This window comes from Carettochelys insculpta, chromosome 1 (assembly GCF_033958435.1).
Source record: "Carettochelys insculpta isolate YL-2023 chromosome 1, ASM3395843v1, whole genome shotgun sequence".
NCBI lineage: Eukaryota > Metazoa > Chordata > Testudines > Carettochelyidae > Carettochelys > Carettochelys insculpta.
The window spans coordinates 220,413,190-220,485,278 of NC_134137.1; the positions used below are offsets into that span (position 1 = coordinate 220,413,190).

At 46.8% G+C, this 72,089-nt stretch overlaps 1 protein-coding gene across 1 annotated transcript; it reads right to left on the reverse strand.

The window, feature by feature from the left end:
- Positions 1–10,561: 10,561 nt before the first annotated feature.
- Positions 10,562–43,712, reverse strand: DPT (dermatopontin). The gene is made up of 4 exons (XM_074983546.1): positions 43,407–43,712; positions 34,588–34,713; positions 18,901–19,008; positions 10,562–10,653 (listed from the first exon to the last, which is right to left on the reverse strand). The coding sequence occupies exons 1-4, from the start codon at positions 43,700–43,702 to the stop codon at positions 10,587–10,589; spliced, it is 597 nt and encodes a 198-aa protein (XP_074839647.1). The 5' UTR covers positions 43,703–43,712; the 3' UTR covers positions 10,562–10,586.
- Positions 43,713–72,089: the final 28,377 nt, after the last annotated feature.

A 72,089-nucleotide genomic window follows, 5' to 3' on the forward strand; every position in this document is an offset into this window, starting at 1 on the left:
GCGTTTTAGGATACATTGACTCCAGCTACACACTTCACGTAGCTGGAATTGCCTATTTTAAATCAATTTTTCCCTGTAGTGCAGACCTGATCTAAGTTAAACACATCTTAATTCTATGGACTGACATGAGCCTTGAGTCATGCAGAAGCCTTGTGCTGTTCCTCTGTGCAGGAGTGAACGCCATCCCTTGTGTTGTCAGTGCACACAGTAATGGATTTTAGTCTAAATTAGGGTTGCAGAATTTGGCCAACTCTGCAAGTCTGACTCAGATCTCATTGGCTCTGCGTTTACACCAGTGAAGCTTCACTGTCCTCAATGGAATAACTCTTCATTACTGTGAAGGTTGGCAAAAGGTGAATGAGGTTGTGGGGGGATGCCAGGAGAGCAGGATAAGCTGTTGGGACAATACAAGCTTTTCTCTTCCCAAAGCGCACCTAGAACTCCCCACAAACATGGTCAGTTCTGATGTCAGAGAACAACCTTGTTTGTGTGCCTTTTCCATTCACCCTGTGCTTCCTGATCCTAGCAGGGTGCACAGCTCTGACATGTCTCAGGGGAGAGGTGGTTCTTACTCTCTTTCCAGCTGCAACTAGAAGGAGCAGGCCCAAGTAGTTCGGACAACACTCTATTAAACCCCACAGGCTTATTTCTACTAAACTTCTGCACGTTTTGAAATGCCCCTTTAGAAAACCCATCATCTTGCTGAGCATGGATCTGACAAGCATGTGTACCACAATTGCTTTGCAGACACCATTTCTTCTGTATCAGGGAATGTCTTCACTGCACTCAGTAAAGGGACTGCAGCATGTGTGGAAATACCCAAAGAGAGCTGGTAGCCAGGTACCCGTCTCCACGACATCTTCCCATTTCTCCTTCCATGGAGGCCTCTCTGCACTCAGGTGTAACAGCTAAGTATAGAGTGCAGCGAGTAGCACTCTGCCCTGGAATGGGTTCCATTCCTACCTCTCTGTGCCATACTGGTAAAGTCATTACACCTCTGCCTCAATTTCCCAGCTCAGCAATTGCAATAATGGTTGCTGCTTCCGAGAAGCATGTTGAGATCTGCTGCTGCTGAGGCACACTAAGGAGTATCAGAAAGAGATGGGACCAAATGGAAAATGCACCTTAAAATGTAAATGGACACTAAGAAAATAAAGAGCAATGGGGAAAGATATGGTACAATACAATTTTCTGCTTGCTGCAGGAGCTTCCATTCCCAAACCCTTGCCACACAATACATAGAGTTAGAATCATAGAATCACAGGGCTGGAAGGGACCTCAGGAGGTCATCAAGTCCAACCCTCCTGCTTCAAGCAGGATCAACCCCCAACTAAATCATCCCAGCCAGGACTTTGTCAAGCCGGGACTTAAAAACCTCAAGGGATGGAGAATCCACCACCTCTCTAGGCAACACATTCCAGTGCTTCACCACCCTCCTGGAGAAGTAGTTTTCCTAATATCCAACCTACTCCTCTCCTTCTGTAACATCTGACCATTGCTATGCCTCTGGGGAACAAGGCAGTAGCCATCATGGTATAAAACGGGGCAGGGGCCACTGAACCGAACAAAAAAAGTCTCTTGGGCCTTTTATACCATGCCAGCAGCAAAAGGAGACCATCCTGCGAGCGGAAATTGTTCCTATGTGGGTGGCTTCCTCAGCCAGTGTACAAGCAGCAAGAGAGATGTCTGCTGGCCCTGCCCCTAGCTCCTGGCAGGTCAGGGATATGTCAGGAAGGTGGCTGGAATGCACTGCATTAAGATATTCTCTGCTTCCCAGGGCCCATACTGGAAAGTAGAGGTAAATTAGAGTACCTGTAGGATTACTTGGTGGTGCCCCTGCTCCCACTGGAGCCCTCCCATTCAAAGTATTCATAAATAATCTGGAAGAAGGAGGCAAACAATGAGGTGGCCAAGTTTGCAGATGATACAGAACTACTCAAGATAGCTATGTCCAAAGCAGACCGCAAAGCGTGATAGAAGGATCTCTCAAAACTGGGTGACTGGGCAACAAAATGGCAAATGAGTTCAGTGTGGAGAAATGCAAAGTAATGAACCCTGGAAAAACATACCATGCACCTACATCCTAGCTATGCGCATGACATTATGAAGTCTAAAATTTTATTGCTGAAGAAAGAGAACTTGGAGTTATTTTGTGGGAAAGTTCTCTGAAAAGATCCGTTCAATGTGCAGCAGCAGTCAGAATGCTAATGGAATGCTAGGGACTATTAGGAAAGGGATAGATAAAACAGAAAATATCAGACTGCTTCTATATATATCCATGGCACACCCACATCTTGAACACTGTGTACAGATCTGGGCATCCCATCACAAAAAAGATAAAAGTGGATTTAGAAAAGGTAGAGAAAGGAGCAAAAATTATTAGGGGTATGGAACAGCTTCTGTGTCAGGAGAAATTAATAAAATTGAGACTTTTCAGCTTGGAAAAGAGATAATTAAGAGGTTATGTGGTAGAAGTCTATAAAATGATGACTGGTGTGTAGCAAATAAATAAGGAAGTGTTCTTTACTCCTTCTTACAGCAGAAGAACTAGGTGTATGCAAATGAAATTAATAGACCCACAATAATCGCTTGGTGATTACCCTGTTCTGTTCTTTCCCTCTGTGGTACCTGGCAATGTCCACTGGCAGAAGACAGGATACAGTATGGAGCTAGAGAGAACATTGGTCTGACCCAAAATGGATGTTCTTTAATACACCCTTCCAAGAGTTTGCATGTGTGGATAGAACTTGAGTTACAGTCAGCATTTGAGATATCTAACTTGTCTCTGCAGGAAAAACCAGACAAGAAGAGAAGCTCTCTGCCACCTCCTATAGATGGATACTGAATGAGTCAAAGGGTGCGTCTACACTAGCTGGCTACGTCAAAGTAGCCAGCACAATGTCGAAATAGCATGCGCTGTGTGCTATTTCGATGTTAGGTGGCTAGACATCGAAATCGCTATTCCCATCTGAAGATGGGAATAGTGCCCTACTTCGACGTTGAACGTCGAAGTAGGGTGTGTGTAGATGATCTGCATCCCATTACTTTGAAATAGTGGGGTCCTCCATGGCGGCCATCAGCTGAGGGGTTGAGAGACGCTCTGTTCAGCCCCTTTGGCGCTCTATGGTCACCGTGCGCAGCAGCCCTTATTCCAGGGCTTCTGGCTGCTGCTGCTGCTGCTACTGCAGCTGGGGGTCCATGCTGCATTCACAGGGTCTGCAATCGGTTGTCAGCTCTGTGGATCTCGTGCTGTGCAGGCCGAGTGTGTCTGGGAGGGGCCCTTTAAGGGAGCAGCTTGGGGCTGTGCTGGCCCCTTATTTCGACAGGGAGCGCTTGTGTGTGTGGACGCTCTGCATTTCCTTCCAGGGTGGCTCCTTTCGACGTTCTCCGTCGCTACTTTGACGCTGAACGTCGACGGCACCAGCCCTGGAGGACGTGTAGACAGTACGCGTTGAAGTAACTATGTCGATGTTCTTACGTCGAAATAGGCTACTTCGACGTAGTGTGCTAGTGTAGACGTAGCCAAAGACTCGTTTGACTTCTTTAATCCTGGAGGAAGATGGGCAGAAAGAAAGACCTTGTTGGCACAAGATCTCAACCCTGAAGTATACATAGAAAAGAGGTCAAGGCAGGTAGAACCCCAGAGTAAGCTGATTGTGGGAGGATGAGGAGGGGGCCCTGAAGGCCCAGGTAGGAGGCACTGTACAGCAAGTGGGAGCAGAGGAGATTAAGGACTGTCAGCAGGTGGTTAAGGCAAATGCTCATTTTGGACTATGAGAATAGGGGCAAATGCCCTCACTGACCCTCAGAATCATCAGACACTTGTGTCTCTTAAGTCTCTGTCCTACAGTAGAAACTCTCCCACCTCCACTAGCAATTGACCCCTACTTAAAACAAAAGACCTCCAGTAACATGGGACCAGGTGGACTTTCAGAGAAGCTGAATCACTGTTTGGCTTGTGAACAAAACCTGCCTATGTAAGACTTCAGGGGAGGAAAATCTGCTCATTCCTAGCGTTTCTAAGTTATTCCTGCCTTCTCCTCCCCTCGGACTGTGTGATGGCATTCAGAATTTATCAGTATTTATCCTAGGAAGTGCCTTGACAGGGCCTCAGGCTTTGCTCCTGTTACCACCAGTCTGTACTGTTGGCCTCGCAAGTAAAGGAAAAAATAAAACTATGCAGAAGTGGCAATAAGAGATTATTACCACTGTGAATTTTCTCCCGTTAACGGCTTTGGCTCCCCCAGCTATTGCAAGGCATCAAACTAAGCAGCGACACAACAGTTTGCACATTGGTAACACCACCCATCCAAATGTTTTATACAAATGTAAATATTCCTGTGCCTGCTCCCCTGTGAAAGGGCACCTACAGTTGATTACCCCATTTTGTAAGGACTACATGAAAAATAGAAAGTAGAGCTGGTAAAACTCAGACCTTCTGGTTCACAGGGAATCCTGACATTTAGAAGTCTAATTGTACTTTCATTCAGAACAAAATCAAAGGTGTCAAACTTCTCCATGAACAGGAAATTTGCTAAAATGTTCAGGGTGTTTCCAAAACAGCATATGTTGCCCAGATCCCAGCAGCTTCTGACTACAACTGAAAAGCAGCCCTGAAGCTGAAAAGAACCATACCAGTTTCAGTCAGCAGCTGCCAGAACAGAACTTGCCATGGTAATGCCCCACTTCCAGGGCAGCCGGCAGCCTTGTGAAGCCCAGGCTTTCTAGCAGCCCGGTAGGCAAATGGGCAGGAAATGGGTAGATTTGCAACAGACACTTGCATATGATTTATCATGTCAGCCAAACCCATTTTAGGTTTGACAAATCAGCATTTTTCAGAGAAACCCCATTTCTCTGGAAAATTCTCAACCAGTTCCAACAGTAGGATTAAAATGGCTTCTCCAAGGTCATGCTGCAAAGTTAGTGATGAAACTCAGATTAGAGCCCAGATCTCTTGGCTAAGAGCACAGCAAGATGAACTAGGGGATGGTGGTTTCTAGAACTGGCTAACTGTTGCACTCTAACCAGTGTCTGAGGCCTGCAAGAGACCTTAAAAATACCTTGCCTCTGTAGACGTCTGCTTAAAAGCTTCCCAAGGTGACAGATTCCCTTATCCTGAGAGGTAGCTGCCACCACCCAAAACCCTCCTTTAAAGCCCGAGAAGACACAACTGGGATGTCTCCCTATGGGGTAAACCCAAGCTCACATCCTTCCCTTAGGAGAGAGCTTGATAACAAAGAAGGAGAAATTAAACTGCAATCTGACAACTAGTCTTTCAGTCTTAGGCATGAATAGTGATTTTTTTCTAGGAAAAAAGTGCTGGAACTCTGCCCTGCGCCCCCCAGGCTTAAACCCCCCCACGTGGCCCCAACCCACCACAGTCTTAACCCAACACCAGGCTTTAAACCCACACCCCCCGTGGCCCCAACTCACCACCAGGCTTTAACCCCTGACCTCGAAGGCCCCAACTTGCCACCAGTCTTAACCCCCCTCAACCTTCCCTTTGGCCAGATTTTAACCCACCCCACCCCCTGCCTCGAGGCCCCCACCCACCGCAGCCTTAGCCCCCCCACCCCCTGTGGCCCCAACCCTCCACCCGCCTGTAACTCCCCCCATGGCCCTAAACCACCCCCAGCCTTTAACCCCCCTAACTGCCCGCCCCCCACCCCCAAGCCCAGGATTCGCTAACATTTCAAAAGGAGCACCACATGATGCTGCTCCCTCGCTGGCCACCATGTTCCTTTCCGCACAGCTGCGCGGCTCCCCCAAGCCCTCCAGTTCCCCCACATTCAGCATGTCGGGGCAGCTCCCTGGCCTGCCACACGGAAAGAGCAGGGATCAATTTAAATGGTCTGATGGCTGGCGCTGGCCAATAAACTGATTAAACTGAGCCCTGCTCTTCCATCCTCAGGCAGGGAGCTGGAGGCCGAGTGGTGGCAGCGGTGGGAGATGCAACTGGCTGCTTGAAGAGCCATTTGCAGCTCAGAGCTGCCCAGACACCTTTGAAAAATGGTGGCCCCAGGGGAAAAAAGGTGGGCAGAAAGCAGTTCTGTTGCATTCTACCAGAAAAAAAGCCCTGGGCACAAATATACCTCTAGGACACAGGAATCAAACCTTAAAAAGCGATTTATTAACAGAACAAACGATAAAGTACACACAGAAAGTGATAAAGCATCCTTGGCTGCTAGGTGTTACAGAGCTACTTTAAAAAAAGGGTGGGTAAAAGCATAGAGAATTACTTCCCTGGGATTCAGTTTAGAAGTTACAGCGTACAGGGCTACAACAGCCAGCCTGAGAAGTCCTGCACCAGACCCAAAATAAAGAGTAACCTGATGGTGTCTGACTAAACATCTCTTTTCTACTTACATATCTGTATGCCCAGGTCATGTTGTGACCTGGATATTTACTGGATTCATTAAGGCCTACTTAGTCTTAAAGCAGCTCTGTCTCTCTCCTTGGGCCAGACGACAGAAAGACCCCCCCAGAAGGCAACTGCTTCAATTAAAAAAATCCCCCTTTCTCTTCCCATTAGCTCACCTGGCAGCTTGCCAGCAGAGAACCCACTTTCAGCGGGTTTAACCCTTTATAGGCATCCATGCATCACAGAGGCTATGCTGGCATTCTCTATTAAGGCATGACTGTGTGCTACGCAAGTCCTATTGGAAATGTGACCACATCAGCGTGATCTGGTCACCTGTCAGAGTGCATTAGTGGGGTCTCATTGGGGCAGTTAGAGAAGACAGTGGAGTGCTCTAGAAATCACACCTCACTGGAGTGCCAGGTAGTCAAGCCCTAACTCATTCACTAATCTACACAGAACCTTCAATCCCAAGAACCCACAGGTGTTTCACAGGCTATGGGCTCCATGCCTGGGACCAAGCTGGTTTCAGCACAAGACCCAGGTGGGAAGCAAAGGCGTGTTCAAAACCAAGTTCAGCCTCCAGCCTTAAGCTGCTCTGTCTTCCAGCCACATGGTCACTGGAAAAGCCAGATTGCAGGGCCAGTGTTTTAAACCCATTTTGCCCTGCTGGAGCTGACTGCACAAGCTACAAGGCAGTATCAAATCAGGAACAATATATGTTTTAATGTCTTCAGGCTGTCATAGACCTGCAGGCACACCAACAGAGATGGCTTTGGGGCTGTTGCACAAAGGGACAGAGAGGAGCTCAGTGCTAGACAAACAGGGATCCATCCAGAGAGCAGAACGAGGTCATTTCAATGAGGTTGGCAAGAGGAAACCCTGAGCAGCTCTGGAAAAAAAGGAGGCTATGGCCTGGTGGGTGGGACACTGCCTTGCGAATCAGGAGTCCTGGGCAATGTTTCTGACTATGCCACTTGCCTGCTGTCTGACCCTCAGCAAAGCATTTCCTGTTGCCGTGCCTTAGCTTCCCCATTTGTAAAAACAGGGATAATGCTATTGTCCTCCTTTCTGAAGTGCTTTGAGATTGGAGTAGGATCCCCTCATGGAACAGTCAGCCTTCTCCGGAGGATTAGCTCCTCCCACGCATTTCCCTCTCTGGTAGCATCTCAGCCCGCCATCTCTTCCATCCTGAAGCCCCTCTCATGCCCACAGCTGCAGATTGCCATTTGTGGCTTGGCTCCTAGCAGGGTTCCCTCTAGTTTTTTTCCACACCTGGGTGGAATAAATTTTGTTAGTTGCACCAAGGCATGTGTGGATGTGCACCACCAATAGAAACACATGCTGCCAGCTGCGGGTGGCTGTGGGTGCTCTGCTAATCAGCTGGGCAGCATCTGAATCTCTCCTGGGTGGCCACCCAACTCCTCAACTTACACAGAACATGGCTGTACGGCCACATCACTAAGGCCCTCCAGAGTCAAGCAAAGTTAATGCCCTTCCAAGCCAGCTACCTCTCCAATGCCCTGCACCTCTTCCCACTGACTGGTTGGAAAATCCAGGCCCACCTTTACACTGGATTCTAGCCCAGGGACCCTCTAACACACAGCTAATATCTGTACTGTAAGCTCCTCCCTTGTAGCCCCTGCTCACAACTCCTGGCCTTTACACAGGCCCCATCTGTTCCTGCTCAGCTGAGCCCACTTCCACTTGGTGACCAGCTCCCTATCTCCTCCTCCAGCTGTAGCTCGTGTGGTTCATTGGCCTGCCTGGCCACTTGAGCTGTTGCAGGCCATGTGCGGGGTTGGCACCCCAGCACACAGAGCTACTGATGAAAAGCACTCTATAAGGGTGCCTCTTCGCTACCCAGAAGATCGACCCACTCAAGGCCAATATTCCAGGGTTCGATTTCGCACACCTAGTAGGGATGCGAGAAATTGAACTATCGGGTTTGGCAATTGACCCCTGTACTCCTCAACATTGTGAGAAGTAAGGGAGGTTGACAGGAGCATTTCTCTGAGGATGGTCAGTTAAGTGGATTGTAGATAAGTCGACTCTAGCTATACAATTGCAGTAGCTGAAATTGCATATCTACAATCAACTTCAAGGTCTACTGTAGACCCGGCCTAAGAGGTAGGCGTTCTGTGCAACTCATGAGTTCATTTGACTTTGTGCAGTGGCTTCTGCAAAACGCTTATCTGGAAATTTATGAGGCTGGTATTCCTTTAAAGTCTATAACTATAGACAGCTGTAGGAGACTGAGATGATGATGATGATGATGATTTGTGTTACAGAAATACCATGAGAGGCCATGAGATCAGGACCTAATTATGCTAGATGCTGTACATACACAGCATAAGAGGCAGTCACTGCCTCCAAAGAATTTATAATCCAAGTAGACAAAGCAGATGAAGGTGGGTGGAAGGAGACTGGATATAAATGAGAATAACAGGTGTCTCTCCAGGAAAGATATTCCTGTATAGGACCAAGAATTCTGAGTTTGACTTAATTCCATATCTTTTCCCATCCCTGCTCTGGTGTGAGGGCCTTTTCTTCTGCAGCGCCTTGCTTGTTATGCTCCATTTCAGCAAATCCCTATCTCTTCAGATGTCAATTAAAAAGTTTATCTCCCTTTCTTGTGCCTCAAATTTCTCTTCCCCTCTGCTATCTTTGTGTGGCCTAGTAACTGGCTATAACAGAACCTTACTCATTACTGTGCTATGTTCCATGGATGATTTTTTTTCCAGATTAGTGAGTTAATTGAATCAGCTGCTTAAAAAAGAATGACTTGGGCTCTCACATCACAAAATGTACTTCATTCATTCAGTTTTAATCATAACGTTTTATAGCATACTATTGGATGCCTACTATAAGAGAGGTGCTTGTGATGGGGTAACTGAATGATTGACTCCATTCATGTTCATATTTCTCTAGGTCTTAGAATCTTGAGTTAGGTGCACATCTTCGTGATGGGCCTGATCACACGCTGCCAAAGACAATGGGTACTTTGTTGTTGATTTCATTTGGCAAAGGCTCGAGCCCTAACTGTCTCTGTATGAAAAAAAAAAACCATATTTGACCTTTCTGGTGGAAGTTATCAGAAGGTAATCTGTCTGCTCTGCAACTGCCCAAGTGTCCTTTTGAGCTACCATTTTGAAATGTGGTAGGCTCACGGACTGCTGCCTAGGTGGGGAGGGGAAAGCATGCACTTGAAAGTGAACACTCCCAAATTGCTCTGAGGCTATGCCCGCACCACACGTAGAGGTTGTGACTGAAGTTCATTTGAGTACACTAGCACAATCTTTAATCTAGCAAGGGTGGCCAATCTAGAAGACATGGCAGCATGGACACTGACGAGGACTAGGAACACCAGAGTTCTAACCTTCCCCGCCCCAGCCCCGCCCTGCTGCTCCTTCACTATTTTTAGCTCACTAGTTCCATCAGAGCTAGCACAGGTATGTCTTCTTGATCTGGGAATCACAGCCCCAGCTCAAAGTGTAGCCATATCCTAAGGCTAAAGGAGATGCAGGCTCCTAATGTAAACAGAAACATTTGCTATTTGCACTGGTGGCACTTACTCTAATTTCAAACAGATAAATTCTTCTAATGCAAGTAGTGGCACTGCCTGGCTACACAAGGGTTTTGCACTAGTGAAATTACACCAATGGCTGGAACTGGTACAAATCCCCAATATGGCCAATGCTGAAGCCCTGGCAGTGTGAAAGCTCTCCAGAGCACAGTCCTCTGTTAAACAGCGAGAAATGGGAAAGAGATCATTGGGGATTTGTTTGCCAACTGGAAGGTGTGGAAGAATAAAGAAAAGTGCACTGGAGAACTTCTCCTGTCTGCTAACCTTGTGTGCAGTTGTTTGGGGATGCGGGGCATTTGGCACAAAGGCGTGAGACAGAATAATGATGCACATGTGTGAAATGGATATATACAAAAAGAAATAACTGCTAATAAAATGTTTGTATAAGAAAAGCATTTTGGCTGTGAGATGCAGTGGCACATAACATTCAAGGGCATCCTCTGAGGTTGCAGCTGCGTTCATGTTACCAGAGTAAGAGGTGCTGTGGGCCAGTTCTGTTGCTACCAGCTCCACAGGCAAAGGAGAAGAACTGTAAATTCAGCGGCCAGCTGGTAAGGCTTGATGCTCTCTTTGTGAATTTAATTGCCCCATCCCTCCTCCCTCCCTCCCACCACTGCCCCAAATTTAGCATAGTAATTATGTCTACAGGTTTTGAAATTGGCAGTCAAAGTCTGTCATCCTGCAGATGATGAACTTCCACTGACGATCCCTGTGGGGGAAGAGAGACGAGAGACAGCCATTAATGAGGGAAGGGCAACCACAGAGGACAAAAAGATGATACAAATGAGAACAACTTTTCACCAAAGGTGCCTCTGGATAGCAATTCTGACTGTCTGCCTCACCCCAATCTTTCTCCAAGTGTTACCTGTTAATTACAGCAGGCAACTGAATATTGCAGAAGATTGATAATAACCTGACCTGACCCCTGACAGACGAAGAGTGCAAGGCTGCTGAATTACCCACCAGAAGATAATGACTTTGGATCTGATCATGATCTATCTCCATTAAGCTTCAAGCAATGATCCAGGGGAAAAAGGCAAGCTGATTATGATCAGAAGTCATTATCAGGGATGAATTGCTCTGCAATACAGAAGGGTCTCAACTTTCGCAAGGGTTCTGTGTTGAGAACCCTCGCAAATGTTGAACTTTGTGAATATGGCAGCCTGCCCGATTGCCCCAGGAAGTGGCGGCTGCCGGCACGTCGTGCCCCAGAGCCTCTGTGGAAGTGGCCTCTTGGCCTCTCACAAATGATTGAATTCACAGACATTAAGTTCACAAATCTTGAGACCCTATTGTACATTAAATGAGTTGGTAATGTTCAGCCGTCATATCAAACAGGTTTAACCTCTTTAATCCGGAACTCTCTCATCTGGCAACATCTGTAATCCAGAATGTTTTTAGTTAGCTGGATGACCAATTTACCATGGATGTGGCCAAATTTCCCATGGTCCCATAAAGTTTGTTTCCAGTTGCCAGTCCTGGCTGTCAGTGTTCTGTGCTGTTATTTAGCTGTAATTTACCCGTAAACGTCCTCTAAGAGCCCAGTAAGCCATGGAAGTGTTGATAATGTGCTAGACAATATAGACCACCCATGGGCCAGCAGATTCTCTCATTCAGCACCAGTCAGGTCCCAAGGGTGCTAGGTGAGAGAGGTTCAACCTGTAGGGGGTACCTAAGGAGTTCAGATATAGAGTAAAAGAATGGCAGATGGGAATGTGATTTAAATGAGTGACGAGCAGCTCGCCAAAGTTTGGAGTCTCCAGAAATTCCATTGCAGCTAATTGTGTGTGCTTGTGTCTGAAAGCTGGATTGGTCACTTTGCGAGAGCAAGTCAAAGGGGAGATTTCCTTGACAGATCCATGCACACCCTCTGTGTTCCACTGGCAGCCTCCCACAGAGCATGCTCGCCTGCAGTACTACCTCTGTGCATTCATGAAAGACAGAAGGTGCTGTAGAGAACCAAAGACAGATATTGATCTCATGTTTGCTGGAGTGTGACTCAATTGACTTCAGCTGAGTCACTCTTGACTTACACTGAAGTACATGAGAAAAAAATTTGCCCTCTCCCCAGTCTCTCGATAAGTAAAAGTCCTTTCAGTTCCATTTTCATTTACTGCACATATTATTTATGATCATTTACCTCATTTTAATGGAATGTTATTTGGAGCAGCATGTCTCTCACGTTACCCAGCAGGGGTCAATCTTTTTTTTTTTTTTTGAGATGTTGAGCTTTTGAGATTTTGCCTGGCTATTTCGTTTTCATTGTTGTTTGCTAACATAAATGCTGCCAAAGGCTAATACAATGGTCAATGTATTCTTAGATTCAGGTTAAGAAATCATCATTTGTGGTACATGCGTGCTGATCACAGACGTTTGTTACTTCTTCAGTTGCTTGGATATCCAGAGACACAGATAATTCATGCTTCGACAAGTTTTTACAACTCAAAATTATGGCCATTTAAATTAGCACCTGTTGTAACAGAGGCTCTGTGCTCAAAAGCTCAGATCCAGTAATTTTGCCCTTCAAGGACATTGCCAAGATAAAAGTCAAGCAAGTTTAAAAGACATGTGCTTTACTTAATGTATTAAAAACATATTATTAAAATAGAAATGATCATTAAGATCTCAAACCTTCAAACCATTAAGCAAATTTAATTTTAAGATCCATCAGCTTAATTTTGGACTGCTCAGGACTGTACTTGTTACCCTTTGGGTGCGTCTACACTTGCATTCCTCTTTCGAAAAAGGCATGCAAATGAGGGAAATCAAAAATGCAAATGAGCTCCAGATTTACATATCTGGCATCTCATTTGCATATTCTTCTTTCAAAAGAGCTGCTTTTGAAAGAAGAAAAGCAGTGTAGACACTGCTGTTTCGAAAGTAAACCCCATCTTCAAAAAAAACCTTCTCCCATTGACTTCCCTTACTCCTTGCAGGAGCAGAAGTACAGGGGGTCGACTGCCAATCCTAGAGAGAGCAATTTTGCGTGTCTTTACCATATATGCAAAAGTGAACTCTAGGAGATCAACCCTAAATGGGTCGCTCTCCTGTTAAGTGTAGACATACCCACAGAGTATGTCTACCTTGCAGAAAAAGGTGTGTTCTTAGCTTAGGTTAGCTAATGCAGGTTAAAGCATCAGCAAGGACATAGCAACTAGCCCTCTAACTCAAGTCAGGCACTGAAATCTAATCCCAGGCTCCTCTGAGCTGAGTTTCTGTGTCCAAACCTGAGTTAAGAATACTTCCATTTGCAGTGGTGACATCCCCTTCGCTGCAGAAGCAAAGCTTTACTGGTTCCTTCCACTCTCTGGATTTCATGGACTTAGTGCTGTTGTATTCAGGGTTCTAGCCCTGAAGGGAAATATTTAATTCCTCAGATGGCCTATTTCCAATTAAATTAGAAATTGATACCATTTCTAATCCTATTCCATTTGATTTGTTGTTATATAAAACCTAATTGGAGGCCTAAAACACCTGATAGCTTAGCTAATCAATGTGGGTATTCAGTATCTCCCTAGGCATTTCTACTGCACTCCACACAGGTAGCTGAATGTCAGTGTGTCTTTAATGATGTTTCTCATAGCAGCAAAGAGACAGCTCATTATTCAGATCACTCAGGCAAAGACAGAGAAGAACAGCTGACAAAATCTCTGTCTGCCAAATTTTTTAGCTTTGTATGAGGTGTGCTCCAGAAAAGCTGCAGGATCCCAGCACTTCCCCTGCCAAAACCTGCTGGGTTCCTACACAGGCTGTAGCTGCAAAGGATTGCAGAGGAGGGTATTCTCCATGCATTTTTGCATGTGCACCTTGCTCTATAGCTATAGCCCATGCCATGACTGCTGATTCCAAACCAGGATTTACGGAGACCTGGGCTGGTGGCACTTGGCAGAACAGCCTGGGTTATTCATTCTGGCAACTGGAGTGCTGGAGAACACAGCAAGGTCTAAACCCTAAAGAGTCCTAGACACAGCCTGTGTTTCTTTTTCCCCTCTAAAACCCCCCATTGCTGCTATCGTAGGTGCAGCTCCACCAGCGATAGCGGGATAGGGCTTCTTAGTGTGACAGGCATTTTAAGCACTGTGTCATCTCACCCTACTCAAAAGCGTTCAGACCAGCAGCCAGTGCCTGGTCTACGCTACTGCTCCCACTGCAGTTATCAGTGGGGAGAGCAGCAATGGGAATGATAGAGAAGAACCCAGTGTAGCAAGACCCTGAAGTCTTGTCTCTTCTCTATCACGAGGGAGGCAGGCAGCTCCAGCCCAGCTCCCTATCTCTTGCACAGGTCACTTCTGCCTCTGGTAGGAATAATTTGTGCACATTTGCCTAGCATGCTGCCAGGGACCTGGGAGGATCCATCTCTTCTTTCCCTCCCACTGTAAATTTGTGGGGGCAGAAGAAGGGTTTGCATCCTGAAGGCTCCATCCCAACAAAACTATCCGCCTCAGTACACCCCAACTCAGTATCTACAATGGTAGCCCATAATGACGGGTTAGCAAATTGGTTCGATGTCACTGACGACGTAGCCAGGAGGGACATAGTTAAGAGTGTTGCCATGTAAAAGGACCTCATTATAATTCAGGGTCAACCCCACCCTTTGGATTAATTGGAGCTATTCACACTTCTCACGCCTGTTTTTTCAGAGGGCGCGTCTACACAGAAAAGTTATTTCAGAATAAGGGCCGAAATAACTGTGCGAGGGTGTATGCAATGTGCATATGCAATTTAACAGGTTGACCGGATGCAATACAGTTGCTGTTTTGAAATGATTCTGAAATAGCAGATGGCTTATTTCGAATTTGGCCAACCTCATTCTATGAGGAATAGTGCCTAGTTCAAAATAGGTATTTTGGAATAATGTCTGTGTAGGCAGGGAATAGGGGCTATTTCAAAATAAACTCCGCTCTGAAGTAGGGTCTACTGTGTCTGGATGCTCCATTTCAAAATAGCTGAATGCTACTTTGATACACATGTTGGCTGTGTCTACACATGCCCCTCCTTTCAGAAGGGGCATTTAAATGACCCGGCTCGAAACTTGTTAATGAGGCACTGATATGAATATTCAGCACCTCATTAGCATAATGGCAGCCAGTTGCACTTTAAAAGTGCTGCTTTCAAAATGCAAACTGGCCATGTAGACGCAGGTGCTTCGAAATAAACCCCCGACTTCAAAATTCCCTTATTCCCAAAACAAATTGGGAAGAAGGGTGCCTTTGAAATTGGGGTTTCCTTTTGAAGGAACCCCATCTGCACAGATAGTTTTCAATTTGAAAGCAGCACTTTCGATGCTTCAGGTGGTGGCTATTATGCAAATGAGGTGCTGAATATTCATATCGGTGCCTCATTACCATTTCTGGTGTGGAGCATTTACATATCCCTTCCAAAAGGGATGGGTAATATAGACCTGGCCTTCCAGAATAGCTGATTTTGAAATAACGCTGCTGTGTAGACCTAGCCAGACTGTCTACAAAATCAAGCGAATGGCACTGCAGTATTCTACACTGGGTTCGAATTTGGAAGGTTATCTCCTCAATGAAGTGGATGTGTAAGGTAATGCACATTGAAAAAAATAACCCCAACTATACTTACAATATGATGGGGGCTAATTTAGGTATAACTAATCAGAAAAGAGATCTTGGAATAATCGTGGATAGTTCCCTGAAAATATCCATGCAGTGTGCAGAGGCAGTCAAAAAGGCAAATAGGATGTTAGGTATTATGAAAAAAGGGATAGAAAATAAAACAAGGAGTATCTTACTGCCCCTATATAAATCTATGGTATGGCCACATCATGAATACCGTGCACAGATGTGCTCTCCTCACCTAAAAAAAAAAGACATCCTAGCACTGGAAAAGGTCCAGAAAAGGGCAACTAAAATGATTATGGGCTTGGAACAGGTCCAGTATGAGGAGAGGCTAAAAAGATTGGGACTTTTCAGTTTAGAAAAGAGGAGACTGAGGGGGAACATGATAGAGGTATATAAAATTATGACAGGTGTGGAGAGGGTGAAAAAGAAGTTATTTACTTGTGCCCATAATACAAGAACTAGAGGACACCAAATGAAATTAATGGGTAGCAGGTTTAAAACTAATAAAAGAAAGTTCTTCTTCACTCAGCGCATAGTTAACCTGTGGAACTCCTTGCCAGAGGAGACTGTGAAGGCTAGGACGATAACAGAATTTAAGGAAGAGCTAGATAAGTTCATGGAGGTTAGGTCCATAAAAGGCCACTAGCCAAGAGTAGGAACAGTGTCCCTGGCCTCTGATTGTCAGAGGCTGGAGATGGATGGCAGGAGACAAATTGCTTGATCATTGTCTTCAGTCAATCCCCATCTGGGGCGCCTGGCACTAGCCACTGCCAGCAGACAGGCTACTGGGCTGGTTGGACCTTTGGTCTGACCCAGTATGGCCGTTCTTATGTTCCTAACCATGGTGGCTAGAGAGTTCATTTGTCTTAAACTGAAGATTGTGGAGCGTGGTAATGCAACAACTTCAAAAAGCAGAAACAACAACAAGTCCTGTGGCACCTTATAAACTAACAGAATTTTTGGCGCATAAGTTTTTATGGGTAAAGACCTACTTCATCATATGCATTCAAAATGCAGGTCAATGATATCTATTTGCATGCTGTATAATCTCATCGTATGGAGAGGCTTGCTCAGAAGATGGTAGCCAACCTTTGGATAAATAACAATCCAACCTAATTGATAATGAAGAATTAACTCATTCTCTGGAAAGGAAGGAGAGCTCTATTTCATTAACCATCCTATGTGCTTGGCTTTGCAGCATGCATCAAGCTACAGGGCCTGAAGCTGCTCGCTTGTCCCTTGTTTTTATTCATAACCGCTGATTTCAGGGAAGTTATTTTATTCTGCATTAACAGTTAATCAAAGGGGCAGAAGAATCAGGCCCATTATAGGTAAAGTTTTCTGTTTTAACCCTCTCCATACAGGGCCTTATGAAACAGCAACAGTTCTACGGTCCTTTTTGGCAGAACCCCTTCCAATTCCCCAGTAGATTAAGACAGTTTCCCTTTTCTGTCCGTCCTTCTGCCTCGAACCCAGCCTCTGATGCAGCAAGCTGCTTGCGAATAGCTGCTTACACTGTTGAACCAGTTTGGTCTATGGCCCAGAATATTCATTACTCTTTGGTCCAAGTCACTTTCAAGTTTACATTAGTAAGTATTCTACCTGTGTCTCAATACTCATGTATTGATGCATCACTCTGAAAAGAGGAGATGCACGTACTGTCTGTCTTCTCTCATGAAGATGTCACTTTTTTTTCCTTTCAGTTGTTTTCCTTCATCTACAATAAAAGTCATTTTAGTCGGAATGTGCAGTCTTGCTCTGTGCATATGGGAAAAACATAACATTGAAAACCCCTCAAAGTGTTAATATCTATTCCCTGAATGTCCACAGACACAGACATTTTGGCTGGGTCTACACTACAGCAATCTTTTGAAAGAAGACCTTCCAGAAAAACTTCTTTCGAAAGCGCGTGTCCACACACAAAAAAGCAGACTGAAAGATCAATCTACTCTTTTGATAGAAAGCATCCACTCAGCCCTGGCTCTTTTGAAAGAATGGGCGAGGGATTGAAAAATCCAGTGCCATGAGGACTGCTCTTTAGAACAAAAGGGCCCCAGGGCATATACACACACTTTTTTTCAAAAGAAGCTTTCGAAAGAAGGCACTCTTCCTGCTCTGGGAGCGGAAGAGGGCTTCCGGAAGAAGAGCCACGTTCTCTTGATGTCAGATCAAAAGAGCGCATTTTGAGTGTAGGTGCTCTGCGTGTTCTTTTGAAAAAGGTCCCAATTTTCTGAAAGAACTTGCAGCCTTTGGTTCCCTTTATGTGACTGTAGAGGATAAGACTTGGTATGGGGAATAATCTGAAGTCATCATGTCTAATATGGAAATGACTGTGCAGAGTCAGCCCAATGATCTGTCCCTGCCAGTACACTGCTCAAAGGCATTCCCACCTACAGCCCACCACCAGCAGTAGGCTCCAGTCAATGTGTCAGAGAAAGCAATCATATAATCACCATATTAAAAAAACCTAGGGGTAGGCTGATATTAGGAGGACTACTGTGAGATTTCAGAGAGGAGCTATCTACTGAAGTAAAAGGGAATGGGGTGGAGAGAAGAAGGGGAGTACCAGACCTCTTCTCACAGCACCCCAGTCATAGCTCCGAACAACTGTTTCTCTTACTCAAGCTAAAGATGACCAAATATGGTCTTTGGTGACAGTTGACACCCGATGAAGAGCTGCCCGTGTCCTGTGTGAGTCTACAACATACTGTGCAACAGTGGATTGAGGGCAATGTATCCTTCAGTTCAGGACTCCTTCCTGACAGGGGCTTCTAATTTGTCAGAAAGCAACATATATTAAATGTCTGGTTACCTGTGACTGATACAGCACAAACAGACCATGCATGTGAGCAGAGAGGGCACTGCATGTGTCTCCACCCCTGTGCTCACAACCTGAAGCAGCTGGTAGTTTTGTGGGCCTGAGGAAATGCACTACACACCTGTCAGGTTCCCTACTGCTTTTCTGAAGGATAAGCTAAAATAAGTTCCTCTGTCTTTCTCGGGTAGAGAACAGTCCAGCTAGAATTTTAAAGATCTGGATGATTTGGCCAGAGCCAAAGCTCTAGAGCCAAACACCAGTAAATCTAAGGATGAGCTATGTCTGCTAATCAAATCTCATCTAAGATGATTACCACTGAATACAGGGCAGTATTCCTCTTCTCCCTCATGTACAGCCCAGAGGCATGATGGATTTAGGTCTTATCGCTGAAGAATCAGGTATTGACTAATAAAATTACCCATCTGCGGGATACTGCAATTGATGGATCATCATTTGATCCAGTAAGGCAATCCTATATTCCAGTTGGGGAAGAAACGGGGGACTGCCACCTCTTCTCCCACTTCCAATAACAACCCAAAGCAAAAAATCAAACCTGTCCACAGCAGAGAAAGTGGTAGTTGCTCCACGGATGTAATGATCGTAGGTGTACATCATCATGTCCATATCTTCTCCATAATGTCCTGGATGTTCCGATGTCATACTTTATATCAAGGGAAAAGAAAACACAATTTACCTTTTGGGAGAAACAAGGAATGAAATAGAATTGACTGAGTATAGCTCACGTGCCAGAATCTTCACCTCTGTTTCTCTGAAAGCTTTTACTTTTTGAAAGCTCTTATTCTTTGACAACATAATAATGCAGAGTCCTACACATGATTGTTTCTCTTGTGTGCAATTTGTTCTTGGGATCCTTTGGGTAATTACAAAAAATTTAGCTTGTGTGGAGTAGGTCTGGCTATTAAATACAGCAGCAAGTCTGAGAGAAAGGCCATCCGAACAAGAATGTGATGCCAGTCTATTACTTCTGCTTCTGTTGCAAGGATTTTCAATTTCCTCATATCAATTTGTTTTGCTTACAACTGCAGTGTCCTAAAGTTTGTTGCCAAAGCAAATAAATACAACCGGGCCTCCCTTTCTGACTTATATTTATGAGCAGCTAGGGTGCGTCTACACTTGCATTCCTCTTTCGAAATAGGTATGCAAATGAGGGAAATTGAAAACGCAAATGAGGCACATATTTGCATATTTGGTACCTCATTTGTATATTCTTATTTCAAAAGAGCTTCTTTCGAAAGAAGATAACCAGTGTAGATGCTGCTCTTTCAAAATTAACCTCATCTTCGAAAGAATCCTTTTTCCCTTTATTTAATGGGAAGAAGGTTCTTTCGAAGATGGGGTTTACTTTCAAAAGAGCGGCATCTACACTGGTTTTCTTCTTTCAAAAGAAGCTCTTTCAAAATAAGAATATGAAAATTAGGTGCCAAATATGCAACTATGCACCATGTTTGCATTTTCAATTTCCCTCATTTGCATACCTCTTTCAAAAGAGGAATGCAAGTGTAGATGCACCCCTACTGTCTTCCCAGGCCTGCCAACGGGCAGGGGAAAGAAGGGAGCAAAAGGGTCAAGAGCATAAGGGCCGAGTGGATTTAAGGGGGGTCCAAGGCTGTTGCTGTCACCTTCACTGCTGTAGCCCTGCCTAGGCCCTTTTCAACAGTACTGCTGTAGCTGTGTGTTAGGACTCCAGGGGGGCCCAGAGCTCGGCTTCATGGAGCTGCAGGGCAGGAGGGGGCCCAGAGGTTGTATCTGTGTGAGTGAGCAGGGAGGAGAGAGCTGAGCTGAGAATGGGGAGGAGGCAGTCTGGGAAGAGAAGGAGGGACCGAGCTCTGGGGTTCAGCTGGGAATGGGACTGCCTGGAATGAGGGCTGAGGAGGGCAGAGTACCTGGGCTGGGAAGGGAAAAGGGGCAAGGATGGCAGTGGTAGGCTGGGATGAGTGGGAGAAAGGAACTGAGTGGGAGGCACAGGACCATTGCGGGGCTAAGGGAGCTGGGGGGGGCACAGAGAAGGGAAGGGGTCGAGCTGGGCATAGGAACACTGAAGGGCAGAGCTATGCAGGTGGTGGCTGCGGGGAAGGAATCGAGCATGGCACAGGATTACTGGAGAGCAGAGCTGTGATGGCGGGGAGGCAGAAAGTGGAAGGAGGGTGGGAGGGGCACCTCCAGGTGGGTGGGAAATGGGCTTGTGATTGAACAGGGAATCCTCTCTTTGAGGGGTGGCGCTTGCAGTTTCCTGGGAGAGGAGGGGATGGCTTGTGGCTCTGTCAAAGGGAGGGGAATGGGGGCCCATAGATTGTGCAGCTCTTTGGCCTGAAATTCCTGTCAGCAGGCCTGTGTGTTCTGCTTTCTGCTCTTTCCTAGTTTGCATTCAGGCGTTAGGAATGAATGACCTGGATTACATAGGCACAATGTAATTTATCCAAGGATCTCAAAGTGCTTCAGCAAACATTAATTGCGTAATACTTACAAGCAACTGTCCCTGGGAAATAGGCTAATATTTTTTTCCCCATTTTACAGATGAATAAACGGAGGCACTGAGAAGTTAGGTAGCTGCCCAAGGCGAGCCAGCAAGACTCTGGTGGAGGTTGGGAATGGAGACAAGCGGCTGAATTCCTCACAGGGTTTATGTGGGTGTAAATGGAGTTATACCAACATGAGTTTGGAGAAACACAGTGATGAATTAGGTTTCAAGATGAAATTTTGGCCCCATCAAAGTCAATGGCAAAATTACTGCTGACTTTCCCAGGAGCTGAGCCTCACCCCACAAGTTCTAACTCTCAGTTCCCTTATCGAGGGCCCAGTTCAGCACATTCTTGCACACACAGATCACCCCTTCCCTGTTCAGCAACGCACTACGTGCTTGAAACCTATTAAAGTCAGTGGGGTTGAGTATAGCCTTAGCTGTTCAGCTGAACGGGGATATTATTGTTGGGATTGACTGAGTGTTTAAAATTAAGCACACGCGTTAAGTAGTGAATTAAGGCCCTAACCTGTAACTATGGGAATGATCAGAAGTTTTAAAATTGTTTTAAGGCAAATGTATCTGATTTTTGTCCCCAAAAGATTGTGTTCAGATATAACCTTCAGCTGCCTTATTCCAGAGCTGTTTCTGTGATTAAAAATTCACTGAAATTACCACCAATGGCTTTATAATTAAATGCATTTTATATTACTTTGTTTGCCATATTATCATGATGTTTTGTTTCTCTGTACTTAGCAGATGTGCCTTAATTACAGGTCATTTTCTGTTCTTGAAAATGAAAGGAAAAGACAATCCAGAGAAACATCGTAGCTGGCAAAATATCATTCCAGGCTAAAGAAAATGAGAATCAGGTTAGAATTCTGATGCTGGTGTTTAAAACCCCACAGACCGCAGAAGCTGATTCCTCTGTACCCCACAGACATTCTTCTGCCACCTAGTCTCATGAGACCAATACTGCATGGCCTTATCCAGCGTTGATGAGGTCTGTGTGACAGCATGCGTGTGCCATGGGGCTGGCAATCACCCTGTCTCTGTGGTGCGCGGTTGTTATCTGGTGAGCCATGTGCAACACTGTTTCCTCACTGCTATAGGCAAAAGCTGCAGAGAGCTGAGCAGAGCACCTGCCTGAAGGGAGAAACAATAGAGCCAAGGGATTGGAGATTGCTGGGTATTCTGATGGAAGAGACAGAGATATCCTCTGGGGGTGAGAGGATTTGGGTGATAGGACTCAATCCAACTCCCACTGAAGTCTTTGAAGAGACTCCCCAGTTTCAGTGGGAGGTAGATGAGGCCCAGAGTCACCATCTTAGCAGATGGGCAATGTGCCCCAGGTGGCCCATGACCAGGATTCACCACTGAATTTGGTCCACTGGTTGGCTCATTAGTTTCTCCAGCCTGAGCTGGGTGCTGACCGGGAGTGTGATGTAAATGCTGATCCAAGCCCCCAGCCCAGACTGAATAAATACAAGTGCTGCATATGTGGCACAAATTATTTTCAGTCATTCCCAACTGAGATGGCAGCTCGTAAGAGACTATACCAAAAAACAAGCAGTCCTGTAGCACTTTAGAGACTAACACATTTATTAGCTAGGTGATGAGTTTTTGTAGGTCTGAGCCATGAAAGCTCTTTACCTAATAAATAGATTTGCTAGTCTTTAAGATGCTACAGGACTGCTCGTTTATTGTGAAGCTACAGACAAACACTGCTATCCCTGGATGTGATTATGTCTGTGGCATAATTTGCATCCCTGTAAACTGAGGCAAATTCATTTGGAGTATTATTGTGGTTGAGAGCTGACATTATTATTTCTGCTGTGCTAACATCTGCCTTGACTCTCTTCAAATATGTCTCTCATGATTTCAGGGTTTATTAATATCATCGTCAGGGGTATTTTTTAGCAGTTTTGAGTTTTCTGCAGATGTCCAAAAACTGGGGATTTTCCGGGTGTTCTTGCCGCATGTGCTGTACTAAGCAATATATAACACATAAGAATGGCCATACTGTGTCAGACTCATGGTGCATCTAGCCCAGTATCCTGTCTTCTGACAGTGGTCAATGCTAGGTGCCCCCGAAGGAATGAACTGAAAAATTGTTGAGTGATCCAACCTTGGTCATCTGCTTCATACCCCAAATCATTTATGTTGACCTTCTCTGTACCTTTTCCCATTCTAATGTATCTTGCACTTAGGCTCTGTCTTGCATTTACCCTCTCCTGGCCTGTTTTGGACCCTGGAAGTAGAGCATCACCCTATGTAGTGCTCTCTGGTCTTGCCCTTGATATGCCCATTCCACCTCCTGCTGCAGCACAGACTGTAGTAAGTAATCTCTCTGAAAGGTTCTGACAGAACCCCTTTAAAGTACACAAGGGACCCATTAATACACACCAGTGAGGTTTATTTGGAGCAATTCATGGGCAACGTATTAGTGTGCTTTCAAAATCACACCCTCAGAACCCACGTTATTGCTCTGTGTAGATAAGCTCTTAGCTACCGTAATTTCAGAGGTTTGGGGTATTTACTTTTGTCTTTTTGTATCAGGGAGGGGGAAGTGATCAGTATTTAGTGGTTAAAACAAAAAAACAGAAGCCCTGAATCTGTGTTATCTTAAGCAATGTCAGACGTTTTGCAGCATGGAGAAATTAGCTTGATTTTTGAATATCTATGTTACTATCCTATCTATAGCCTGATTTTCGCTTAGATTACGGCCTCTTACAGTAAGCCACTCTAGCTGTGTAAAGGAGCCCTTGAACAGAAGTAGGTCCCTGAGGATACTGCTTGTGTACCAGCCTTTGCAGAACTGGAATAAAAGCTCTGCACTGTTCCTCTTCCCATGCTGCAGGATAGGAGATAGACTAGGCATGGCAGGGTCCCCAGAGGGCTAGGGGAAGCAGTGCAAAACAGCATTCCCAGAGATGCTGTAATTTACCTCATGGGAAAGGCAGACCCTTGTGCCACAGCAGAGTATGGGAAGTGCAAAGGTTGCCTCAAGCAACCTTCACCTTCCCCCAACCCACTTCCTGCCCCAAAGGCAGTGATGAAGTAAATAAGAATTAGGCCCCTAGGATCAGTCCTGTGTGTGTTTTGGATGAAGAGTAAAAATCGGCCTCCTAACCACGTGTTCCCATGAAAGACCTCCTGTCACTCTCAACAAGGCTTCAGTGCTAATCTCAGGCAAACTGACACTTGAGGCCAAGACTGCAGTTTGTTTCCCCCCTCACCAGCTCCCATCATCTTTTCTTCTACCTTGTTTCCCCCTCTATATCCATTAAGCTCTGTTCATCACTGCTCAGCTATAAGCGTGAAGCCAGCACTGAAACGACGGACGGCACATTCACAAAAATGACCTGCACTAATGCAATTTAGAATGGAGCCTATGAATTTCGGTTTACTGTTAATACAGATGCTTCCAAATCCTTCTTGGTTTGGAGAGGAATGTCATACAAAGGGCTAGGATGCCAGGGTTCAAGTTCACTTAGGCCTTTGTGGTCTGTCTATCTAATTTTGTCTTCTTTGATGTTAGATGTGCTCATTTATGTAACTGTTCCCTAAGCCCATAGGCGTCAAAGTCAGCCTGACAGCATGCTACCCTTTAGAGAGATGCAAATAATTAATTTCTATTGCTGGATGGTAAGATATTCTCCTCCCTTTATTTTTCACCCCCTTTGGGAGTTTGGGAGCCAGAACACTGCATCTATATCTACACTAAAGAGTTTTGTCAGCAAAATGTGCGGTGTGTTTACACTAAAAATGCATTCTGTCCGGAGTAACTCGACAGAATGTGGCACTTTTGCTGACAGACTTCTGCCTTTCCCCCATGAGGCAGGATGCCTCTCTTGACAGAATCTTTTGACAAAAAAGCCGTGCGGAGGGCTTTCAGGTCACCAGGCAGCCCTATCTGCTGTGCTTCTTGTTGGCCGTTCTGTCAAGAGAGCAGCTGAGCAGTCTGGCCACTCTCCATCAACAGAGCAGATTGACAGAGTGATCTGCTTTCATGTGAGATCGGGATCTGTTGACAGGAGTTTTGTCAGAAAATATTTTCTGACAGAAACTTCTGTTGACAGATCATGGTAGTGTTCACGTAGCCTGAGGGATCATGCTCTTTACTACTGGGGAGGTTTCATGTAAGTAAATGGCTAAAAATCTCTCCAACTGAGCTGGCTGTTCTAGGTGACTGGCAATGAATATGGAGCCTTTCACCCCCCCCCACCCCGCTGGAGGCTGCTACTTCAAATCCAGGCCACGCTGGTGGAGAACGGATGTTCTTATTATTATCTAAATGGGGTACGGTGACCTATGTGGAATGACTCAGTGGTCTCAGTCCAGGTCCCACTGAATAGGTGTCTCCATCACAGCTAGAATATGGCAGTAGCAGTCTCAGAGGCCAGGCCAAGGAGTATAAATTTGAGCTACTATCTCCTTTGCGGCCCATGTTGAGGCACATTGGCAGAGCTGTGGGGCCATGGGGGTGAAACCTGAAAGTTCCACAGCCTGGCCAGGCTGGTTCACCAGAGCGAGAGCTGGGGAGGGCCAGAGGGCAGGGTGGACTCCAGCCCCAGGCAAGGCTGGATGTGAAAAGGCACAAAAGAAGAAAAGCAGGTGACAGCCAGTGTGTGTGAGCAGCACAGCGGGAGTAGGCAAATAGCTATTTAGCAACCGGATTTCTCTTTGTCCTTCATGCTGCCACCCAGATTTTTCCTAGAGTTTTGTTTGATTTTGGTAGGTGCAACAATAGGTGGGGTGGGGCCAAAGGGGGCAGTTGCATGGGCCCAGCATTTCAAACGAGCCCAAAGCTCCAGCCACTACCACTGCTCCTTCAGTAGTGATGGTGGCTAGAGCTCCGGGCCCCTTTGAAATGTCATGGCTCCACCATTCCACACACATCTAAGGGGGTGGGGGCAGCTCCGCAGTCTGAGCAGCACTAAGGGCTCAGCGTCCTAGGCCCAGCCCTTTCCGCCCTTAGCCCCACCCCTTCTGGGGGCACAGAGCTGGGGTCCCCTCCCATCATGCCCCAGGGCCTGCCGCAGCTGTCAGCCCTGCTGGATTTTGCTGTATCGTGACATAAGTTCTCCTGGTCTTAGGTTGGGCCAGGAAATATGTTGCAAAAAAGATAACGTTGACAGACTGTGCAACTTTAACAGGGTTTTATAGTCATTTAGAAATAGGGTTTTGTTCACCCGGGGGGGAGGTGGGGGGAGAATAAATGCAGAAGAGGCTAATAATACCAGAACTGTTATTTCATTCAACTCAGGGAGAGGTCTGTAATAATAAACAATAATTATGGCATGTCTCATCCACAGATTTCAGAGCATATTCGCCAAGATGGGTCAGTAGCATTAACTCCATTCTGCAGAGGTGGTAGTGACGGCCTGATTTTCAGAAGTACCAAGCACCCATAAGCCCAGGAAAGTCAATGGGGGATGCAGGTACTCAGCATCTTTGAAAAGTAGGACAAGAATTTAAATGACTCACCTAAATTCACACAGAGAGTTAATGGCAGAGTCAGTTAACATAAGCTGAGAATATAAGCAAGCGTCCTTGACTCACGCTGCAGCTCTATTTACCGTGCCTCTCCCACTGCCCAATACTGGCTGTAGCGCTAACAAAGCCTTGGCTTGCTTGTAGACAGCAGGTTCATTATAGAACTGTACAGCCAGCATGTGAGGTGAGAAATTGCTTTTTAACCTTATCTTATATTATGTTAGTCTATAAGTCTAACATCAGTACCAGGCAAATTAGTAGAAACAATAGTAAAGAATAAAATTGCAAGGCACGTAGAAGAGCACGAATTCTTGGGCAAAAGTCAGCATGGTTTCTGCAGAGGGAAGTCGTGTCTAACTAATCTATTAGAATTCTTTGAAGGGGTTAATAAACATGCGGACAAGGGGCACCCAGTGGACATAATATACCTAGATTTCCAGAAAGCCTTTGACACGGTCCCACACCAAAGGCTTTTATGTAAATTAGGCGGTCATGGGATAGGAGGAAAGATCCTTTCATGGATCAGGAATTGGTTAAAAGACAGAAAACAAAGGTTGGAATAAATGCTAAATTTTCACAATGGAGGGGGGTAACTAGTGGTGTTCCCCAGGGGTCAGTCCTGGGACCGATCCTGTTCAACTTGTTCATCAATGATCTAGAAAATGAGGTAAGCAGTGAGGTGGCAAAGTTTGCAGATGACACCAAGTTGTTCAGGACAGTCAAAACCAAAAGGGATTGTGAAGAACTACAAAAAGATCTCAGCAAACTGAGTGATTGGGCAGCAAAATGGAAAATGAAATTTAATGTGGGTAAGTGTAAGGTAATGCACGTTGGAAAAAATAACCCAAATTACACGTACTACATGATGGGGTCAAATTTAGCTACGACAGATCAGGAAAGGGATCTTGGAGTTATAGTGGATAGTTCTCTGAAGACATCCACGCAGTGTGCAGCGGCAGTTAGTAAAGCAAATAGGATGTTAGGAATCATTAAAAAAGGGATAGATAATAAGACAAAAGATATCATACTTCCCCTATATAAAACTATGGTACGCCCACATCTTGAGTACTGCGTGCAGATGTGGTCTCCTCACCTCAAAAAAGATATATTGGCATTAGAAAAGGTTCAGAAAAGGGCGACTAAGATGATTAGGGGCTTGGAACGGGTCCCATATGGGGAGAGGCTAGAGAGACTGGGACTTTTCAGTTTGGAAAAGAGGCGATTGAGGGGCGATATGATAGAGGTATATAAAATCATGAATGGTGTGGAGAAAGTGAATATAGAAAAATTATTTACCTTTTCCCATAATACAAGAACTAGGGGACACCAAATGAAATTGATGGGTAGTAGGTTCAAAACTAATAAAAGGAAATTTTTCTTCACACAGCGCACAGTCAACCTGTGGAACTCCTTGCCCGAGGAGGCTGTGAAGGCCAGGACTCTATTAGGGTTTAAAATAGAGCTTGATAAATTTTTGCAGGTTAGGTCCATAAATGGCTATTAGCCAGGGATAAAGTATGGTGCCCTAGCCTTCAGTACAAGGGCAGGAGATGGATGGCAGGAGATAAATCACTTGATCATTGTCTTCTGTTCTCCTTCTCTGGGGCACCTGGCATTGGCCACTGTCGGCAGACGGGATACCGGGCTGGATGGACCTTTGGTCTGACCCAGTATGGCCATTCTTATGTTCTTATGTTCTTATCTTTCCTCGTCACTGTTCAGTGCTTCCTCCAATAGAGCCATGACTAAAAGCTGAGGCCTTGTATTCTGTGAGGGTGCATGAACATTGACCTTTTCCCTGTGATCTCTCAGGCTCAGTAGTGTCTAATGGGTGGCCCTGTTGCTTCGGGTGCTGACTGTAGTTGCTAACAGAGTGTGGTTCTCCTTCAAGTGTTCCCTGTGGGTGCTCCACATAGGTGTCAGCGTGTCCTTGCGCTGGGGACGTGCTGACACTTATGTGGAGCACCCTCAGGGACACATTCTGGAGAACACTTGTGACTGCACAAAAGTGAGTAACTTCTCCTTTCACTACACGGAAAAATAGACTTGTAGTACCAGCTGCGAGGGCCTGCGTGGGGCGTTTGCAGCACACAGGACAGGAGTTTGCTTAACAGAGGGGAAGATTTTCATACTTTTGGCGTTGGGAACTGTGGGTATGCCCTTCCCGCCTCCCTCGCCCCCCAGGAAGCAGGCTGCGTTGAAAAGCCAAGGGCGGTCTCCTTTTAGTAATGCTTTGGGAAAGGCTCTAGCCTAGCTCCTGGTTTTCACAGAGCTCCAAGGGAGGAATGCTGCCAAGCTCTCAAGAGCGATAAGGTCCCAGGAGCTGCAAAGGCAGAGAGCTTTCTCTGAGGGCCAGGCCCACTGACAGGGGGAACGAGGCCATCAGTGGCATCCAGAACCAGAGAGTCAAAGGGGCCTGGAGCTCCCAGATGCCCCCACTGGCTCTGAGGGCTGGGGCGGGGGCTTGGGGGGGTGGGGGGGCTCTGCGATCTGAAGGCACTAAGGGCTGACAGCCTGAAGTCCCATTCCTTACACCCGAAGCCACGCCCCTTCTGAGGGTGCAGAGCCAGTGCCCCCACACCTTGCCCACGGGGCCCACGATGGCTTGTCAGCCCCATTTTTGGGTGCAGTATGGCTGGGATGCTGGACTGGGCATCAGGAGTCTGATGCTCTATCCTCAGTTCTGCTACGTGACTGTAAGCAAGTCACTTCACCTCTCTTTTGTAGTTAAGCAATAAATTCTTGGGGGCGTGTCTTACAACATGTGTTCACAGTGCCTAACACAGTGAGCCACAGCCTCCTTGCGCGAGCCACACCTGTGGGAACCGAGCATTGCTGTCCATGCTACAAAGGGGAAGGCAATAGGGTTAGGTAGTTTTTCAAGGTTGAATGAATGAATTAGGCTCTCTCACAAGGGACTCATAGCATTGGGGACAGGAGTCATCGGGCTGTTACTCACTGACCTGTATTTAGCGACCAGACTTCAATTTCGGCTTAAAATGAACAAATTCAACTGGAAGGTCTGGAGAGCATCAATGGGGTTTCCAACTCTGCAGAGTTATTTTTCTGGCTCGGTGACTGCACCACTCATCATCTTAGGTGTCAGTGAAAGCGCCCATGAATTATCATATGGTTTTGAAGGCAGCTTGGGTAAAGGAAACAGACAGTTCCTTTTGGGCCCATAAACACTTGGAAAATGGTATCATGGCCTGGACAATGTAAGGGAGTGAAAGCAGCCACAGCACAAGTCAGGCCTTCTGGCACTCAGCAGTGTTGATTGTTTGGCAAAGGAAAACAAGCAAAAACAGTCTGTGCAGACTTTCGACTGCTCTGGTGACATGTGTTTGCTTTTGAGAGCATTGAGTCAAGCTTTTCAGTCACCCTGCAAAAAGAAAAATATGAGGGCTAATGGGATTATTTAGTAACGATGTTTCCACATCTGCAAGGAATTTGTTGCCTTTCCAATTAGATTACATTTCCAGAGAAATGGCAGGCGGACACCTGGTCTCCCACTGCAAAACATACTTTACTTTTATAGTATTTCCCCAGGCAGGTAAAATACCCTCTGTGTGTGTGTGTGTGTGTGTGTGTTTTTCCAATCTACTATAATTAATTTAATAATCTTCAGTATGGCAGAAATGCATGGAATTCGAGAACAAGGCTTTTCATGGTAGGAGAAAACAGGAACTCCCAAAAATACTGGTTCAAAAATCTGAGAGTAGAAGAAGCTACTATTGTAGTTCGCAAAGGGGCACACAGAGAGGAGCTTCAATGGGCATTAGTGGAAAGAATATACGTTCAGCTTTGAGCCCGTGCTTTAGTCCATTCCTATTCAGCAAAGAGCTTATGCGTGAGCTTAGTTACATTTGCAATGGTGCCCTAAACAAGTATTCTAGTAAGTAGTGCATATGATCCAAAGAAATGAAAGGTAAATGAACTAAATGTTTGTTCTGAAAAGTTGGAAAGAGTCTAACAAGTTGTGAGCTAGCCGGCTGTATATCAGGAAGACTTTGTCTCCTTTCCTTCTAGGAAGTCAATTTGGAGCACTGAGGTAAGATAATTGGTCATTTTCTCCACCAGGTGAAACATAGATGCAGTCTAAAGCGAAACCCAACATAACAGTGCAAGATACATTGCTTATAGATTTGCAAGAGAAGATGCATGAACAGGCATGAAAACATTTCGAATGGAGGGGAGGTCAAACAAATGAAATAAGAAAGCCTTAATTCTCAAACTATTCTGTGAATCTCTGCCTCCTATTAGTTCTCCTTAGAAATTTCCCTACATTCAGGTACCATTGTAAAGGGTTCGTTTTGATTTACATGAGAGCAGATCATGGATTCTCAGACATTTTGACAGCATGGGCCACATTTTCTTTTGGCTCACACTTTGTCTATGTGGCAACTATAGCAAATACATGCATGGAGAAGTAATATTAGGAAAATATGCTGGTATTGGTCCATGCCCTTCAATGCAATGGAACAGCTGGAAACAAGAAGGGGGAGCCATGTGAACAGTTAATTCTCCACAAACAACCAGAAACTGTTTCACAGACCAGGCCACGGTTTGGGAGCCTCTGACAGAGAAAGAAATAATCAGAATTGGGCAGGTATTGAAATAAATAATTACTTTTGCATTATCATTATAATTACTGAAGTAGTTCCAGCAGTGGGTGAGAGGCTTCGTGGATAATTCAGAAGACATAGTCCCTGCATCAAATGCATAGCAAAAGACCCAATGGCTGGGGGATGAGAAGGAATAAAAAAACAAGTGGCTGAGCCGTGAGGTTTAGCAGGGTCTCGGTGGTTGTTAGTTACACTTTTTCTATTGGAATCGTGAGTTCAAGGCCAGAATGGGCCATGTGATGGGGTATACCTGCACTGCACTGGGCAAGAAGAGGTTAATCGGACACTGTGGGCTAAGGAAGCCACACCTCTCTCTGCTGCTGGGCATGCTCCAAATGGAACCACAGTATAAAAGGGAGCAGCCCAGCTCAGCCTGCTCCGACCACTGAGAAGAAGGAGGTGAAAGGAAGAGGCTGGACAGGTGGCTTAAACAGAGCAAACTGGGTCCTGAAGTGAGCGACTGACCAAAGACGGCAGCTCAGAGTCAGGGAGGAGCAAGACATTCAGGGCTGACTTTTTGTTGTCCCTGTCCTCCTGGAGCTCCCAAAGTCTTTTAACCAACTGTGGGCAAAATCTTGTCAGACCTGCCCAGTGGATCTCCAGCTACTATTGTGTCCTGCTTGGTCTAGATGAATGAATCTCCCATCACAGTCCCTGGGGAATCTGAGCATAGAAAGTAGAACAGAGGACTCAAGATTTGTCACATAGGTTTGTGAACAGGATTTTACCCTCTGTAGGGAGGAACAACTTCATCCTCTTTAAATGCTTCCATTTCTGCATTGGACCATGGCTGCACTTTAACAGTGCAACAAACAGTACACAACAGCTGATGACAAGAAACTGAGAATGCTGTGCCTTTTTCAAACAGATGGGCAGCCTTCAGGCTCGTTTTTAGTGTAAGAAAGAACCTCAGCTCATAAAGAACCTAAAACTATTATTTCATTTATTTTGAGGGCATAGTTATGTGGCAAGCATCACCAACACTGTTTGACCGAGAGTGATGTTATAGTCTCGTAAGTGTAGCTGTGTGAGCCTGGAGCTTCACAAGTAACATGCATTCCTACAGCACCTTCAAGACTACAAAATTTATTAGGTCCTGAACTTCCACGAGTAAGACCCACTTCTCCAGATGATTGGTTGATTTTATAGTCAATTTTGACATTGCCATCCAGCCATGCCCTGCAAATTTGCAGGCAAATTAGCACTGAAATTTGCACACACACACAAATTCCTGCCAATTGGACACTTTAAAATCGGCCTCAAATGAGATCCAAACAAGGCAAGTCTGCCTTGGATGCTGGAGACATGGTTGGCCTGTCCATACCATTTGCATGGGCAGAGCATCTGTGGACCACAATGTGGGAAGGGCACAAAGAGGAGTTCACAGATTTTGCTCTAGTCCCAGTTACTTAAGTTTTACAAAATGCAGTTTCTTGCCCTCCTAGATGCAAAGAGATTGGGTTCTGAAAATGAATGTACTGCTGTTGCACTTGGGCGACAGCCAGCCAGCCACACAACAAGGCCTGGAGGTTTGTGAACGTCTCGCATACCTCTCAGTGAAGAATGCACTTTAAAAACTAGTTCTGGTTACAAAACTATGCTCACATTGTGTAAGAGACTTATTCAGTGTGCCAGTCAGAAAAAAATACTGGATTAACCACCATGGAGACTGAAGTCCCCTGTTTTGCCTTATAACTGGCCAAACCAATGCATTCTAGTCTAGAGGATCTTGCCTTCTAGTTCTAATTGCCTGCTAATAGGCTTCTTTCCTTATCTAGAAACAATAAGAAGTCCTGTGGCACCTTACAGACTAACAGCTATTTTGGAGCATAAGCTTTTGTGGGCAAAGACCCGCTTCATCAGATGCCTGAGTGGTGGGGGTTCCAGAAGAGGGTTTAAAGAGGGAGTCTCAGTCCAGGGGAGGGCCAAAGTTGACAAGGTGTAGTGAGTCAGTGTGGCCTCCTGCAGACCCGGAGGCAGGGGAGACTATGCAGAGGCCCTGGTGGGCGGGGCCAGAGTCAGGAGACCAGAGGCCCGCCCGTCAGAGGGCGGGGCCAGGGGCTAGAAGAGCCAAAGGCGGGACCCAGGAACCACTTGGGGCTGGGCCTCCGGGCAGGGAGGACGTGCCTGCACGAGCTCCTCGGGGCTGAAGGGAGAGGGCCTGCAGCCGCCCGGCCAGGCCGGAGGAGCAGGCCCCCAGAGGCTCCACGCAATCCCGGGTCCGTATGCCCCAAGGAGACTACCCGGACTTCCCGGACCTACCAGGGCCTTCCCGCCGGCGGAGACCCCCCGCCTTGGAAAAGGCCCCGGGAGCGGGCTGCCCCAGAGTCCCGGCGGATCCTTACAGCACTCAGACCCAGGACCGCCTTGCGTCTCCTGTATTGCCGTCGCCTGACTACCCTAACGATGTTGTTATGGACGATTGGCCAGAGCCCCCAAAGGTGGATGTCCCAGAGGAGACCGACCTAGGAGGACCCCTCGACCAGATGGACTGGGACCTGCCGCCAACAGAGGGTGAGGTAGGAAGTGGCCCGGGGAACATCGCTCACGAACCTATGGCAGTGTGTTGCGGTCTGGATCCCCACTGCCGGGGATGCATGTGAGCGACCCCCAGGGCCCCGGGCCGGGTCGCAGTGGAGTGGGAGGGCCTGCGACCCCCTACCCCCTCCCTGACAGGGCCAGCCCCCGCTGAGCCTGTCTGTAACCCTTGTGTTGCTGCCCCGCCCCAAACTGAGGGCTGGGCCGGCGTTTAACCCTTGTGTTGCTGCCCTGCCCCAAACTGAGGGCTGGGCCGGTGCTTAACTCTTGTGAACTGCTGCCCCGCCCTGGACTGAGGGCCGGGCCCAGAACTGTATCATTACGTGGGACTGCTGCCCTGCCCTGGACTGAGGGCTGGGCCCAGAACTATACAATTCTTCTGAACTGCTGCCCCGCCCTAGACGGAGGGCTGGGGGCCCGTATGGTGGTAGTGGTGAGCCGCTAACTGCCCGAACTGAGTACGGGCTGGTGCCCTAACCCCCTTTTTTGTTTGTTGCCGCCCGCCCTAGACCAAGGGGCTGGGCGTCACGGGACGTGTTACACAAGGTCTGTTCAGTCACAGAAGATGAACATTATCAGTAGCTAACATGGAGGTGTGACCATCAAGAGTGGAGAAACTGCTTTTGTAATTGGCCAGCCACTCCCAGTCTCTGTTCAATCCTTGGTTGATGGTATCAAATTTGCAAAAGAACTGTAGCTCTGCAGTTTCTCTTTAGAATCTGTTTTTGAAGTTTCTGACTGAAGTGTTCTTCTACAGGTTTTTGTACGTTACCATTCCTGATGTCTGCTTTGTGTCCATTTATTCTTTTATGTAGAGACTGTCCAGTTTAGCCAATGTATATTGCAGTTGGGCATTGCTGGCACATGATGGCATATATTATATTAGTAGATGTGCAGGTGAAAGAGCCCCTGATGGGATGGTTGATGTGGTTAGGTCCTGTGATGACATTACTGGTGTAGATGTGTGAGCACAGTTGGCACCGAGGTTTGTTGCAGGGATTGGTTCCTGATTTAAAGTTACTCTACGCCACAGTGGTCAGTTATGCTACACTGGGAGGATATTTTTGACTTGAGCTGTAGTAAATCACATGGAACTCACCTACAGGAGTAGGGACATCTCCGGCTGTAGCGGCAGCAGTAAAATTGCCACTCCCGATCAAGCACAGATGGAAAATACTGGCTCTGGAATCCTGCCACCAGCCCATTATTTGAACAGGTCTGATACCTGAGCAAAACCAAAAACAAACACAGCATTAGGTTCCTGGTGTCCTTAAGCAGTTCCTGAAGTTCTTGCACTTTCTCACTGGCGCACCTTTCAGCCAATGGAGAGAAAGGGGTAGGGGAATTGCAAAGGCAAAGAAAGCAGGGATGGAAAAGTGGCATTCAGTCCAGCCCCCTCAACCAACATTGTAAGACCGTCCCCTGCACTGCAATGCCCTAAGCTTTGCCCAATCTAGTTTTAATTAATGGAAGGGCCTGGTGTCATGGATGTTCCTTTGGTGTCATTCAGAGTTCAGAGCTGGTGTTATAGGCTATTGTGTGCCTCTGTGCTTCCTCCCGGATACATGTGCTAATGCCATTCCCCCTGGTGACAGAAGCTCCTGATTCCACACCCTGAAACTCAGTGGCCTGGTTCTCATTTTCACGCAAGTTCTCATTTTACATTGGCAGAGTGGAGTAATAGCATCTTTGATAAAGAGGCCCCCAATGAGAGCTTTGGGCAGGATCACACACTAACAGGCATCAGTGTTCAGGAGGTTTCCTATGAAAGCCCTCTGGCTGAAATCATGACTTCACTGAAGCCAAGAGCGGAACTCTCGTTGACTTCACTAGAGCCTAGATTTCACCCCCCATCTCTGCTTCTGCAAGAGACCAAGCACTTTCTTTCCTAGCAAGAAAAGAGTTATGATTTGAGAGGTGAGATGGCAATGCATAAATAATTGAACCACAGACATACATATCTGTATAGGAGATGACATTAACCTGTGGAACTCATTGCTCCAGGGCATCGCTGAGAAGTCACTTTCACATGCCTCCATCACAAGTGTCCCCAAGGTCTCCTCCTTCCATTCCTGATTCAGTGATTCATCCACATTGCCCGCTTCACTTTTAACAGCCTCACCACTTAGCACACTTATCCCAGGAAATGCCATCAGTGGCGCAGCTATCTTAATGCTAAGCCTAGCTGGGTTGAAGGTTGTTTTTTAAAACTAGGGTACATATGAGGAAAAGAAAGCCCATTAGTGCTTACAAAATTGTTCCCAGTCGTGGAGCTGCACTGTTACTGTAATTGCTGCAGTATGAGTTCCAATTGTTTCCATGCAAACAAGACTCAAATGCCCCCTCTCTACCCCACTGTTAACTCAGAAGCATTGTGGAAATGATGAGCGTGGCAGTGAATATATTCCATATTGTGTTCAGCATAATTCCTGTTCACCCCAGCAGATTGACTCCCTGGGGCAGGGAGTATATGAATTTTTTAGCTCTGTATCTAAAAGCACTATATATGCTTATGGCACATTATTTAGTAATATTTTAAACAAGAAAGCAACACTAATATGATGATTTACATCTTTAAAGTGCTAGGCAAATATTTAACCTGTTACCCCCTTTGAGGCAAAGAAATGATACCATGTTGCCAACCCTAAATAGTTATAAATCAAAAGTCAGGTGAAGATTGCCTTTACAATGTTAACTCAGCACTTCTTTTTCTTTACTCTCTGGTTTTTGAGCATTTAGGTTTCTCTGGGTGTCATATTTCCAAGCTTTTCTCTGCAACCTTGTCAACTAGAAACTGACTTTGATTAAAACGGAAGTTGAGTTTCTCATGTAATTACCTGACTCCATGAGCTGGGGATTTAAAAAAAAAATCAAATATTGCGTGATAAATAGCAGGAGCAGAAACTTTTCCTACTGATTTCCCAAGGAACTTCTCCACAGCCCCTTGTTGTAGGAGCTTGTAAAGTCCCCCAAGTAGGTAACAGTATTACAATAGGATTGTGTATGTGGAGAAACGGAGACATTTTCTGGAGGAAGATTAAAAGACTTGCCCAGAGGGTTAAGTTTGGATTTGCTAAATGAAACTCTTGCTAAATTTACTGAACTAACACCCTGCTGCACGCTCTCTGTGCTCCGTGGACTGACTGCCAGCTCTCAGTTCATTAGCAAATAAATCAGTGTCCTTCTCGTGGAATATACAGGCTCACTAAATCACAGGCACGTCACCTCTGCGGCAATGCATCCCAGAAGCAGTCGTACACTTTGTCCAGAAGCGGATGATGTATTGATTATAATGTACATGCTTTGCTTCTCAGAACTGATAAGGGATAAACTGTGATACTCTTTCAATGGCACCTGATCCTGCATCAATAAAGCCAAAGGAAGCTTTGCCATTAACTTCAGTGAACACAGGCTCAAGCTTATGGAATGTGATCTTTTATATCCAAGAGACTATAGACATAGTAGGATATTAAGGCTGAGCTTTGTCTTACGTGCTTACCCTTCCAGTCTTGCCCTTAATGGGCTTCTGAAGAATCATGCTGTTGAGCCGTATTTGGAGCCCGGTGGCTCAGCAGCAGTATGATGGAAAGGGACCTAGGGGTTATGGTGGATGAAAGGCTGGATATGAGTAAACAGTGTGCCCTTGTAGCCAAGAAAGCTAACGGCATACTGGGGTGCATTAGGAGGAGCATTTCGAGCAGGTCTAGAGAAGTAGTTATTCCTGTTTATTCGGCACTGGTGAGGCCACATCTGGAATATCGTGTCCAGTTTTGGGCCCCCCAGTATAAAAAGGATGTGGATTTGCTGGAGCAGATTCAGCGAAGGGCAACAAAAATTATTAAAGGTCTGGAGCACAAGACCTATGAGGACAGGCTGAGGGATTTGCGCTTGTTTAGTTTACAGAGGAGAAGACTTAGAGGTGATTTAATAGCAGCCTTCAACTTCCTGAAGGGGAGCTCTAAAAAGGAGGGTGAGAAACTGTTCTCAGTGGTGTCAGATGGCAGAACAAGGAGTAATGGTCAGAAGTTGAAGAGGGAAAGGTGTAGGTTAGATATCAGGAAAAACTACTTCACCAGGCGGGTGGTGAAGTGTTGGAATGCGTTGCCTAGAGAGGTGGTGGATTCTCCATCCTTTGAGGTTTTTAAGCCAGCTGGACAAGGTCCTGGCTGGGATGACTTAGAAGGGGTTGATCCTGCTTGAAGCAGGGGGCTGGACTAGATGACCTCCTGAGGTCCCTTCCAGCCCTGTGATTCTGTGTGATTCTGTGAAAGCTGAGAGTATGTAAGGCACTGCAGCTCAAGATGTGGAGGCAGGGGAGTGGGGAGAGTAGGGGCCTCTCCAGCTCTGCTGAGGTTATGCAACTCCTTCCTATCATCTGCTTCTGCCTTGACTTCAGAAAACCCCACCACTCATTTCCTCCAGGGCTTTTGGAATTCAGTCACACTCTTCCCTATGGCTACTAACAGGGGGTAAGCCGTGCTAGTCTATACACTATCAAAACAAAAAGCAGTCAAGTAGCACTTTAAACACTAGCAAAATAGTTTATTAGGTGAGCTTTCGTGGGACAGACCCACTTCTTCAGACCATAGCCAGACCAGAACAGACTCAATATCTAAGACACAGAGAACGAAAAACAGTAATCAAGGAGGACAAATCAGAAAAAAATGATCAAGGTGAGCAAATCAGAGAGTGGGGGGCGGGGGAAGGTCAAGAATTATACTGAAGAATCTAATTGAAGAATCAGAACTTGGCTCAATCTAATTCTTGACCTTCCCCCACACCCGTCCACTCTCTGATTTGCTCACCTTGATTGTCTTTTTCTGATTTGTCCTCTTTGCTTGCTGTTTTTGGCTGTGTCTACACGTGCCCCAAACTTCGAAATGGCCATGCAAATGGCCATTTCGAAGTTTACTAATGAAGCGCTGAAATGCATATTCAGCGCTTCATTAGCATGCGGGCGGCAGCCGCGCTTCGAAATTGACGCTCCTTGCCGCCGCGCGGCGTGTCCAGACGGGGCTCCTTTTCGAAAGGACGCCGCCTACTTCGAAGTCCCCTTATTCCCATGAGCTCATGTAAAAACGAACCCTGCTGCCCCTTAAAACATAAATTAGGACTGCAAGGGAAATGAGCTTCTCTAGGGTGACTAACACAAATGGGAACATTTTGAAAGGGCAGTATATGAAGCAGGCAGCCCGATTCCTGCGGTTGTGTGGTGCTTCCCCAGTGCTGGTCTGCACCAAAACAGTCTTCCACAAATGGATTGCGTCTCGCTGCCAAGATACTAAGAGGCAATTCTTACATAATTGTCTTCCTCAGCCCATGATGTGATCAGTGTTTCAGGATTGTGTGTGTGCGTGTGCTCACGCACATGTGAAAGAGAGATTGACTCAGGAACTGGAGAATCTGTTCATTTGCTATTCCCCACTTCTACTAAAACCCTTTCTCAGAGCCCTAACCAAGGAAAAGCAGCAACAAGCTTACATTAAACTGCACTTTTTTTAGAAAACTTTGTATGTCATACCTGCAAAATAAACTGAGTTTGCTGAAGGCAGGCACAGCAGTGAGTCCATGTAATATGAAGAGGGGCAAGAGGCTAATGACCTCGTGGAAAGGCTTTCTTCTCTTGGGCAAGAGTTGTTTGGCTGGTTATTTTAAACCCGGCCATTCGGTGCAATTTGGTTCATTGCCTCCACAGTCGCTTTTCCTAAATTTTTTTTTTAAATAATCTCTGCCACAAATAACTGAGCAGCAACTGCAGAAGACATGAACTTCACCAGATGCAGAGAAATCACCCAAACCCTTCCTTTTTTGAGGTGGAAAAGTTTTCAGCCAGAACTTTCAAGATCCCCTTCATTGTAAAGGGAACAGGATAGACTTACAATACCCTTGGCTTTCACGTCCCCAGTCAAAATACTTCACTGTGTAGCTGCCACAGTGATGACATAATGAAGTGGGTTTAGCCTATAAATTATTAGAAACTGACACTGTGCCCTGGCCCTCTTGTTACTCCAACAACCCGCCAATGCCCACCTACCAGTCCTTAAGGGCCAGAGTCTGTTACCCTAACATTGGCCGTGTCTATACTAGCCCCAAACTTCGAAATGGCCATGCAAATGGCCGTTTCAAAGTTTACTAATGAAGCGCTGAAATACATATTCAGCGCCTCATTAGCATGTGGGTGGCCGCAGCACTTCGAAGTAGGTGGGGTCCTTTTGAAAAGGAGACCCGTCGGGACGAGCTGCGCAGCGGCAAGGCGCGTCAATTTCGAAGTGCCGCGGCCGCCCACATGCTAATGAAGCGCTGAATATGTATTTCAGCGCTTCATTAGTAAACTTCGAAATGGCCATTTGCATGGCCATTTCGAAGTTTGGGGCTAGTGTAGACACGGCCATTGATTAATATCTTGTCCCCCAGTCTCAGAGAAGCCAGTGGAGCCACTTGTGAAGTAAGGGTTCTGCTCGGCATAAATAAAGGTGCCAGAATCTCTCCTTTCAAAAAATAGGTCCCAGTTCAGCAAAGTCCCCATGTTTAACTTTAAACACATGCATAGATTTTGAAGCTTGGAAGGGACAATTAGATCATCCAGTCCGACCCATTGCATATCACCATACTCTGTGCTGCTCGAGCCGGAGGGGAGTGCCTCTCTCCGAGGTGCTGCCTCTCCACAAGCCGTGTCAGCTCCCTGTACAACTGCCCTGAGTCCCTGTGTGGGGCTTATTAGGCAGCTGTGCAGCTGCTCAGCCAGACAGTTTAGAGGGAACCCTACTAATGGGTAATCTCTGGTAAGCTTTTAGCATTTCCATGGGAACTTTTACATGTTTTCTCTCTAATTGTTTTTAACCTCAAGAATAAATGTGCTTACTTAGAAAGAACTGTGTGGTATTTTGTCACAGTCTGAAAAACATTATTCATAGCCCTCAGAGAAAAAGCAGTGCTCAGTTGTTATCCTTTAGGCAGATTGGCTTGCTTGGAATATCTTAATGTAAGATGGGGAGCTGCATAGCCTTAAAACCGCTGCTCCAAAGGGAGAGGGGCGTGGATCTCTGCCTTAGAGAGGTGACAACTGGGTGCCAGAAATCTGTAGTGGTGGCCTCAAGGGGCCTTAGAGGGGGAATATCAGTACAGTTACCTTGAAACTGTGATAACAACTACCTGCTAATATGTTAAAGGGATATCATGCAGGAGAGTGATACATTTATTCCAGGGGCAATGGGGCACAGGAAGGGCCACACAGAGGGACAGGGTTAATCCAGAAGCACCCCATTTAGCAATTAAAACTTTAGCAGGGGCATAAGGGCGAGATGCACTTCCCGAGTCCTACCACGATTCTTTTATCATTTATTCTCAGTAGTTACTGAGAGCGGGATCAGAAATAATAGATGTCAACTGCAGCTTGGCAAAATGTAGATTAAATTTTTGGGAGAACTTTTCAGCTTTCTGTTTGTCAGTGGAGCAGGCTGTGGAATCTCTGCTGCTGATGAGATGCAAGGTGAGGCCAGACTCCATCTCCTCACGGCATGAAATGGATCAGATCATCCAGCCGGCACAAGCAGAACTGATCAATCAGGAGACCAAAAGGGACACACAGATGGCCAGAAAGAGACCCACCATACTACAGATTGTTATTCATAATTTTTGTTCACACACAGTTCCTGGAAGGACGTATGTTTTTAATAGTGCAAGCCCAGTAGAGAGCCGGTAAAGAGAGGTATATTGATAGAGAAAAGGCAGAAGGATGGGATTTTCAAAAGCCCTAAGAAAGTGAAGAGCACAAATCCCAAGGACTTTCAGTAGTGACTTAAGTGCTTTTGAAAATCCCACCTGAAATTCACAAGAAAAAAGAAAAGGCTCAGTATAGAGATAAGATAGTTAAGAGAGGCACATCCAAAATAGATAAGGTGGATAGAAAAGACAGTTCAGTAGAAATATCTAAGATAAATAAAGGATGGAGATATGATAGGTAAACACATGAAAAGAGAGCAATATCTAAGAAAGGTAATTGATAGTTAAAAAAGGTGGGAGAGAAAAGAAATGGAGACAGGAGAAGAGAAAGTGTAAGCAACAAACTAGAAAGATCTAATAAGTAAAAAAAGAAGGCATAGATGATATGCAGAGGGTTCAGAGTTCTGATGATGAATGATGGATCAACCAGCATCAGAAAACATTTTGGGTGCATCTACACTTGCATTCCTCATTCAAAAGAGGCATGCAAATGAGGTAAATCAAAAATGCAAATGATGTATAAATTTGCATATTTGTTGGCTCATTTGCATATTCTAATTTCAAAAGAGCTTCTTTCAAAAGAAGAAAGTCAGTGTAGATGCTGCTCTTTCAAAAGTAAACCCATCTTCGAAATAATCCTTTTCCCCTTTATTTAATGGGGAAAAGCATTCTTTTGAAGATGGGGTTTACTTTCAAAAGAGCAGCATCTACACTGGCTTTCTTCGTTCAAAAGAAGCTTTTTCAAAACTAGAATATGAAAGTGAGCTGCCAAATATGCAAATTTATACCTAATTTTGCATTTTTGATTTGCCTCAGTTGCACACCTCTTTCAAAAGAGGAATGCAAGTGTAGATGCACCCTTTGTGTAGAATGACACAATATCCTGTTTGTGAGAAATGACTTCAGCAATTTCTGTCAATGATTGTTTGAGAGGAAAAAAGTTATCTTTATTTTTAAAGAATACAAAGAACTCAGTCAAAATCACTATGCAATATATGCAACTGACACCAAAGTATGAAAAGGACTGGGTAAATACATTGTAACTATCACAGTCTCCTGCTTATTCTTCCCATTTCTTTCTTTTTCCTTCCCCTCCCTTTTTCTTCTCAGTCTTATTCCAAAGTGAGTCTTAAAGAGTCAATTTTCTTTTTAATTAGCAATTGCATCAGCCATAAGAACTTACCACAGGCTGCATTGAGGAGCATGAATCATTCAAAACACAATTCAAACCCCTTGAAAAATCAAGGGTTTCACATTTCATTTTGAAGTTTTGAAACTGTTTACATTTCATGCAAAACCTGCAAAAGTTTTTGGTCTTCACTTAATTTTTGGGGCCAAATAATCTAAAATGTTTGACATTTTTGAACTGACTACATGAACATTTTCAACTTGTTTTCCATTTCATGGCAATAACATGAGAAAATGAAATTTTTGCATCATGTAATGATCCCACATGCATAGCCCTTGATATTCCCATGGAACTTTGCCACTGTCACCTCCAAATTCTTACCTCTTTTTGCAGAGTTCTTCTCATAAGCACAATAACATATATGATTAATTACAGCTGATCATCTTAGGCTTTCCATAGCATGCTCAATCATTATCAGATAATTAATATTCACTATCATCATCTTAGACTAGCATACATTTTTGGCCCCTGTAGTACTAATGAGCCAGCCCCAGAAACCAGCCCCATACTGGGACCAAGCCAAAGTCTTGAGCAATGGAAAGCTACAGAGAAAAAACAACGCCCCAGAAGGAAGAAGCTTTTCCTAATGGCTAGAATAGGAGATGGGTAGTCAGGAATTTTGGGTTCTGTTCCTAGCTGTGGCTTTGATTCCTTCTATAGCCTAGGGCAAGCACCAGTCCCTGTCTGTGCCTCACTCTCCCCTTCTGTAAACTCAGCAGCCACAATGCCAAGCCACCTGGGAGATGAGGTGGTGAGGCTAAATCACTTAATGTTCACAAAATGCATTAGACTTCTCCGGTGGAAAAGTGCTATAAAACTTAAAGTTTAAAGTAGGATCACTATCACATTATCAGTGTGCATCATTACTAATCTGGCTAAGATAGTCATTTGTAATGGCTAAGCAGATAATGAATGTGCCCTTGCATTATTGCCACAGAGCTACTGTGTACCCACCAGCTTGGGGCATTGCCATTTCTCTTTCAAAAGGTAGTTTAACAGTACCCTACCATTCCGTTCCAGCTCTGTTGATCTCTTCCCACCAGCATTCTGTTGGTTCCCCAAGACTCTGGGGCGTAGGCATGCAGGCATAGTTCCACAGTCTGTCATAGCCTTCCTTCTTGCTGAAAGTGCTCCGTGCTGCCATTATCACCTGGCCAGGGGGGCACTGGAAGTTGAAGCCCTGGCGATACACATTGACCCACCCATCATTACCTCCGTAGTCATAATTTTGATAGTAATCTCCATACTGGCCCCAGGCCACTGTCATCAGCGGCAAAAACACACAGAGAAGTACAAGGTCCATGCTGACTATGTTTCTGCCTTAGCTGTGCCCCACTGATTTGTTGTGCTGGCCCTTTTATATTGCTTGTAACATGTGGCTTCCAGATGTTTCATATCTAGATCCAAGTGCAATGTGTCATTGTTTAACACAAGTTCTCTGACCTCAGATATTGGCTACAGACACTGTCAATTACTTTTAAGCTGGAATTCTTCAAACTCAGTAATTCTTAGGAGCAAAGAAACAGGGTAAGCTTTCTTATTGTAACTTTCTGTAAAATTACTATCTATAAATGTTGTACATATAAATGGTTAATACACTGCAACCCATTATGCAGTAGTTAAAGTTAAAAAAAACTATTTTGTTTGAAATTCAAGCTGTTATCTATGGGCAGAACTGGGTGCAACATTATTGATCTTTGGGTTGCGATTCTCCATTCTTGGCACTTGTCCTTGCAGAGATTTTTGTTGTTGCTGTTGTTTTTAATCATGAGCAAAAATAGTGCTATTCTTTTTGAGTGAGCAAAGAGTGGGGGAAAATATACGTTCCCCATTGACTTTTTGGAGCCCAGATAGCTGACTGGTGATTGTTCTGATCTATCATGGGAATAGTCCTCATTGAGGAGGAGAGCCAAACTGTTCCCAGAGAAAAATGATTTTGCTATGACTAAGTTATGAGCATGTGAAAGCGAAATATGCCATGCATTCAGCAGACTTGGCTGCTGATGGCGCGAAGTGCACTCCTGGGCCCTGATTCAGGAAGCCATCCCTTTTAGAAAACCACTGAAGTACTTGTTTTACTGTCTGTGCTTGTCTGATAGAATTCAAGGGGGCTTAATCGTGAATTCCAGGTTAATCAAGTGCCTGTGGGCTTTCCTGAATCAGAAATATGGACTGCGTTTATATGTGCCTAAGACGACTTTATAGTGAACTGGATCCAAAATCACTACCTTCAGATTCTTAATCTCCAAGTTCAGTAGCAAACAGATTACAGGATCCAAATGGCAAAGATCCACGTGTCCCTACCTGCCCATTCACTGCATGATCTTAAAACATGCATGTGCCCTCATCCCTAGCTGCTGCTGTTCCCAGAGCCCACCATTAAGCAGACCTGCTGGGGCGAATGGGCTGGACTTGCTGGAAAAGGCAACTGCCTTATAGCGATCCAAGCTCCATTACAGCAGGGTGGCTGCTCAGATGGTGCTTAGAAGCTCTGCAGGGCAGTGGCCTTTGACAGCTAGCCCCAGCGCTCCACAGTTCCACAGGAATAGAACTCACGTTCTGCACTCAACTTGAAGTGGAGCTTCCATCGTCTGGATCTTAGGCCTTCTGCACACAAGCATGCCGATGGGGAGTCAGTTCCCCAGGCCCCTTAAATTGCTGCCAGAGTGCCATGCCACACCTTCTGGGCAGTGCTAAGGGCTGGGGAATGGAGGCAGGGTACATTTCAAGCAGCACTGAGGGCTGGCTGCCCTCAGCCTCCCCCCTTACACCCAAAGCACTACCTCTCCTGAGAGCATGGAGCCAGCCCTCCCAACCTTGTCCAGGGGCCCACAGAGGCTGCTGGCTCCCCTGAGGGCACATGGATGTCCAGGGTCCGGAAAATATGTGAAGGATCCTGAGGATAAAGAAAACAATGCTCCCCCTTGTACCCATGCATTACCATCATCTTTAATGACATGATCTCATGCTATTCCTCAAAGAACACAATAACACAGCATCCGACTGAACCCACAGACATGTGTTCAACATGTGCACTACCCTGTCTGCCTGACAGAGGCTATGAAAACAGTCTACAGAAGTACATAGTAAACTGCACGTATACAACGTATGGAGTTCCGCCCCCTGGCTGGTGAGCATGGGTGAAATGCCGCTGGTTTCTGCAGAGCACTGCTGAATTACAACATTTGAGGATATGGCCCAGGAAGTACAATATCGTGGTCCCGTGGCAAAAAAAAACACACCTTGCGGGGTGGGGAATTCACTTTCAGGATTAAACTATTTTAGTGAATTTATAAGTGGGGTCTTATGAATGCATCTTACTGTGAATACACTGTCAAATCAGGAAGCCACCACCAGCGGTTCATTAAACGTGTCCCCTGGACCAAACCAGTGACCCAACTCCATTCCTAACTGTAGTTTTCCTAATGAAATCATCAAAAACTCCCAGCCTGACCAACTTCCCATCTGAGCCCCACATGCTGTTCCCAAGTGTCTTTCATATGGAAACTCTACAGTGTGTGCCACTAGCCTCTGTTTGTCAGAAGGAGGGAATGGGCCACAGGATCACTTGATGATTACCTGTTCTGTTCATTCCCTCTGGGGCACCTGGCATTGGACACTGTTGCAAGACAGGATACTGGGTTAGAGGGACTTTTGGTGTGCCCCACTATGGCCATTCTTCTATTTAAAGTGTTCTAAGTATTCCGAGCCAGTGGTTTTCAACATGTTCCACAGCAATGACCTTTCCAGGATCTTCCCCACCCCGTAACTTGGTTCTGGTTGTGATCCCTGATTCCCGTTAGCTTTATGGGTCACTCGGGGTATTTGAAGCTATGAAGACCATCCTGCAAGTGGTGGAGAGGGCACTGTCCAGAAGTGGACACTTCCAAATAAAGGGTAAATAGCTGTGGACCTATGGTTGTGCATGGGGCTGGTAAGCCCATGGCATCAGAACAGACTTGCTCTAGAACCAAACACTAGAAACCACCTCAACGTGCGGCAGACTCAAACAAGAGAACAGCTACATGTGAAGGCTATCGTGGGCACTAATCAAAACCGTAATGAAACCCCTGTGCCAAGAAGTCCCTTGCACAAGGCCAGATCAGTAATGGACATCAGATTTTGAAATGTGAAAAAAAAGAAGCTCCAAATACATCAACATGACCCTCAGAAGCCTGAATAAGCCAGTGCAAAAATAAAGTAAATAGTACAGGCTGAACCTCCATAGTCCGTCACTCTCTAGTCTGACAACATTTGTGATCCAGCACAATTTTAGTTAGATGGATGTCTACTTATCATGAGGGTGGCCAACTATCCCGTGATCCCATAAAGTTTGTTTACAGCCACCAGTCCTGGCTCTCAGTGTTCTGTGCTGTTATTTAGATGTAATTTACCTCTAAATGTCTTTTAACAGCCCAGTAAATAGTGCAAGTGTTGGTAATGCTGTTTGACGGTATTGACCTCCCATGGTTCAGCAAATCCTCTGGTTTGGCATCAGTCAGGTCCCAAGGGTGCTTGATTAGAAAGGTTCAATCTATTGACACTAGCGTGTGCCCAGTGCATCAAAGGAAGGAAGGAACTCCCATGTTGCACAATGATTGCCCTGTCACCAGAAGCAGTATGGGAGATGTGCTTTGGCTGGGGAGCAGGGTCTAGAGGGCAGAACAGAGTCATAAGAGTTCTGGAACTCCCATGAGGCACCATGGCACTTCAGACAGATGCACAGATTAATGTCAACCCAAAACATTATGTTTCAGTATTCCAAAACCTTTTTTTTTTTATTCTGAACACTTAGTTTGATGGAAAGTTTTGGTATTTTGAATTTTCCTACTGATTTGGGATGAAAACACATGGTGACGTATCAGAATTTCTCATGGGAGGTTACCTCCAGTTCTCAGTCAGCTCTAGGATGAGAACCCTTGCAAAGGAAAGCCTACAGGTGTGAACTTTCCTTCTAAGCCACGCTCACGCCAGTGTGTGCTCAGCTCTGAAGTTCACAGCTGCCTGGCTCATAGGGTGCCAGGCTGTGATCTCGCTGGACTGTTTTCCTTAAAGATTTACACTACTGGTACAACCACAGCAGTTCCATTAGTGGAAGCAGTGCAGGGAGTTTCTAACTTACAGAGGTCTCCAGTCAGTCTCTAGTGCTGTAATCACCCTGTCATCTAACTCTGCTCAATGCCGACTATACAGCATGGTGGTTAAAAGACCAGCGATTAGAGGTCTTGAAACAGACAGGCTCTCGCAGAACTGAAATTCAGGCATCCTGACTGGCTTCCTGGCATGCTGTGGCCAGCATCACCAGCCGAGTCAGAGTTCTTTCACTGAGTTTAGCTGGAGTTTGCCTGGGAGAATATCTCAGGACCTGGCTCTTTCTGAAATGCCTTTTCCTGTAATTTGACTGTGGAAAGTCAGTTGCCTGCCTTGTAGTTTGTTATTCTCACGCTCTTATTCATAAGGCAGCAAAGCAGAAAACAACACTATGGTAGGAAGCAGAAGAATCTAAGCCTTACTGTAAATATTAATTCATTAGTAATACTTTTCTATCATTATTTTAAAATGCTACAGTCTAATCCATCTAAACCACATATGGTCTTCCACAGTAATGCTATCAGGCAACTACAATAACATTCCTGTAAGATGCACTGCTTTAAAATACTGTGGTATAGTTTTAGTGTGTAGAAGCATCGCTGTGGATCCAGTAATAATCTAATTTTTCAAAGGAATATTTATGACTTGAAGTGGCATTTATGGGTTTTTTCAGCACAAAGCTGCAGTGCTAGAGTTAAGTGGATATGAAAACTTTATTCACTGCTTTGTGAGTGTAAAAAGGATGCTAGAGCAGTTACAGGACTATGGGAAATGCACACTTGTTCAATTACATGCGTGATTAGGGCCTGATTCTACCAACCATTACTCATGAGAGCAGACTCACCAACAGGATAGGGACAAAGGGGGCAGTTACCCTGGGGCTTTTGGCCACCTCTTTTACTACCACGTGGAGTGCTCTGGACAATCCCAAAGGCTGCCTGGGATGGGCAGCGTAGCATGGTCCTGGCAGTGCAGCTCTGCCCCTTCTGCCAGTGGTCGGCCCCTTCTGCGAACGCAGCCACCCACCTCCACTTTGTCCAGGTCTGTCAGCCGCCCTGCACAGAAGTAGCCCCATTGACTCTGATGAGGCTGTTTCTGGGCAAAATGCACAGCTGTGAAGAGGACCAGCTCAAGGCTTATAGTAACGTAAAAATGGCCATACAGGTCCAACCAATGGCTCATCTAGTCCAATAGTCTGCCTACCAAGAGTGGCCAGTGACAGGTGCTTCGGGGGAATGAACAGAGCAGGGCAACCATCAGGAGATGCATCCCCAGCTTTTGGCAGTGGGAGGATTAAGGAAACTGAGAGCAAAGGTATGTGTCTGCCATGTTGGCATCTCTCCTCCATGGACTTAACTCTTTTTTGAGCCCAGTTATACTTTTGGCCATCACAGCATTTCCTGCCAACAGGGTCCACAGATTGTCTGTGAATTGTATGAAGAAGTATTTCCTTGTGCTTGTTTCAATTTAATTGAGCAACCCCCGCTTAGTTCTTGCGTTAGGAGAAGGATTAAATAACACTTGCCTATTCACTTTCTCCACACCACTCACGATTTTATAGACCTCTATCATGTTGCCCTTCCACAAGTTATCACACCTCAGGTGCAATCCAGACCGGCGAGGAGATGTGAAACCAACTGTCCTACCGCTTTGGCCGTTTCTATACAGGCCACTTTCTCCGAAAGTGGCATGGTAATACACGGCCCGAAATATGCTAATAAGGCGCAGATGCAAATTCCCCATGCCTCATTAGCATACGGTCACATGATTTGGAGTCTGGAAGACCGTTCTTCCAGACTCCAAAATGCCATTTAGAAGCGTGGCCCCAGGGGAGCTTCCAGAAGGAAGTCCTTCTTCCGGACGCCCCTTCTTCCCGAAAATTTTTGGGAAGAAGGGGCCTCCGGAAGAAAGACTTCCTTTCAGAAGCTCCCCCGGGGCCGTGCTTCTAAACGGCGTTTTGGAGTCCGGAAGAACCGTCTTCCAGACTCCAAATCATGTTATCATAGGCTAATGAGGCACAGGGAATTTGCATCTGCACCTTATTAGCGTATTTTGGGCTGTGTATTACTATGCCACTCTGTGTAGAAACGGCCTTTGTGTGCCCCTCAATACTTTGCTGTTGCAGCTCCCAATCTGGGCCTCTCATAAATAGACAAACAGCATGCAGGTCACACCCTGAGTGCCTGTACATAGCTACAGTCCTGGTCCAGCAACTCTGACCCCAGAGCCTGTCAGCAACATACTATCCACACTCCAGTTTCCAACAGCTTTCATTATCACCCACCATACTTGCCATCCTGCACTTTACCCAATGTTCTGAACTTTCCAGCCCTCTCCTGGACAATTCAGATGTTAGAGATCTGTTGCCCATGTAAGGGCTCAGTGTACTACAGCTTATTACTCTAACTGGAGTTCCAAACACCTCTATTTCAATACAACATTGGAATAGTTTTGACTAAAGCATAACACAAGTTTTAACTATGAAGAGAGAGATTCTATGTGAGTGTTAAGCCTAAGGCATTAAAGTCAGAAATGATCACAAGAGAACGAAAGATAAAACACTTTCTAGTGAAAAACTTAAACTAGACATGGTTCAAGGTGAAATCCCTTACAACAGGTTCCTTGCAACACTGCTGACTTTTCCAGTTAGGAGCTCTCCCAAAGATGGAGGGCTAGTTCCTTTGTTATCTGAGGTGAGAGAGAAAGGGGACCCCAGGCCCCAGGGCCACTGACCCCTTCCCCCAGACACCCTTCTAGCATGGCTGACTTGAAGCTCTCAGAGCATTTGGATTAAGGCTCACAATCCAACTGAGGAGTGAGGAGGCATTATGATTCTTGTATAGCTAGCTAGATAAGAATAAATATAGTGACTCTTCGCATTCTATCCACGTGTCTCTGAGTCCCTAGCTGATTGGCCACCCCGGTATAGTCTGTGAATACAGGGGTTCAGTCACAGTTGTCTCTTCTGTTAGATGAAGAGTATCAGTCTTTTATTGCAATACTTATGTCCTGTTTAAGACCCATTTTGAGGACATAAGTTGGACTTGGCCACAGGGCAGCACAGAAGTGATTTTCACTCCATACCAATCAAGGACTATTCCCAGGAGTAAAGTTTTGAATGTCGTTCTGGTGAAGGCAGCCAGATTCATAATGTCAGTGGCTGAATTCCCCTGATCAAGCAACAAATGAGGCAAACCTCTCCCCCCACTCCCTACCCACACCATTCCTTTCCACTGTACAGCGGCCATGACAGTGCCTCCCAGAGTGATGGGATCAAACTGTTTCCTTGGCCAGTTACTCCCTGCAGTGAGGTCATGTATTTTGGACATTTTTTCCACATTTAATAGCTGCCCCTTGTCCAAGGATGATTTTGGTAGCTCTGATGGAACAGACTTTTTTTCGCCTGAGTCAGGCACTGCTGCCACGTGATCTGGGTGCTCTAAATGGAACTTGATGGCTGACTACACTTCCCTGTCAGCCTGTATCCGTGAGATTTTACAAGGTTCTGCGATTGCCACTTCTCATAACCGTGGCAGGGTTTAAGGTGCATGGTTGTTTCTCAGGCAACAGGTTGTAAAGGTCTCATTAATGAGGAGACAGATGATGTTTTTAGGAAGCCGTAAATCATAAGGGACATAGTGTCTCACCTGATACACATCATTGCTGGATTTTAGCTGGGCCTCATTATCTTGTTTTAGCTAGAGACATCTGCCAGGGCTTCATCATCACGCTTTTCACTTGAAGCAGGGTGGGCCCACAGAATTCCCAGGCCCCTGGACAAGGTATGCTCACAGAGGCAGCTCCGTGCTCCCAGAAGGGGCAGGACCTCAGGTGGTAGGGGCAGGGCTGGGGACTAACCTGCCTGTGGTGGGGTCTCCTACCTGGCCTTACTCCTGAGGGTCCCAGAATCACCCCTAGGGCTCCACAGCCCAGTCACAGTTTGCAGGGCCTCTGCAGCCCAGGTCCTCCCTGCCTTAGGCTCACAGGGAAGTGGAGGTAGGGGAGCTTGAGCTCACCCGCTCCACCAAGCTCCTGCCCAGGGCCCTGTTGGTGGTGGGCGTGGAACCCCAGCTACCAGCTCAGCAGGGATCCTCATTGTAACAAACTGAGTTCATGGGTTACCGTCTCGGGTCCCCTGCCCTGGGCTACTTCCTACTGCATTCCTGGTGTAGCCTGCCACCTCTGTTCAGGTCTCACCCCCTCCAGCCATGGACTGCTGCACCAGTGGGGGCTGCCACCACTCTCACTGCTGCACCTCAGGCAGCTGTGGCAGCAGTTGCAGTTGTTGCTGCTGCCACCCAGTCAGTTGCCATGGCTGATCCTCAGGTGACCATGACTCCTGGGCTGCTGCTTCTGCAGGCGGGCAGCTTCCCACATCCCACCCCAGTCAACCTCAACTGGCAGGCTTCTCCAGCCTTTATACCTGGCCTACAGTTGGAGCGTGCCCAGCAGGGCCTCGGGGGCGGGGCCTTTACCATCCAATAGGCCTGGCTCTCAACCCCCTGTGCAGTGTGGTGTTGGTACACCCTGTTACACCCCTGCTCAGTGCAGGGTTGGTACGCCCCATCACACTGCCCATCCAAGCTGTTCAGTGCCGGGGCTCTGGCAGCAACGTAGAGGGCCCACGGCTCCAGCCGCTAACACGGCTCCAACAGCTGCAGCAGTGGCTGGGTGTCCCAGGCCCTTTTGAATCATCAGGCCCCAGGGCCGCTGCCCCTCGCACACCCCATTTGTAGACCTTTCTTGAAGCTCTCAGAGCACTTGAATTAAGGTACACAATGCCAGTGAGAAGTGAGGAAGCGTTATGATTCTTGTTGCACAGATTAGGTGAGACACAGTGCTCAGTGTCACGCAGTAAGGCTAGGTCGACCTGACAAGCCATACAACAGCACAGCTGCAGTGCTGCAACTCTCCATCTGTCACGGCACAGCATGGACCCTTACCGCAATGACGGAAGGGGCTGTGCCATCAGTATACCATATCCACCCCTGGAAAACTGGTAGCTAAGTTGAGGAAAAAATCTTCCATTAACCTAGCTGTGTCAACAGCTCAAAGCTACAGCTTTGAGGAAGCTGAGGTTAGAATGGGGTGAGCAATAATTTTCGATGTGGGGAGGGGCACTCCAACAGTTTGGTAAGTGGTCAAGGGCTGCACTCTTCCACGATATGAATGCAGGAGGTGTGGGGTATGGGATGGAGGCTGGGTGCAGAAGGGAGCTCGGGGTAGGGGACTGGGGTGCAGTGGGGGGGTCTGGGAAGGAGTTTGGGTGAAGGAGGTCGCTGTGACCTGAGGCAGGGGATTGGGCTACAGGAGGGGGTACCAGTCCGGGAGGAGGCGTGGATACAGGAGAGGGTTCAGACCAGGAGGAAAGGGTGCAGTGGGGCGCAGAATCTGGCAGGAGGTTGTGACCTGAGGTGGTGTGCAGGGGATTGGGTTGTGACCTAGGGCTGGAGGGGGTTGTGACTTGGGGCCGGGGACTGGGGTGCAGAGCCTGGGCAGGGATAAGGTGCTGGAGTGGGTGTGCAGAGAGTTTGGGTTGGGACCTGGGGCAGGGATGTAGGAGGAGCGGCAGCAGGCTGGGGTGTGGGAGGGGATGGGGGTGCCAAGGGCCGGCTTCGGCTGAGAAGTGCTTACCTTAGGCAGCTCCCGGACAGCAGCCCAGCAGGACCTTGGGGCAGGCTCGCTGCCTGCTGCACCTCTGCAAGCTGCTCAAAGCAAAGGGGCTGCGGGGGGCCATGAATGACTCTTCATTCCACGCGCCCCTGCATGAGGGGCTCCACATGCCGCCTGCATCCCGAGCATGGCCCAGGCAGTTGCCCTACACAAGTAAGTCAATCTAAGTTATATTGCTGCACAGCAACTGCAGTAACGACTGACGTTTTTCACATCCATCTTACCCTCCTTCTGCTAGTGGTGCACATCCTCACCAGGAGCTCTTCCACTGACTTAAGTGGAGCACTGTTGGGGGGCTGATTCCTGCAGTCTCATCTCTGGGGCTGAGTGCTGGAACCCCACTGCCCGGCCACTGACAGCCCAGGCATCAGCCCTGGTGGCAGGGCTCCAGCTGCGAGCCCCACGCAGGGCCGACGGCCAGCAGGTGACACAGACACTGCGTTGCACTAACTACATTGCCCTAGGTGCTACACATCTCTCCAAGGTGCAGCTCTTACACTGAGGTATCAGGTAACTTATCAGCAGGAGCACCATTATTGTGTAAACACTGACAGCGGCTGACATAAGCTGCCTTACAGTGAGCTGACTCTGTAGCCTGTCATACAAGAAGTCAGGACAGGTCTACATGAGCGCAGCTGCATGGCTACAGTGCTTCAGTGAAGATGCTCTACTCCACTGGGAGAGTTTGCCTGTCGGTGTAATTAACCCATCTCCCCACCCGGCGGTAACTGTGTCAGTGGGAGAAACTCTCCTGTCGACACAGCACTCTACACCTGCGCTCCGATTGGTATCAGTCTAGCACGTGGGGTCTGGATTACTCACACCCCACAGCGAGTCATATCAAAGTAAGTCAATAGCACAGACCTGCCTTCAGACTGCGTTCTCCATTTCCTTCTGCCCTTAAAATCGATGACTCTGTCAATTATACACGATTGGGAAAGGAGTAAAATCTCACCCCTCGCCACCCCCAATCTTGCTTCCATTCTAGGCAGTTGAACTTGTTCCTTTCTGCCAGTTGTGAAACAAAAAGAACCGGAAGAAATCTCTGCTGAACCTTGGCCTAGTTCTTCAAAGGTGTGTCAATGCACCACTCCTATTGCTTTCAAACGAGGCACGTGCCTGCATGCCTTTCAGCAGCTGGGCCGTATGCCACTGACTGAAGGTCAGTGTTTCCATTGCTGCAGGATCCTCTGTGTGTCCTTGTGGCTGATCCTCTGGTTTTTCATACCCCATCAATCACCCTGGTTCCTTGTGGGACTGTGCCTTGGTATTGTAACCAACCAGGCACTAGCCACTGATATTTGCCTGCTGAAGTCTGAACCTCCTGGTAACCTCTTGCCAACCTAGAAACGCCCCTGTTCCAAATGGATTCTTCTCCTGATCTAAAACACTGTTCACTCTGGCTCCTAATAGCACGCCAGGCATGTGCAGCTCCAGGGGTGGCTGCTTTTCCATAGATGTAAGCAGATGAGCCCACACTTCTTTTGGTGCAATCTACCATTCTGCTCATTCCTGTTTTGTTCTCTCTGCATCCTCTCAGCTCCTGCTGTGGTTCCCTGTGCCAATCCCCCACCAGCCGCCCATGTGCCTTCTGTGAGAGGTAGAATAACTAATGAGCATGATCTGGCCCACAATCCCACCGCTTGTGCAGGCGGCTGGCAAACGTGGCTCTGTGAGCCTGTGCCAAATTAGCTCCATCTGCCAAAGCTCGGAAAAGGCCCTGTTGCTCATTCTGTGCATGTGTCTCTCTGTCTCCCTCCCTCTGGGTGTCTACGTTGGCTGCTCCCCCACTCCCTTGTGGATCCGTGAATGCGGGTGTTTTCCCAGTCTTTCTACAGCAGGTCATCTGATTTACATTCCTAACTTGCAATGAGCCGCCAGAAATCTCCCCTACAGGGCAGGTGAGGGCATCAAAATCATTCCGTTCCTATCAGGGAACGGAGATCACACCAGCTCACCATTACACCTGGGGCCTTTTTTTCGGCTCACTTGGGCTGTCAGATAAATGCAGATCAACATAGGTATCAAAGCCTCTAACCTACACTCCTTTGAGAAATTAGCCAAACCTCCCTTCTAGATTATAAACCCTTTGGGGGGCCATGACTCTCTCTTCTCCCCTGTGATTGTACAGCATGTGACAGGAGGTATCAACCCCACCCTGGCTCGCCGGTGGTGGGCCAGTCCTGGTAGGAGCAAAGATAAAAGGAGGCAGTCCAGCTCCCTTGGGGTGAGCGATGGAGGGGGAAGGAGGTACCCTGCTTGTTCCTGTGATGCTCCAAGCAGCAGAACTTGAAGACCTCATCTACGCTCCAGGCAACTCGCTGATGGCTGGGACTGGCAGGGAAGTCAACCACTGTCCATTGAGGAGACCACTGTCTCTCCTGTGTCCCAGCGGAGAGGGAAGAAAGGCGAATAGACCATGTGCTTGCTTAGCCCCATGCAGGGGCCATAGACTGGCTGCTATTTTGCCCTACCCAGAGGGCTAAATCCCCCAGTGCAGTTGCCTGCCCCAGCCTGAAGCCTGTAGGGCTGTCGATGCTGTTTGCCTTGCCCTGCCCAGGGCTGCAGGTTGTTTACCATTGTTTCGCCCCTCACTGGAAGCTAATTGCCCAGTGCAACAGCTCACCCCAGCCTGGAGGCTGCAGGACCATAGACTGTTTGCTTCCCACCACCCAGGGGCTGCAGCTTCATTGGCGCTAAGAACTCTTGCTGTCCCAGCCAGGAGGCTGTAAGGACACAGCCCATTTGATTGATTTGCCACTCAGAGCCCACGCGCTATCCAGGACTGGTCCCAAATGGGACTGTCCAGGGCATCCCCCAGCTCGACCCACAAAGCCCCATTACACAGCACTTAATACAGTCAGTTTTGATCCTCTGTCAGGGTTCCTAGGAGAAACATGAACAACAATCATCTGTGCTGAGCACGTCAGGCCTCTGTCAATTACCGTCTCTTTCATGAGTGATGCCAGGGCGCTGTGCATGCTTTAAAGTAAATCAAAAGGCACAGGAGTCACTTCGGCCAATGCTTTCATGCAGCCCCTCCAGGGCGTAACAGAGCATCTGCTTAACAGCACACAGGACTTCTACTCGGAACCATGGAGACAAGTTGGCTACAGCACCTGTTTGATCCTGGTTGGGAAATTTGGACAGGCAGGATTCCGGAGACTGAAATTTGACCAGGGCACTGGGTGACCGTGTCATGGGAGCGTCAATAGACGTGGATGATTGGGGCTTAGGTTCGCAGCTTGTGTAAAACACGTCACCTCCAGGAACGCCTCTCCTCAGCGCCAGGCTGAGCAGAAGGGAAGGGAAGCCCGGGAGCCCTGCTGCACCCATATGGCTGCAGAAGGAGCTGCCGCGCACTCCCAGCTGGGCTCCCTGGTCTTCCTGCAGGCTTTCATGCCAGGCAGTAGCATAAGAGGAGGGCTGGCTGGGATGCTCCAGCCCCAAGACCTCCTCCCCAGGGTGCCATTTAGGGAGTGGGGGTGCTGAAGGTCCCATCCCCCAATTTCCATAGGGGGATGCTGCTTGCTGTTCCCCTTCCCATCAGGAGTGAGAAGACAGCACACAGTGGGGTGCATTCCTCAGCCTCCTGGCTGGAGAAGGGAGAGAAGAGGAGGGGGCTGGGGAGTGAGTGACCCAGGCTGTGAGCTTCCCTCTCACTCACTAAGAGTGACACAGGAGAACAGCAAACAACCACCTGCTCTGAACCTGGGGAGCTTCACCCCCTTCCATAGCACCCTTATCCCCCTGCAATCCCCCCATCTATACATACCTCAGCCCCCCATCCCCTTGTCCTGAGCCACTCCTCATACACTCTAACCCTGAGTCCTGCACCCCTCCGCACACCCCAACCCAGCTCCGAGCCATCCCACACCTACAGCCACCACAACCCCTCCCCGAGCCCCTGCTCTCCACCCCACAGTTACATTTCTTATAGATACAGTTGTACCACAACCCTCCCACACCCTGAGCCTCCCCTGAGTGCACGCACACACACCCCACGAGGGGGTTACTTGCACCTCTGCTGATGAGGCTCTGATTGTCTACTAGACCTGTCTGAGAATCAGGAATTTCATTCCACATGGATACTCTTAGTCTACAAGGAAGGACGGTGGGTACCACTGGAGCCAATTTGAGGCCCAGGGTCACGGAAACAGTTTGTGATCCTGGTGTGAGCTTCTCCTTTGTAGTGACATCCCAGCCCAGGTGGGTTTTGCATGGCCTGGGGGATTGCTGGAAATGTTTTGCATCGTTCTGTTCGGTGCTGACTCAAAGGGAGCAAACTATGACTTACCAAAACCCAGCATCTCAGCTGATGCCAATCTACACAGCTCCCTCAATTTCTGCAGTACGGTTTTGTTTTGCACTAGCTGAGAGTTTGGCAGCAAATTAGCCTCTCTGCCTAAGTAACACAGTCTAGGTGTAAATATAAGGCAACAGCCTACCCAGAAGAGCTTATACAATCAAATTGGCTCAGCAGTGGGAATGGGGAAAGGAGTAACAAAATGAACGCATCCTGAGCCATCCGAGTCTTGCTTTGTTCACAGAGTATCAGGAAGGGGAGAGCACTGTTGAAGATCAGAGGAGCTGAGTGAGGTGGCAGGACTCCTGGGCTCTGCAACAACATCTGGTATTGACCTACCACGTGACACTGGCCACCTGGCCTTAAATGTGTAAATTATTTAATAACTGGAGTCTGGATGCAGAATGGGACCTTTGGGCAATACCACAATGCAAATCATCGATAGATCATAAAAGATCCAAAAGGCGAGTAACGCTGTTGCTCTGTTCCTAGCACACAGGTATCCTGGCCCACAAGGTGTGTGCATGCGATGGGGGAGAGAGGGGCAATAGGTGCTACCATAAGAACAACAATATCATTAATAATTACAATAATAGGGTTACCATATCTGAACTTTCAAAAGGTGGGACACCCTGGTAAGGGAGTGTGGCTGTGTCAGTATCTATACTCTCATCATCATCATCTATATCATCAATAACCGGGGGCTCAGCGCCCATTGATGTCTGATGCCTCTCTCACTATTTCCTTCCATGTTTCCCTATCCAGTGCAGAGTGGCTTAAGTTTCCATAGGCCAGCTCTGCACCCATCTACTCCATCATCTACCCACTCTCTGTGGGGGCTGCCTCTCCTATTCGAACCATCCATTATGCTGAATACCAGGGTCTTGCTTTTTTGTTCGTCTTTCATTCTGCAAATATGTCCAAATAGTTGTAGCTTCCATTTTATGACCTTCTGCAGCAGCTTCTCTTTTGGCTGTATCTTCCCATATAATTCCTGATTGGTGACCTTCTGCATCCATCCTATTCTCAGCATCTTTCTACAACAACTCCTTTCGAACGCCAATATTCTTCTTTTCAAATTTTTCATTATCACCCATGTCTCACATCCGTACAACATGCTGCTGAATACACACGTTTTCAAGATGCTCAGCTTTGTTCTTAAGCTAATTGCTTTGCTTTTCCAGATCTTATCCATCACCTTCAAACTCGCTCTTGCTTTCATTATTCTAGTCGCTATTTCCTTCTTACAGTCTAGATTATACGTTATGTTGCTCCCCAGATATGTGAACTTCTCTACATTTTCTAGTTCAATACCATCGACACTGATCTTCCTTCCTATTTCCTTATCTCCAAATACCATTGTTTTTGTTTTATCGATGTTCGTAATCAGTCAGTACCGCTTCCCTTCTTCATTTAACACCCACACCGTTTTCACTGGCTTCTCCTCATCTTTCTCAATGATAAGTATATCATCCGTGAACCTCAAGTTGTTAATTCTTCTCCCATGCACAGATATCCCTTCTACCTCTTCCTTGATCTTGTCCGTTGCTCTCTCCAGATGTGCGATGAAAATACTTGGCGATATTGGATCTCCTTGTCTCATACCTCTACTTGTTTTAAACCAACTTCCCAACTCCCTGCATGTCCTCACCGCTGCCTCTGCATTATTACTGATATCCTTCAACAACTGTATCCTTCTGCTATCCACTCCATATGATTCCAAAACCATCCAAGTCACTTTCTGATCTATACTGTCAAATGCCTTTTGAAAATCAACGAAGCAAGTGTATACATTTTTGTTCTTTTGTCGAGCTTTCTCCGCTATCAGTCTTAGTGCCAATATCTGCTGTATGGTACTTCTATCTTTCCTGAACCCTGCTTGCTCGTCTGCTATATGTTCTTCTATCTGCGATCTTAGAGGAGAGAGTGTTGAAGATCAGAAGAGATGTTTCTGAGATGGAAGAACAGCAATATAGGATGAAATGCAAGGAGGTAAGGAAAGAAGCCAGAAAGGATAAGGATAAATGGTTAGAAGAGCAATGTGAAGGTATCAAGAGGTATTACAGTGAATGTAAGGCCAGGGAGGTGTATAAGACAATTAGGAATATTAATAGGAAATGGCAACCGAAGCAGATGGCGATCAAAGATGAGAATGAAGAAGTGCTCATAAACAGGGAGAAGATTGTGCAGCGATGGACGAGATTTTTCACTGATCTATACAAAGCACAGTTGGACCTGAGTGTCTCAGAGAGACTGACTGAAGAATTGAAAGAGATATCTCCACCAAGCATCGAGAGCGAGGCTGATATTTCGAAGGAGGAAGTAGAAAAAGCAGTGAAACGACTAAAGAACAACAAGAGCCTTTGAAATGATAAGATCATGTGAGAGGTGATCAAATACGGCGGAGAAAGCATGATACAGGAAATACACCGACTACGTAATATAGCATGGAAAGAAGGGAAGGTGCCTAAGGAATGGACAAGATCTGCGCTAGTGGCAATACACAAGAAAGGAAGTACATTGGAGTGCAAGAACTACAGAACGATTGCCCTAACGAGTCATCTACACACTCAGGTTGCATTAATGTACTGGACATACTGTAACACATTGATGCAACCTGAGTGTGTAGATACTGACACAGCCACACTCCCTCTCAGGGGTGTCCTCTTTTTTGAAATTCAAATATGGTAGCCCTAAACAGTAATAATAGTTCAGACTAGTATTCACTGGAAAAGAATTGCACCACTAATTCAGCTAGTGTAGATGGGCCAAGCCATTCTCATCACTGTCACAGCAAGCACGACAGCTGGAGGAAAGTGAGCTCAGAGACATTTTCTGTAGCAGTGTTGGAAATGGGCTTGGCCCTTCTAGCCTAGCAGTTAACCTGTTTCCAGCACCACCTGATAGGAGTGGGGGGCAAGAAGTGCCCTTTGTTGCTAATCATTCACGGCAGCAACTCACCCTTCTGATCCAATGGAGGCCCAAAACACCAATGGAGCAGATACTCTGTGCTAGAGGTCACTATTCTGACCATAAACGAAGAGGAACAAGGAACGGTCTAATGCCTGGCTAGGTAATACCTTTGTGGCTTCATATGGAACCAGAGGTACTTGACTGCAGAATTCAGTGCTATTACTAGTCATCATTTCGCTGCTGCTCCTGCACTGCACCTACTGTGTAGCTATCATTCATTGCTGTCCCACTGAAATCAATGGCCTCTGAGGATCACCCGATACTGTACAGTCCAGGATTCAGCACGGCTAGGGCTACAATGTAGCCATAAGCTGAAATAACGTACACAATTTGCACAATGCAAATCGTGTAAGTTATTTTGAGGTAACTTATTTCAAACTTGGTGCCATTCACAAAATCAGCTCTTATTTCGAACTTGCCTCTACCCATCTCACAACAAGGGGTAGCGGGAACAAAATACCATGCTCAAAATAGCCCTGCTGTTTCGAGCACAGTGTTTAGCCAGGGGGTTTCTATTTTGGGATACAAAAGTATCCCAAAATAGAAACCACAGTGTAGCCATAATGTGTCTTCCATGAGTTTTCCAGGTGGACAGCCCAAGAATATTGAGCAGCCCAGAAGGTTCATTTTACACTGGAATGCCTTCTACCAGAAAGCACCTGGTACATGCCAGTATTTCTTGCGCATGTCACCTGAATATAACTGGCAAGTTTGGCACCAGCCCAGTGATTTGAAAAAGGCATAAATATTCTTTCTCGCGCACAGCACATTCCACAGTTTTCACTCTCATGGCATGTAGTCTCTGGCCCAGACTCTGAATGCCCCTTCCAAACGTTCAGTCTTTGGCCCTACCTGTAAATCAGCCTCACACACACTTGCATCTCACCAGGGAACTATGCAAATTGTTTGAAAAGTATTCTCCCTGCTTTCTCTTGTACGGAAGAACAGAAGAACGGTCACACTGGGTCAGACCAAAGGTCCATCCAGCTCAGTAGCCTGACTTCTGACAGCAGCCAATGCCAGATGCCCCAGAGGGAGTGAACAGAACAGGTAATCCCCAAGTGATCCCTCTCCTGTCACCCATTTCTAGCCTCTAACAAACAGCCAATGATGAACCTACCTTCCGTGAGTCTATCTAGTTCTTTTTTGAACCCTGTTAAAGTCCTGGTCTTTACAACAACCTCTGGCAAGGAGTTCCACAGGCCTGCCATGTGCAGCATGAAGAAAACATCCTTTTGTTTGTTTCAAACCTACTACCCATTAATTTCATGTTATGACCCCCTAGTTCTTACGTTATGGCAACAAATATGTAACTTTTCCTCATTCATTTTTTGCTCAACACTCCTGATTTTATCACCCTCTAGCATAACGCCCTTAGTCTCCTCTTCTCTAAGCTGAAAAGTCCCAGGTTTTTCTTTCCACATATTTTATGTATTTTCATTCTTTTAAAATAGCTTTTCAGACTATTTTTAGGGCAGGTGAAAGGTGTGGTATGAATGAGCCCTGGAGCCCTGGTACTGGATCATCTCATCTAAGCACAGGTCAAGTCACATATCAAATTTTCCCTTCTATTCACCGTCTTTCCTGTTTACTCAGATTGTAAACTCGTTAGGGCAGGGACAGTCTCCTGTTGCATACAGCACCTAGCATAATGAATTTCCCCTCTCTACTAAGGCTAATAGGTGATGCTGCAATATGAATAACGGACTGGGAGCCTTTCCCCTTCTCTGTCACATCGGTGTGCCTCAGCACACAAGGAAGGGACCATGTCCAGGGACAGGGCATAGATCACACTTTGTGCCCCATGCAAACTTTTACCAGCCTTGCACCCACAAGAGCCAATGATGACAGTTGTGGTGATTTCTGTGAGGTTGGCATCTGACACCCAGCAGATCTTTTCATATGAGCCTCTGGAGAGCCAGCAGATGGTAGCACTTTGGGCAGCATGTCTCAAGACACAGGAATTTCTCAGACATTAAATAAATCGGATGGCAGCAGCTTTTCCTCCCCAGTAACTGTCTCTTTTTTCCACCTTCTGCACTGTTCGGCTGTGAACTGTTCCTGTAACACTGGGACTCAGGGGGTTCCGTGTTCATTGAGTTGCCTGTCAAATTTGCATGTTGCACAAAACAGAGTCACTCAGGCCCACCAGTGAGAGGGAGGAGGCAGGCGGGGAGGCATGGGGACAACTGCCCTGGGAGCCAGCCATTCAAAAGGGCCTGGAGCTCTGGCTGCCTCTGCCACCATGATAGAGACCCAGCCCCTTTAAAGTGCCACCGCAGCACACTTCCAGAGGCTCTGAGAGCTGCCCAAGGGGAGGGGAAGCATGGCATGCTCCAGGTGGGACTGAAGACTGGCTGCCCCCAACCCTGCCCCTTCCCTGTCCCTTCCAGGAGTGCAGAGCTGGGCCCTTCCCCACCTTGCTCAGGGACCCAATGAGTCTATCACTGATCGGTGGGCTCTGGAGTAGTGCTGTTAAAGGGCTTTCCTAACTGGCATCCCTGAAACCTCAGCCGTGGCGCTGAGAGTCAGTCTGGATTGTTTAGAGACTCAGGGCTTGTCTACACTTACCAGGAGATTGACCCATTCAGGGTCGATCTTCTAGAGTTCAATTTTGCGTGTCTGGTAAAGAGAAGCGAAGTTGATCTGTCTGAGATTGGTAATGGACACCTGTACTCCTCAGCATTGCGAGGAGTAAGGGAGGTCGATGGGAGATACGCTCCCATCAACCTTCCTCAGTGAGGACAGACCTTACAGTCGATTGCAGATATGCTGATTCTAGCTAGGCAATTGCCGTAGCTAGAATTGCATATCTGCAGTCAACTGTAAGAGCTAGTGTAGACCAAGCCTAAGTGGTTAACGCCATTTGGCATTAATGGGATTACAGGCATGGGCAGTGAGGAGAATAAGGCACATAAGAAAAGATGGGGACAGTGGGGACGGCGCATTTCTCTCCCTTGCCCTGTTTCTGCCGCTACAGGGAATTAATTCCCGATGTTGTAATGTGCTGCATGAGCATAGCATTTCCCCAGAACTGTTGTATACTCAGCTATTCTGCTGCAGTGGTTTCATTGCTCGGTGCTTTGTTAAAAAAGTCAAGTGAGATGACTGGCAAAATACTAAATGCTCGTTCAGCTCCTGGTTGCGCCAATAAAGAAATACTGACCAAGGAACCATCACATCTGAGAAGTGCCCTGCACTGAGGTGGTGATGACCAGGACAACAGGCAAATCACTAGAGTAGGATTCCCTCTGTCACTGTAAAAAAGTAATTTGCATAGAGCACATGGAGGACACAAATATAATCTCTCTCCTGAGCATCACAGAGATGTTAGTAATCTCCAGACATGTGACACAGAGTCACTGTTTCCTTATAAACACAATAGGAGGTTGTCATACCATAAGCAAACTCCAATTTGGAAAACTCTCCTTTGGGCCTTGTACTCCCATTGTCTTTTTGTGTGTCCACCTGTTGCTTTTGGTATTACAGTAAGCTCTTTGTGATAAGGGCCATCATTTTCTGCGTGTGTGTGTGTGTGTGTGTGTGCACGCGCGCATACACAGCACATACAGTAATGGGGGCCTTGATCTTTGAATGGCGCTTCTAGACCCTACCATAAGAAGCCATCATCTTCACAGTAGACCTTATTGTTTGGCTGAGGAGCTTTGCTGCTGCCCTTACCAACAATACCCACCCTCCAAAGCAGAGAGGCCAAGTTCTGAATAACTCCTTGCATGACATTTTTCACAGAGGTGAGTGCCTTTTTTTTCCGAGTCTGTCTTCCTGTCTCTGATCAATATTGTCATCACAATAATACTGGTTGAACCTCTCTAATTCGGAACTCTCTCATCCACCAACACTCGTAATGCAGCATGATTTAGTTAGCCAGATGACCACTTACCATGGGTGTGGTCAAGTTTCCCATGGTGCCATAAAGTTTGTTTCCAGCCACCAGTCCTGGCTCTCAGTGTTCTGTGCTGTTATTTAGCTGTAATTTACCCCTAAATGTCTTCTAAGAACCCAGTAAACAGGGGTAATGCATTTAGACAATATTAAGTTCCCTTGGTCCAGCAAATTCTCTGTTTGATACCAGTCAGGCCCCAAGGGTCCTGGACTAGAGAGGTTCAACCTGTATTATGTCCTTATGTAGCACCTATCACCCAAGGATCTGACAAAGGGGGGAAGCTACAGCACAGAGAGGTGAAATAACTTCTTGCAGAGTGAGTCAGTAGTAGAGCTAGAAGTCGGTCCCAGCTCACCAACCTCCTACTTCTTTGTATGACCCATGAGCATCAATTCCCTTTTCTCTTGCCCTTTCCCATCTCTTGGTCCCAATCTCTACCCCCATCTGCTTTTCTCTCCACCACTGCTGACCTCTTTGACCAATAGCGAGGCCTTTCTCCTCACATTGATCAGATCTCGCCCCATTCCTCTCCTTGAAGATTTTCCCTCCCCTGCTGTAATCCCCTCTCCTTCAGGATAATTTACACACACACACACACACACACACACACACACACATGCACACACACCCCTGCTTGGCCTGGGAGCTGTAACAAGATCTCTTCTGCCGTTTTAATTTCCATTACTCACCAGGCCCGCTCTGCATTAAAGAAGGCAATTGCTGCACAGTGGGACACGTCAACACTGCCAGCTCTGGGGGGTTTTGCCAGGGCCAATCATTTACATATGCTACAGAAGCCTGTAAGAGGAAACCACCAACCAAAGATATATAACCAGTGCCTGGGTACTTAAAAATATCCCTGTTTACTAACCTCTGGGAAATGGGAGTACCTACCTCAAAAAAACACACCATGCTCTCTGTAGGCTATTTTTGTTCCGTATGATTGTAGTTTGAGTGAAGCCTGGTTAAGTTGGTGGGATATATTTGATGTCCTGCTCTTTGAAGCAGGTAAGGAGCCCTCCCCATGCCTGCCAAGAGGATGAGGCTCTGTATGGGGAGCACTGCTGAGCTCAGCCCAGGAGAGAAAAGGAAGCATCCTTCTGATTTTAGCAGACTCATCTCCCCTCTCCCCTGCTCCTATCATGCACAGGAGCTCATGAGGTGAGCTGGGCGCTGCCTCTCCCATGGGATTCGCTTCTGGAGCTCTCTGCTGAAGCTGCTAGCAAAGAAATAGCACATTTTTCGACCTGCTTTTTAGGACGTGGTTACCTCTTCACTGGACTGAGGCTACCAGCATGTTTCCCCAACCAACCTCTCCTCAACAAAGCAAAATTCATCTTCTTTCACTGCCCTGTGGCTAATGCTGGGGAAGCCTCTTGCTGGGGTGGACTCTTTGGTCTGGAGGCCCCTAGTGGATAAGCTGTGACTTAAAAGGCCTAGAGTGTCTCTTGCCAGGAGTGAACCACCAGGGACCCAAAACAGCTGGCCTTTCTCTTTCTTCATTAAAAGGAGCAGCTGACTACTGATAGGAGCTTTACTGATGCCACTTGGAGCTGAGCTCCAAACAGACCTACCCAAACATGCACCAGTGGATGGGGTCAGAGCTTGTGGGGGGAGGGTTCTAGTGAACATATACAATACAGCAAGTGTTGCAGAAGATGGTGCGGATGATGTGGGGTGGTAGGTGTTGCTGTTCCAAACTGGAAGTCCTGAACCAACACACCAGCGGCCTCATGTTAGATATTACTGAGTTGGTGGAGGTACCATCTTTTGGAGGAGATGGAAAACTAAGTTCTTGGCCTTGGCACTTTTTCCAATAGTACAGATGTTAGCCCCAGTGTCGCAGCCATAGTCAGACTTAGCTGCTATCCGCCTATGCAGCTCTAAGGCACCCCACCCTGCAGCCCAATTGCATTTTGCCTAATTCAGAACACCACCTGAACGTCTGGTTCAGCACACCACACTTCCTCACATCCTGCTGTACACTACCTTTGTGCTGGCTACCCACTTTCACCCCAGAGGTGGCTGCATTTCAGTGATGGGGGAAACGTGCCCTGTTTACACACAAGAAAGTATATAAGTATGAAAAATGCCACTTGAAGGCTAGGTGTCAATACTGACAAAATGAAGTCGCTGCAAGAGGATCTTCATCCTTCAGGGAGGCCATTCAGTGTGAATATAATGTAAATCAAGGCGGACAATGCTGTACTGTTTTGAGCTCTATCTGTGTTTGCAGAGCAGCTCCTCGGATTAGTCTCTCATTCCCCCTTAAAGAATTACTTCAGTCTTTGAATGTAAACTGACCTGCTGGAGGACTGCCTGGGTTTGCTTTGGCTTGCTTCTTCTCCTGGATTACTGCCATGCTAGTGATATTATATTAGCTACTTTGCTTGTTGCACCAGGGACATGGAAAATGTGGTTAATGCAAGCTGGAGTTCAAACTCTGCCTTGCTCATCCAGCCAGCACTGCCCCTTGCACTTGGCATCTCCTGCTCGAGAAGGCAGTTTTTCCACTTGGCCAAGCCTCACCCTGTCGCCTGTTTGCAAAGACGGCTCTTTTGCAGAGGGGACAGGGTCTGGTTGTTTAAAGTCGGGGGAGAAGGGGGAGGAACTGGCTCACTGGACAAATTGAACTTTTTCTGTCTGCTTCCTGGCTTATCCCTAGAAGGCTCTCCTTCACCCCTGCCTGACGTTCTACTTTCCAGGCATTCAGCGGGTGTCTGTTAATATCTAGGCCAGGGGTCTGCAACTGACAGAGAAAAGAGACTTTTTTTTTCAAATTTGGTTACAAAATCAATACTCCAAGAGCTGCAATGCATGTGAATACGAGACTGTCCTTAATAAATAACCTCAAGCCGTTTCTTTTTATCGCCTCTGTTTTAAGAACAGCACACGCAATGATTTGTACCAGTTAGAAAGTTAGTTAGTCCCATCTCCAGGCTTTACCCTTCAGCCCAAGCACCAGGATTTACATGCCTCAGCCAATGAGCTCTGAGTGCTGTCACTGCTCCTGCCTGACACTTCCTTCTCCACGTGGCTGCGCAGTTCCGGCAGGGGCAGGCTCGGCTTCCCTTCCCACCAGCTCTCTTTTGCAGTTTGACTTTCCCCACATGGAGGGCTGGGGCAAAGAAGGCACCCAGCCCTGCTGGCTTCCTCTTTTGGGGCTCCATGCCCTGCCAACATCTCCACTACCACAGCTGATTGCTCCACGGTTCCAGAGGCTGCCACCACTTAAACAAAACAACTAAATCCCAGTTTAACTCCCGGTATTGTTTAAGCAGCAGCTCCAGAGCCACAGGTTGCCAATTTCCTGACCTAGTTAGTGGTCCAAGGTCCCTGAGCCCTGGAGTGCTCTCAAGGTCAAATGTGATCCCTAGAGTCCCAGTATGCAGCCTGCAGGAGCTTTCTTCCTACAGCTTTCAAGTGAGGGTCAAGCAGTCTCACTGCAATGCTTAGTGCTGGAGGATTCGGCCAACCAGCATGTCTTACTCTGTAGTGGAGGAAGACAAGCAAACAGGACTGTATGTTTTTTGCTTTTTACTCAAACAACATCCTAAAGATTTGGCTCCCCTGTAACATAAAGTAGAATCATAGGAACGGACCTTGAGAGGTCATCTAGTCTGGGATGGGCCCCTTGGGGGTGTGAAATTTTGTAAGGGGGGCACAGTATGATTGGGTTCTGGGTCTCAGGCTCATCCATCTCATTAAAATGTTGAAATATGCTACTGGTTTATGTATGTGGATTCACATTTGTATATCGATTAATGAAGGTTTTATACTCTACATATAGCAGAGGGGTAGCTGTCTTAGTCTGTATCTGCAAAAACAATGAGAAGTCCTGTGGCACCTTATAGACTAAGAGATTTTTTGGAGCATAAGCTTTTGTGGGCAAAGACCCAATTCATCAGATGTATGTCTGACGAAGTGGGTCTTTGCCCATGAACGCTGATGCTCCAAAACATTTCTTAGTCTATAAGGTGCCACAGGATGTCTTGTTTTTACATTCGACATATTTATTGTATTAAATGTGGCAAAAGGGTTTTTTTTCATATGAAGAAAACCAAAATTTCCATCGGTTTGGATTACACTAAAAAGGTTGGGGGAGCCCTACTAATTGCAAGGATGAAAACTGGGCCCAGACATGAAAAGTTTCTCACCCCTGATCCAGTCCAATCCCCTGCACTCATGATAGTATTATCAAGACCATCTGTGACTGGTATATGTCTAACCTGCTCTTTAAAATCTCCAATGATGGAGATTCCGCCACCTCCCTAGGCAATTTATTCCAGATCTTACTGAAGGCTAGGAACTTAAGAAATAATGTCATACCATGACACCTTTTGTAAGAATAGGGACATGTCCAGTACCCTTGGCCAAATGTCTCTGGTGAATGCCAGATGGGCCTGCATTTCCCTGGACGGTTAGATAACACCTTTATGTGTAGAGCACCTCAACTGTTTTGTGTTACTGTGAAATGAGGTGCACTTTAACAACGTTAAGATATTATGGGTGAAATCCTGGCTGCCTTGCACGCCATGGAGAACTTCCACTGATTTCTTTGGGGCCAGGATTCCATGATCTGATGGTGAAGGCTGACCTTTCAGCAGCAGAAACAACCAAGGGATGAAAATTGGTTCAGCCACATCCTGACGAACTGAAAAAAGAGGATGGATGGAGGCTGTTCTCAGTGGTGACAGATGGCAGAACAAGGAGCAATGGTCTCAAGTTACAAAGGAAGAGGCGTAGGTTGGATATTAGGAAAAAACTATTTCACCAAGAGGGTGGTGAAGCACTGGAATGCGTTACTGAGAGAGGTGCTGGAATCTCAATCCCTGGAGGTTTTTAAGTCCCGGCTTGATGTGGTCCTGGCTGGGATGATTTAGTTGGGGGTGATCCTGCTTTGGGCAGGGGGCTGGACTATATGATCTCCTGAGGTCCCTTCCAGCCCTAAGACTCTATAAGTCTATGAAAATGGGCTTCCATGTAGGACAGTCTTCTTTCCTCTCAGCTCACCTTGCTCAGAAAAGTAAACATAATTTTTAGAAAATAACCTCTTGGCCTCTGAGTGGCAAGCCAGGCCAGCTCATTGCCCCAATAACACCACTAACCCCTGATGAAATTGTTCTGCATTCTTCCCCTCCCACCAGAGCCCTGAAACCTCACACTGAGTCAAAGGGTGACTAGGAGAAGTGCTAAAATGATTGGCCACTGTGCATCTAGGTTTTGCCACAAGGGAGTGAGTCAGTGTCAACCTCTGGGTGCTTGCTGAGGAAGTGTTCCCTGGCGAATGAGTGTTCGTGTTCAGAGGAAGGACAGACAGGAGGTGTCCAAACGCATCTGGATGTGAGAGGGAAACAAAATCTCTATGCAACACAACCTGTGCATGGTTTCGCCTGCCTGCACTCACAAGAATCCAGCTCATGTGGGTAACAACGGCCATGAAAACAGAGCAGTGTGAACTTTAAGCCAGATAGTACAAGCCCAGCCTGAAGCCCACAAACATCCTCAGCTTGCTAGCCCACTCTGGAGCCAGCACTGTGCTGTTTTCACTGCTCTGGTTACTAGCGGGATTCGAGTGAGTGGGAGAACATAAGAGCGGCCATAGTGGGTCAGACCATAGGCCCATCAAGCCCAGGATCCTGTCTTCCGACAGTGGCCAATACCAGGAGCCCCAGAGGGAATGAACAGAACAGGTAATCATCAAGTGATCAATTCCCTGTTGCCCATTTCCAGCCTCTGGCAAACAGAGGCTAGGGACTCCCTCCATGTCCATCCTGGCTAATAGCCATTGATAGACATATCCCCCATGAATTTATTCAGTTCTTTTTTAAACTGTACTATAGTCTTGGTCTTCACAACATCCTCCAGCAAGGAGTTCCACTGGTTAACCTTGCGTTGTGTGAAAAAAATATTTCCTATTGTTTGTTTTAAACCTGCTGCCTATTAATTTCATTTGGTGATAAGCTAGTCTGTGCACAGGTTCTCCTGCATAGATGTGCCCATTAACAAGAGAGTGCCACATGACCGGATGTGTTGGAGAGTGAATCCCCCAACCCAGGAGCATGAGACTGGAAGCAAAAGCATCCATGTGTTTGCCAGACAGTGTGAGCAACCAGAATGCCCCCACCTATCCACCCCAATCTTTACCAACCCTGATGAACACTTTGCAATGCCGATGACTTCAATGGGGCTGGACCCATTCACAGTACATCTGGCTTTGAGCCATACATTTTCCTTTTGCTTCAGAGGAAGAGGCAGGGGGAGAAAAGATCCAGATAAGCCAGTTACCTCAGTGCCCTGGATCTAGGATCGTTTCTTCAGTAAGAGTTCTCCATCAGTCTCTGGGTGACAGTAACACCGACAGGAGTGTCATGCGCACCAGCCGATCCTCCCCACAAAGACTCTGTTCATTCTGAGCTATGCAGGCCAGCGCTTGTTGAAATGTCAGAACATGAGGGTCAAGAACTAGTTAAAGCCGATAAACGTCAGTACGGAGTCCAGCAGTGAGCTTCAGCCGGAAAAGAATCCTTATGTTGGATCACAGCCTGGAAGGGCGTTCTGGGAACTGAAGATAATTAAACTAAACGAGTTTCTGAGCTGCTGCAGAGTTCTTTGGATTCACATTTTCCAACCTGAGATTACATGGGAAATCCTAGAAAAGTAGGACTGGAGGGGACCTTGACAGGTCATCTAGTCCAGCGTTTCTTAAACTTTTTGAGCCCATGGAAAACCAAACAATGTTTTTATGTGGAATACCTATGAAAATTTTCTTTAAAAATTTTTTGTCAGACCCCCCCCCAGAAAACCCCAAACAGCAACATATACAGCACAAACAAAATGAAATAATTTAATCAGGTATCCTAGTAATGAAGAAGTAACTGTGCCTGGTTTTAATAGCAGAAAATATAGACCGTCAGTGTATTTTTCCAAACACGAGACACCTGCAAGTTGTTCACGGAAGACCAGAGTTCCATGAACCATTGTTTAAAAAACACTGGTCTAGGCCAGTCCCTTGCATGGAGGCAGGACTAAGTATTATCTAGGCCAGCCCTAGCTGGTGTTTGTCCAACCTGCTCTTTAAAACGTCCAGTGGTAGAGATTCCACGGCATCCCTAGGTCATTTGTTCCATGCTTAGCTACCCTGACAGTTGGGAAGCTTTTTCTAATGACTAACCTAAACCTGCAATATACCTCCATTACTTCGTGTCCTGCCCTCAGTCTCTAAGAAGAACAGTTTATCGTGCGCCTCCTTTATAACAGAGGAGGCCAAACCCAAACTTCCGAACTGCCTGTGGCTCTTTTGCACTTCAAGTGTGGCTTGTGGAGCCCTAGAGGTCCCAGTCATTCTCCATCTACCAGAGTGTGGGGGAGGAGCTCAGGGCTTCTTCCCTGTGGTGGGGTGGGATGGTCTTCTGCCAGAGACAAAGGGTGCCTGCTGAGAGTAGGGAGGGGGGGATAATAATTTAAGGTGCCACCCCCTGCCCAAACAGCTTGATTCACACCCCTTTAGGCAAACAGCTGGGAGCTGCAGGGTTGGGCCACTGCTTTAGCTCCATGTGTGCAGGCAGCAGGAAAAGCAGCATCTCTCTCTTCAGCTCCCAGCTCTTTGCTGCGGCCATGTCTTGTGGTGGCAGCTCCCAGGTCACCAGCCCCAGCAGTTGCCAGGCAGGGAGGGAACCTCGCAGCACCACATGATGGAGCAGAGGCAGCAAACCCTGGCAAAAATTTGGGAGGGGAGGAGGG

Excerpts from the sequence above, each read along its gene's own strand:
- DPT (XM_074983546.1), bottom strand. The coding sequence starts at position 43,702 with ATGGACCTTGTACTTCTCTGTGTGTTTTTGCCGCTGATGACAGTGGCC. Across the intron at positions 19,009-34,587 it reads AGATGTCCCTACTCCTGTAG|TATGACATCGGAACATCCAG; the intron begins GTGAGTTCCATG and ends CTTGATATAAAG. Across the intron at positions 10,654-18,900 it reads ACTTTCTCTGCTGTGGACAG|GGATCGTCAGTGGAAGTTCA; the intron begins GTTTGATTTTTT and ends CTTCCCCCACAG.